The sequence below is a fragment of the Mytilus edulis genome, chromosome 11 (assembly GCF_963676685.1).
Source record: "Mytilus edulis chromosome 11, xbMytEdul2.2, whole genome shotgun sequence".
In the NCBI taxonomy this organism is placed as follows: domain Eukaryota; kingdom Metazoa; phylum Mollusca; class Bivalvia; order Mytilida; family Mytilidae; genus Mytilus; species Mytilus edulis.
The window spans coordinates 46,898,708-46,970,796 of NC_092354.1; the positions used below are offsets into that span (position 1 = coordinate 46,898,708).

Genomic DNA, 72,089 nt, shown 5'->3' on the forward strand with positions numbered 1-72,089 from the left:
TATTATCATTATTCTCTAAATATATTTATTTGCATGTCACAATATTGCAATCATTATTAGATGCTTTGACATATTTAAGTATTGAAAAATTGATTTTCCAAAATAATTCTGAACTAATAAATTGATCACTTACATCGCATAATTTTTTTCAATTTCAAGTTTACAATATAATTACTCATTTTTCATGTTTGGTAACAATTACCGGATGTGTTTATGCACAGTCCTCAATTTCGGAGAAAAAATCTCTACAGACAGGTTTTCTTTTCTTTTTCTGTCATGCTTGTCCCTGTATCTGCATTGTTTCATTGAATTAAGTGTGATGCATCTTTATTGCAGGTTATAACGATAATAATTACATTCTAATGATTTACGAAGTAAACAGTTAGGGGCAACAGCGTTTCGATCCGCCTTACCTGTTTGAACGAGCTGCTTATCATAAAACACAATAAGTGGTAAATTAGAAAATGAAGAAACAGTTTATTATTATACATGTTATATTTGCTTTGATTAGACAAAGACAATGTTTCGAAATAAAATTGTTATTTTATAGTACATTTTTCCACCAAATTTGTGCGAATAATGCAAAATATGTTATGGTTATTGGATGAACCGTTTACAGATGTAGCTATGGATACTTCTCTCGTGTTGCTTTTAAAACTTCGAAAAAATTATCTGCAATATTTCTTTATAACCAGAAAATGGTAATATTATACTTATTCGATCTGATATAAGTTTCTGTTTTTAATTCTAAATTATAGAATGGAAAGGGACGACAACCCGACCAACAGACAGGAGACTACCGAAGGCCACCATTGGTTGTTAAATACAGAGAGAAAATCTTACTCCCGTACGCGTGCTTCAGCTTCTATTTTCCCTTTGGAAACCTTGCTTGAGAACAGACAATATATGATAATCCAGTAACATTGGTATTGATACTGCGAAAGATATATCCGCAATCGCCAAAAAGGTGGGAAGAATCGATAAATATTTTCACATTTTCACCAGGTTTAAAAAAAAACAGTTTATGTTTTTAAAAACAAAACTTAAAGAAAACTCTATTAAACCATACAATCAATACCAACTTATCAATTTCACCTAAACTTTTTTCTCCGATCGTTCGAAGGTTGGAATATTAGGATTCCCAGGTTACATGGAGAAAGCCAAAAAAGTCTCCTGTAGAAAATTGTCTTATTAGCTATCATTCCAAAGACATGAAAGAAGCATTAACGAAGTTTGTTTACAAAAAAAAACTTACCACATTCTTGTATGTCACAATATTCCAATCTTGTATCAGTCATCGTATAACACCATAATTGTTTATAGCAAAAAAAAACTTTACGACAAAAGAGATGATTTCAGCTTTCCAATTGTGAACTTTCAATTTCTAAGTAGCAACATTTCAGCAGCACCTGCATACGGTTATATATCTCCCAATTGATACGATATTCCCGTGCTTGCATTTCCTGTCATGATTTTCTTGATAGAGGGTTGCTGCTCACAAGGAAGCTATTGAACCAAGAGTTCCACATGGTGAAGTTGAAATCATCACTTCATAAATTTTACGGATGCCATCACGAGTTGGTTGACCGTTATGGAATAACCGTTTCACAAATGATATCGGATATGTTCCTTACGTCGTACTTACAATCCCCTTCCCTTTCATAAATGTGATATACCGATTTGGAATATTTACCGGATTAGTTATTACATAAGCAACATGACGGGTGCCACATGTCCTTCCTGAGCACTTGAGATGACTCCTAGTTTTTGGTGGGTTTCGTGTTGCGTATTCTTTGGTTTTCTATGTTGTGTCATGCGTACTATTGTTTGTCTGTTTGTGTTTTTCATTTTTAGCCCTGGCGTTGTCAGTTTATTTTCGATTTATGAGTTTGACTGTCCCTGTGGTATCTTTCGTTCCTCTTTTATAGTTGTCAGGATTTCTACAGTATTTTTGGTGTTAGCTGGATAATTCATGTGGGTGTGTATGTGGAGACTGATTTTTCCACCGCTGACAGGTATTGTGTTCTATATTGAATTATAGACTTAGGAAACTGCAAGTTATATAATGTCACATGGTACACAGATATTTTTAATAAAAACTTCATGAATTTAAAGAAGTCAGCCTACAGAAAACACCTCAACACACATCGAATGATAACTGGGGTGTTTAAACGACATAATAATATGCAAATGCAATTTATCACGACCATGTTTTACATAATGCGTGCTTTAATCATGTGTCCAGTCTGACTTAGATTTGTGAAAAACCAATCAACTGATTTTTTTAATCAATTTGCCAGTGTGAGGCAATAATATAGTACAATAAAACTTAGGTGTAAAAGTTTTGATTTCAGCTAATCAACAAGTTACATTCCCTTTTGGAAATTTAAGATACTCAGGTGATAGAGTAAACAAATCTCCTGTCGAGAGTTGTCTTATTGGCTATACCAGAAAGCATTTACTAAGTTTGTTTACAAGGAAACTTACCACATTCTGGTATGTCACAATATTCCCATCTTGTATTAGTCATTGTATAACACCATAATTGTTTATAGTCTGAAGGATTTCTACAGTAATTTTGGTGTTCGCTCAATGATCCATATGTGTGTGTATGTGGGTACTGACTATCCCATCGCTGACAGGTCTTGCCTGTATGTGTAACGCTAGTTGTGCCCGTGTATGATGGGATTCCATTTTTGTACACAAAGCAATCAATACCTTGAGCAGCTATAATAATTTATTAATATTTTACTACGTTAATCTTCATCAAATAACAATTTCTTATATTTCTACAATAAATTATAGTTACACCTTTATAACTTATTAAAATCAAACGACAAATACGGTATTTTTCTCACACCGGTCACGAAATGTGAAAATAGCACACAAATTAGAGTGATATTGGATAATGGACGTAGGAGCTTGAAGTTATATAATGTCACATGGTAAACAGATATTTTCAATAAACATTTCAGGAATTTATAGAAGTCAGACATTGAAATACATCCAAACGCAAGTCGAATGATAAATATCATCTATGAACAAAAATTGTTAAGACACATAGAACTTCCTTTTTAATTGTGAGGTCTATAGCTTTTAGTGATGGGTTGATTAAGAGTAGTAACGTAGTGTCTTTTTTCTACTTTGTCCGTTTTTTGTACTTTTTGTGGAAATTCAAATTTTTGTTTTCATTGATATTTGAATATTTTACACGCGGAAGTATCTAACAGATTGCATAGCTAGTTTACGAAGGAAGGTTTTTTTGAATGTTGTAGGATTAAGTTTAAGGTAATGAACATGTAATTTCGTCCTAGATGTTAAATGTATTATTTATAAATTAATCATTATCACATGCAAAACCCATAATTCCAATCTCAATTATGCAAAGTTATATAAACAAGAATATTTTGCTGTCTGATATTAAGATTAACAATAACCGCATCATAGATACCCGATTTAAAATTGTGTTCGAATTGTGAGCGTTTGGTCTTGAAAAGACTTATCTGTTACACTCGATTCAAAAATGTGAAACTTAATTTTGAAAGCTTCAAAGAATATTTTCCCCGATTATAGCCTGATTGTCTCTATATATATATTCGAAAGGTATATTTCAATTAAAAAAAATAAATTAAAAAAAATCCGTCGAAAAAAATTCGTATTAGTGAGATATAACAAATATATATTTTCAGCAATAAGATAAGAAAAGTCAAATGAAACATGATAACGTCCAATGCAAATCAAGCTTTTAGGTCTACAAGTTTTGATGACGGCAAATTAATAATTTATAAAGGGTCAATTCCTTTTTGAAATTTCAGTTCAACTGCCTAGCTTGAATGGTAGCTGCAAAAATATTATTTTTACAATTGTCAGAATACGCATAAGCTTACCTGCATTCTTTAAGACAATCACCGAGAAAGTAGACACTACTATTATAATTGCATTGTATATTTCAACAAACAAAGTTGAAGTTGTATGTTGTCTTTATATGAACGCAATTGCGATAAGACGTGTCACGGTACTTGTCTATCCCAAATTCTTGTATTTGGTTTTGATGTTATATTTGTTATTCTCGTGGGATTTTGTCTGATGCTTGGTCAGTTTCTGTGTGAGTTACATTGTAGTGTTGTGTCGTTGTTCCCCTCGTATGTTTGGTGCGTTTCCCTCAGTTTTAGTTTGTTACCCCGATTTTGTTTTTTGTTCATGGATTTATGAGTTTGAACAGTGGTATACTACTCGAATTTTACCGATGACATTGAAATGGGGTATTCCTTGTTATATAAAAAAGAAGATGTGGTATGATTGCCAATGAGACAACTGTCCACAAGAGACCAAAATGACACAGACATTAACAACTATAGATCACCGTACAGCCTTCAATAATGAGCAAAGCTATTTGATAAAGACTTTTCAATTTGAGTTTTCCTTGGAGTTCGGTATTTTTTTGTTATTTTTCTTTTTTCACAACAAATGTGTTCATCATAATTCTCCGTTGGAAAAGTTCGTCAATTGTGCACAACTCTATTGCGTCATTTACCAGATAGAGGAAATCGCCTATATCCATGTACTATAAAAGTTCATAGTGATTAAAATCATACAGGCTAAACCAGAAATAATGTTTTTATTCCGAGGTAATTAATCACAATTCCCTAGGCTAATGACTGCAATGCTTATTCTCAATTATAAGCTTTAAATGTCCGAATAATTGGTGCAATATAGAATCATATGTTTTCAACTGCTCGCTCAGTATCGGAAGGAAGTGACAATACCCTAAACGCATAAATAATGATCCCTTCTACCAAATATTTTGATGGAGATGCAACGACATCAAAAGTGGCCTATTGTCACATAGAAATAGTTGTGATATTCATATTGATACAAATTTTGATTTTGTCAACTCAAATTATATAAAAAATATTTTGTTTTGAAAATTTGAACTCGAAAATAAAATATCTTTTTTTGTCCAATTTTCCCATAAATATTGATAGTAAATTTTTCTTTACTTTTCCTTATATCGAGGTAAATTTCAGTTTCTAAGAATGAGAATATTTTGAATCGTATGTTTCTGTCAAAGTTATGCCGGTCTGCATAATCACTCCCAGCGAATCAATTTTACGGCGGAAAAATATTCACTAATTAAGTTATTAAGAGGTCATTTTAATAGTTTGCTTTTCCTATCAGTAAAATTGGTACCATTTATTATTATTATTTAAAATTACTCTCCTTATTTAATTTGGAAACATAAAAAGAAATGCTTTGTAATATCAAAAGTATCTTTGAAGATTTTCTTAACAGATAAGATATAATCGATCATAACTTATTATATCCGAAGTTGAAATCCAATCAGTTGTTGTATTATCTATAGATATGCATGCAAATACTTCTTTTCTTTTGGCATTTTGTCTAGACAAGGCAAATCAGAAATTCATGCGACTGTCGTACAAGTGAGAGATCTAGCTAATTATTTAGTATCAAATAAAGAGTTCAGGTAAACAATTATTAAAAATCTTGATGATTTTTTTTTGCGTACGAAACGCTGTTCTGGATTGAAATTCATCTTGAACGATATATAAGACCATAACACGATAAGCTATATAACATAAAGACCTACACATAAAAATAGCCGCTTTCTCACTGTTATTAACATGTTTGTATATGTCGTTATTTACTAGATTCTATAGTTTTTTAACAAATGATTTTTTGTCGCTTTCTGCATTTCTTATATTGTGATAAAACAGTTATCTTCGTCATGTTCCATATTCACCTTGCACTTTTTATTGTCAATTCAGCTTGAACTTTTAAAATGTCAATGACGATTTGTTCTCCTAAATTACTGCAATTCTAGTCATTTTAATGACGCGTAATTATGTTTTTAAGCTGGCACGCCTATTTGAATGCCATACATAATTACTTGAATAAGAAGCTTATATTGTGATAAAACAGTTATCTTCGTCATGTTCCATATTCACATTGAACTTTTTATTGTCAATTCAGCTTGACCTTTTAAAATGTCAATGACTATTTGTTCTCCTAAATTACGGCAATTTTAGTCATTTTAATGACGAGTAATTATGTATTCAAGCTGACACGCCTATTTAAATGCCATACATAAATACTTGTATAAGAACCCTATATCTAACATTTAATTTGAAGTGGGATTCTAGATATCACAATTTCGTGTCCGATTAATAAGACAATTTTCATGATTGTGTTCACGATATGCAAATACATGTATTCTTTATTTGAGGATGAGGTCTATAAGCATAAAATTACTGTTATTTTATCATTTGCTATTATATTATTTACTGACTTATTTCTCTGTCTTTTGTGTTCTTGTTGGTTTTTGTTGTTGTTTTTCCCCCTTTTTTTATCACGTAATGTTTGAGCGGTATCCATAACAGTGTCACATAACCGGATTCAATCTACCATGTTTTTCTTTCTTAAAATGTCCTCTACCAAGTCAGGAATATGGGAAATGTTATCAAATAGTCCGTTTCTATGTATGTTGGGGTTGTTTTTGATGCAGTGTTTCTGTTATTCCGTAGTTTTCCTCTAATAGTTGATGTGATATCCTCGGTTCCAGTTTGTTACCCGGATTTTGTTTTGATGAATAGCGAAAGAATTTAAACAAAACCTGAAATGAGGTCTGAGTATTCTATGTGTGATTAACTAAAAAGGATATTCTTCACCATTTCATTTGCATAGAAAATAAAATAAATGACTCTTGTCATAATAGGTGTAAAATGTTATTGAACAAATAATGTTAGTTGTGCTTTTCTAACGAATGTTATAATATTTCACTGTTGTTCATGTTTTTGTCCATTAACTATTAAGAAGTCATCAAATATATCAGATTTTTTTTACACTAGACCCCTCAATGACATTTAAATGAAAACTATTAAAGGTAACATGAAATTCCAATTGAAAGAGGATTGAGGTTTGAACGATTATGAGGAAATCCTGGACGCACGTAAATTAAAATATCATTAAATACTTATTATTCCCGTTTTGAAATTCCTTAATTGTGAAAAATTATTAAATCCGCTATATGCGTCCTGATCTAAACCTTATTCACAATGAACTTTAAAAGCGTAAATAATATTTTGTCGGCCCTGAAATATTGCTATTTCAAATGAATAATAATTGCTCTTTTAAAACAAAATTTCAAATTACTGATGATAACTTCTAAAATGTAATTTAAAAGTAATTAAGATAATCGTACTTCCTGTTTCGTGTATATTCAATATAACTTATCATTAGTTCACTTCGTGTAAATATACTTCTTTGGTGAGGACATACAAAACAGCGGTCTAAATAAAGTGAACGTGTCTTCCTATCACTTTTTTTCGATCAAGGTTAGTGTTTAAATACCTCAATACTTTAAAACAAATATTGCCAATATATTGTTAAAAGCAATAAAAATAATGGTCCAATTAAAAAATGTAACTAAATATATTAAGTTGGACTCATCACTTTCAGGGTTTTACTGCCCTTCGGAAGAGACTTATGAATAAGGACAGTACTGTCAAGCCTCTAGTTGTTTGTAAAAAAGTTACAGATTAGAGTTACAAAGGTTTTTCTTTCCCTTTATTTCTGTCGTGAAATAATCAATAAAATTGACAAGATATACTGTGTATGGTAAAGGCTGACAAACGTGTTATTTGTTGTAATAACCATAGCACATAATGTGCATGTAGCTGTTCAAATAATGATGGCCATGTGCAGCTCATTCGTTCGAGTTGTTCATGTTAGTGTTTCTATCTGTCAAGGCTGATGGTGGTAAGTTCTGGTCTGGATTGTAAAATATTTAGGTATATTCTTGTTTCTTTTCTGTATTTTTTGTTCTTTTCTGTATTTTCTGTTCATTTTTGTTTTTATTGATGTGTGTCAGTTGAACCAGGTGTATCTGTTGCAGTAATCAAGTAGGTATGTTTACTATCATAACTATTAACTATTTCTCTTTTATCTTGCACACTTACGTATAATGCATTTCTGACATGAAATGAATGTCTAGTGAATTGTTCCAATTAAGTCCATTTCACAGTTGTGTGCTTTTAAGATTTATTTTTATTTGTTAATATTTCATTTCTTTCATAAATTTCAAGGAACACGAGTCGTCATTAATATTGATATTTATGTTACTTTATAGGTGAGCTAGTTCACCACTATGATGGGATCAAGAACCTTAAATATATTAATACTGACTACAATGGTATTGGCAATTGCTAGAACATGTAAGCCATGATTTTAATATCACATTTAAAGAGTACTATTGCTACAGCTGTTCATTCGGAAAGTTGAACCTGCGACACAATAAATCCGCGTATTCACCAGCCATGGTTTTAACCACTTACATATTTCATTAAGGAAATACATTTATTTATAGACATTAAAGCTTATGAGGTGAATTAATTTTAAAATGATATATAAATTGTAGCATTGTATTTCATCCGAATAAAATTGTAAGATTTATGTTTTTAAAAGAATTTGTAATTATCAGAAATCACCCGTTATGCTAGGATCATCACAGTGAATGCTAGAACCATTTCTATAAATGGTGATATGTATGAAATGCAGTAAATAAATAATTAACCAAGGACAAGAAAATAACACATCTGTAAAATCAAAGAACCTTTGAGGACAAACTCATATACCTTAGGGTCCAACATTGTCACTTGTCACTGGACATACATTATCTCTTATAGTTCCTACAAATTTATGCACTTCTACATATTATGATGTCCTTTTTGTCTATAAAATTATACGAAATTCTACTGTGTGGTTTCTGAGTAGTTGCGATGACCAACTGCTGCAGTAGTATATGTAGGCAAATATTTTAAGTTCAAAGTGGCACAAGTAATTAAAAAAAATATTGAATCCTAATTTGCTGTCGATATGCACATCTACAAAGTATGTCAGTATTTTCTATAAAGTTTAATGATATTTCTGGTTTGTGGTGTCAAATGCTGGAATGACAAAAAACAGGAATGACTGATGGACGGATCAACCACATTATACCCTACGGAGTAAAAAAATAACAACAATGATGATACACAAGCTGGATCTGATAAAAATCGACCTTATGCAATTAAATATCAAAACATCTGTTAACTTTTTTCGGGTTGACAAAAATATCGATGCAAAGTATGTTACTAATTTGAAATTGAGTGAATATAAAACCTCTTCAGAACAGACCAAAATTTTTCTTTAATTTCTTATTTGAATGTTACAAAATCAATCAATCACTTATAAACGTACATGTATAAAGTGCACTTGTAAATGGTCGATTTCTTTCCTTCACAGCTGACATGTTAAATATCTGCATTCCTGCATCACATTTTGCTAACTTGATAGATTATCTGGACCTTAGGCTCTCGTTTTTTTTAAATCCAAGATGGCGAAGACACGATACCAGGACTACATTTTGTATATACGCCAGACTCGCGTTTCGTCTACTAAAGACTCATCAGTGACGCTCGAATCCAAAAAAGTTAAAAAGGTCAAAGAAAGTACGAAGTTGAAGAGCATTGAGTACCAAAATTCCTAAAAGTTTTGCAAAATACAGCTAAGGTAATCTATGCATGAGGTAGAAAAGCCTTAGTATTTCAAAAATTCAAAATTGTGTAAACATGTAATTTACAAATTTAACCATATCAATGATAATTCATGTGATAATTAAAGTGATGTTGACTTTATATTGTTGCAGACGATGATACGTGTAGTTACAATATGATCAAACATTGTAGTACTGATTATGACGATTGTGTCTGGATTAGTGAGTGGTGTGACGGAAAAACGGACTGTGCGGACCTTTCCGATGAGGCCAATTGTACAGGTATGCGGTAGTCTATACAAATTGTTACTAGGTCTTAGAATAATATGAAGGAAAATGATAATGTCCATTATTTGACCCATTTTGAACAAGTTTATATGCTCACATGTTCTCTCAAAATGCGCCTATTAATGACAAATAATTAGTATGTGATGCCATGAATGGACAATTTTGACTTATTTGTCAATTTTTGGCATATTCGCAAAAACTAGTAGATCAGTAGACACATAAAAGATAAAAATTATCTACTATACAAGATCTACAAAAATACAAAATACTAACGAAACAATATAGATTAGTAGGAACATTAAAAGCATAAATTAACTATAGTTCAAGAAAAAATGAGAAATATCAACATGTAAGAAGTTATTTCCATGAAACGATTTCTTTTTACTTCAAAACCGTTTATGTGGAAACCATAATTTTTTTTTATATCTACAATACAAAGACGGATTTATTTTTTGTTTTGTCTATAGTTTACTCTTCTGTAATCAATAAAAAATAAAAAAAAAAGTCAATTGGGAAATGCAATGTATTGTAATATGTTTCAGAATACACATGTCCAATTTATCAAACTAAATGTGCTAACGGATACAAGTGTCTGTACAGACACCAGTTTTGTGACGGGGATGTAGACTGTACGGATGGCAGCGATGAGGATGAAGCTTTTTGTCAAGGTATATTGATTGATTGATTGTTGGTTGCTTAACGTCCAGTGGCAAATATTTCATGCATATTCAGGACGAGAACAAGTTCACAATAAATACAATAGGTAGGTTGATACGGTAGAGGCCATCTGGGATGATGGTCGGGGAAATTTGGACTGCCACTGGAAAATGAGGGCATCTTGGATAGGGACAGAAATTTTGCCTTGCAACAGGCCACATACGGACCCCTCAAAAGAGTTGTTGCAAGGGTTCTTAACGTGCAAAGAGCGTGGCACTCACTTTACACGAGGCATCGGATTTAACGTCCCCCTTCTGACCGGACGTGACTGCGAACTTGATACATCCCGCACAGCCAAACGGACGCCCCACTTCGGCAAGCGTTTTACTGCCGGTCGGGAGAAGACCAAGTGACCATATTTCTATACCCCAGTCACCCTTGGGGGTTCAAGGTATATTGAAGAAATATATATGAATAGAAAGTAGGATCTGCTTATCCTCTATGACTTCGTGTTCATATTTCAAAGGAGTACGTATGCCGACAGTATTAATTGTTTTTGAGAGTATAGATATAAGAAGTTGTGGTATGAGTCCCTATGAGACAACTCTCCATCCAAGTCACAATTTATAAAAGTAAACATAGGTCAAATTACATGCTCAACACGGACCCCTGGCTTACACCAAACAGCAAGCTATAAAGAGCCCCCAAAAGTGTAAACGATTTAAACGGGAAAATCAACGGTCTAATATATATAAAAACGAGAAACACTTATGAACAACATCTACAAATTGATTGATTGATTGTTGGTTGCTTAACGTTCAGTGGCAAATATTTCATGCATAATTAGGACGAGAACAAATTCACAATAAATACAATAGGTAGGTTGATACGATATGGGCCATCTGGCATGATGGTCGGGGAAATTTGGACTGCCACTGGAAAATCTTGGATAGAGACAGAAATTTAGCCTTGCAACAGGCCACCTACAGACCTCTCAAAAGAGTTGTTGCAAGGGTTCTTAACGTGCAAAGAGCGTGGCACTCTCTTTACACGAGGCATCGGATTTAACTTTCCCCTTCTGACCGGACGTGACTGCGAACTTAATACATTCCCGCACAGCCAAACGGACGCCCAACTTCGGCAAGCGTTTTACTGCCGGTCGGGAGAAGACCAAGTGACCATATTTCTATATCCCCGTGTCCCCCTTGGGGTGACAACATCTACAAAGAACAACTACTGAACATCAGATTCCGGACATATGCAAACAATTTGCAGCTGGTTGAAACATTTTAACCAGTCAACCAACTCGTGATGGCGTCCGTAAAATTTGCGAAAGGATGATTTCAACTTCACCATTTGGAACTCTTGGTTTAATAGCTTCCCTGTGAGCAGCAATCTTCCATTAAGGAAATCATGATAGGAAACACAAGCCCGGGAATATCGTATCAATTGGGAGAAATATATACTCAGTATTCAGGCGCTGGTGGAATTTTGCTACATAGAAATGGAAAGTTCACAATTGGAAAGCTAAAATCATCTCTTTTGTCGTAAAGTTATGTTTTCAAACGACCCTTATTGTCAATTTCTAGATGTAAGTCAAGATATGAGACAGACTTAACTGTATCTGTAGTATTCTTTATCTCAAGTTCGATGGGATTGATTCGTTCAACATAGTGACCAAACTTTGTATTATTTAGTGAGATAACATCATCTATATATCGGAACGTAAAGTTAATGGATATTGCTAACTTCTCATCTTTCTTCCTAAGAGTTATCTTTCTTAGGTGTAATGTACCCCTTCTGTTTTCTCATTCCATTGTCATTGTTTTATTATGTTACCCTTTTATGACAGATGTGGTGTTCTTCATTTCAGACTATAAATGTTTGGATGGATACATGAAGTGTCGTGATGGACAGCAATGCATTAGGGTAGATGCTATGTGTCGGGTAGATGCTATCCGTAATCATTGCAATGATGGCTCTGATATGGACGAAGAATTTTGTAAAGGTTAGTGCAGTTTACTCCTTGCTATTAGACTTCTTCTCTGACAACATTCAAGCAGAAGTAAAATTAAATTTTTAATGCATACAAGTAAGTAGTGTAATGACATGTACATAACCTTATCAACGTGTACACGCTTGAATAAAGACCAGACCAAATTAAATACGACGATACAGTAGATATCCCACGTTGTTTTTTCTTGATATTTTTGTTACAAGGTCAATATAAAAAAAGAAGATGTGGTATGATTGCCAATGAGACAACTGTCCACAAGAGACCAAAATGACACAGACATTATCAACTATAGAACACTGTACGGCCTTCATCAATGAGCAAATCCCATACCGCATAGTCAGCTATAAAATGTTCCGAAATGACAAAGTAAAACAATTCAAACGAGAAAACTAACGGCCTTATTTAAATTAAAAAAATGTCGATTTGTACTTTAACAAGAGGCTGTCACAACGACAGCAAACCGGATTTATTAACATTTATTTGTGTCCTGGCAATATCACAAGAACCATTACTGATGAATGGTGAAAGTGAAAATCGTCAATATCAAATTTCACCTCCATTTTGTCATCAGTTTCAACATATTAAAATTTGAAAAGCTTAGATTGAAAGGTTCATGAGTAAATGCAACAACGTGAATGGAAACGCCATTTTACGATCTTTCAAGAACCATAACTCCTGAACGGTAAAAGTCAAAATCGTCATTATTGAACTTGACCTCTATTTTGTCATCAGTAACATCATATTAAAATTTCAAAAGCTTTGGTTGAATGGTTCATGCATAAATGCACGGACACGACGGGAAACACCATTTTTCAATCTTTCAAGAACCACAACTCCTGAACGGTAAAAGTCAAAATCGTCATTATTGAACTTGACCTCCATTCTGTCATCAGTAACAACATATTAAAATTTGGGAAGCTTTGGTAGAACAGTTCATGCGTAAATGCACAAACACAACTGGAAACTCCATTTTTCAATATTTCAAGAACCACAACTCCTGAACGGTAAAAGTCAAAATCGCCATTATTAAACTTGACCTTCGTATAGTTGTCAGTAATAACATATTAAAATTTTAAAAGCTTTGGTTGAACGGTTCATGAGTTAATGCACGGACAGCATTTGATTGAAGCCCGCCCACCAGCCCGCCCGGCCGCCCGCCGTACATCCCCAAATCAATAACCGACATTTTTGTCACAAAAATCCGGTTAAAAACAGGAAAAGAAACATATACCTTCATGACTTACTTTTTGAGATAATTTGGTTCGAAGTTTGCATATTTGAAGCAAAAACCCTGAAATTTCACGAATAAGGATTTTTAATAAATGTAACATTTCTTTTGAACGAACAGTCATACCTTTACCGCGTTTTCTGGTGAATTGTTCCCTTGAGCCACGGAATCACAATTCAATTCAAGTTTTAGGTTAAACAGAATTGTTAACTTTGGAATTTACTATTAGTGAAATAAAGAAATTTACAAAACATGCAGAAAAAAATCGATTGTTGATGTTTTCTTAAAATATTGACGGAGTTCTGTAAACATTGCTTGATGGATTACAAAATAAAAAAACTTGGGGTCCAACTGTGTTTCCTTAAAAATAAATTTAAGTAGAGGACAAAAAGGAAGGGGATACTGGAAACTTAACAGTAGTGTACTTCAAAATGAAGACTACATTGAAACAAGAGGCTCTCAATAGCCTGAATCGCTCACCTTAATTTTTTTGGTTAAATCTCTCATCAATGATTATTTTGGCTTTTCAATTTATTTAAATGTTCTTTGAATCGTCCTATTTTCTTCAAAAGCAAAAAAAAAAAATCATTTTCTCCTATGTTCTATTTTAGCCATAGGAGCTATGTTTCTGACATACAAGGAAATGAAATATAAAATTTATACTAGATACTCTGAAACTCATTTAGCCTAAGTTTGGCTGAAATTGATACAGCAGTTTCAAAGGAGAAGATTTTTTAAAGTAAGTCAATATGATGAACAAATTGTGAAAAAAGTCTTTAAAGGGCAATAACTCCTTAAGGGGTCAATTGACAATTTTGGTCAAATTGACTTATTTGTTGATCTTACTTTGCTTAACATTTTTGCTATAAACAGTTTATCTGTATCTATAATAATATTCAAGATAATAACCAAAAACTGCAAAATTTCTTTAAAATCATCAATTCAGGGGCATTATACCTGAAAAACCAGTTACCCAATTCGGCTGAAAATTTCAGGACAGGTAGACCTTGACCTAATAAATACTTTAACTTCTTGTCTTATTTGCTCTAAATGCTGGAGTTTTTGAGATATAAGCCAAAAACTGCATTTTACCCTGTGTTCTATTTTTAGCCATGACGGCCATGTTTTTTGACGAAATAAAAAATAAAGCACAAACTTTATTTTATACACCCTACTGATCATTCAGTTGAAGTTTGGTTGAATTTGGTTTAGTAGTTTTAGAGGAGAAGATTTTTGAAAGTTAGCAAATATGATGAACAAATTGTGAAAAATTGTCATTAAAGGACAATAACACCTTAAGGGGTCAATTGACAATTTTGGTCATATTAACTTAATTGTAGATCTTACTTTGCTGATCATTTTTGCTGTTTACAGTTTATCTTTATCTATAATAATATTCAAGATAATGACCAAAAACTGCAAAATTTCCTTAAAATTACCAATTAAGTGGCAGCAACCCAACAATGGTGTGTTTGATTCATCTGAAATTTCAGGGCTGATAGATCTTGACCTAATGAACATTTTACCCCATGTCAGATTTGCTCTAAATGCTTTCGTTTTTGAGATATAAGCCAAAAACTGCATTTGACCCCTATGTTCTATTTTAAGTAACGGCGGCCATGTTTTTTGACGAATCAAAAATCGAATCACACACTTTGTGCAGGATAATCTAAGGAACAATCATGCTAAGTTTCATTCAAATCCATTCAGTAGTTTCAGAGGAGAAGATTTTTTAAAGTTAGCAAATATGATGAACAAATTAACCCCTTAAGGAGTCAATTGACAATTTTGGTCATATTAACTTATTTGTAGATCTTACTTTGCTGATCATTTTTGCTGTTTACAGTTTATCTTTATCTATAATAATATTCAAGATAATGACCAAAAACTGCAAAATTTCCTTAAAATTACCAATTAAGTGGCAGCAACCCAACAATGGTTTGTTTTATTCATCTGAAAATTTCAGGGCTGATAGATCTTGACCTAATGAACATTTTTACCCCCATGTCAGATTTGCTCTAAATGCTTTCGTTTTTGAGATATAAGTCAAAAACTGCATTTGACCCCTATGTTCTATTTTAAGTAACGGCGGCCATGTTTTTTGACGGATCAAAAATCGAAGCACACACTTTGTGCAGGATAATCTAAGGAACAATCATGCTAAGTTTCATTAAAATCCATTCAGTAGTTTCAGAGGAGAAGATGTTTGAAAAATTGTTAACGACGACAGACGACGACGACGACGACGACGACGGACGCCAAGTGATGAGAAAAGCTCACATGGCCTTTTAGGCCAGGTGAGCTAATAATTATTAAGATAATACAAAATTATAAAAACAAGGCAAAAACTGAAAATGAACTTGACATTCTGTGGGACAATTTCAAAATTGAAGTTAGAGACAAGACAATCAACTATTATAAAATAAAAGCTAGGAATAAAAAAGACCAAATCAGCAAGTTGGTAAAAATGTTAACGGAATTAAATAAAATTATAGACAAATCATCTTGCAATGACAAAAACAAAAGCAATTTAGTACAGAAAGTAGAAAATGTAGAAAATGAAATAGGAAAACTCTATAATGAGAAAATAAAAGGTAATCGAATAAGGACAAGAGTAAAATGGGTTGAAGAGGGAGAAAAAAATTATATGATGATAAGGGTCAAGTTACAAGATATCAAGACAAAATATTAGAATGAAAACAAATTATTATAAAAATTTGTTCTCTACAAAAAATCCTGAGATAGAAGAAACAAAAAAATAATTAGAATCTCTAAAAGAATATAAAAAATTAAATGACTCTGAAAGTAATAATTGTGAAGGGGAAATAACTGTTGATAAATGTACTGATGCAATTTTTAAAATGAAACTTAATAAAGCTCCTGGGCTTGATGGATTAAATGTTGAATTTTACAGAAAATTTTGGGAAGAATTAAAAACTTTTATAGTCGCTACTTTTAATTATTGTTGTGAAAAAGGAAAGCTATCAAACACTCAGAAGGTAGGTTTAATATCCTTAATTTATAAAAAAAAAAATGACCCTTTTTCACTAGATAATTATAGACCTCTAACTCTTTTAAATTATGATGCAAAAATACTTGCTTATGCATTAGCACAAAGATTAAAACCCCTGCTACCCAAAATTAAACACACTGACCAAAAAGGATATGTAAAAAATAGGTATATTGGTTTTAATATTCGACAAATACAAGATGTTAAAGATTACTCTGAAACTTTTAAAATAGATGGGGCAATCTTATTCCTTGACTTTACAAAAGCATTTGACTCGTTAGAATGGGACTTCATGTTTGAGTCTTTAAGGAAATTTGGCTTTAAAAATAATTTTATTAGGTGGGTTCAGACAATGTACTCGGATATTAATGGATGCATTATTAATAACGGGTGGGTTTCTACACGATTCAGTGCTTCTCGTGGAATCCGACAAGGATGTCCGTTATCATCGTTACTATTTGTTCTATCAGTAGAAGTAAAGGCAATTAAGATAAGGGGAAATTAAAATTTAAAAGGACTAGAAATAAAAGTCGGTAAAAGTAATAGCAGATGATACTAATTTATATCTTCAATCAAAAAGATGTTACTAATTAGTTTAATAGAAATATTTGGTACTTTCTCAGGTTTAAAATTGAATAAAACAAAAACTGAAGGGATATGGCTAGGCCAATTGAAACACTGTCGTGATAAATGTGAATATATAAATTGGTGTAATACACCTATTAAAAGTCTTGTAATTTATTTTGGGCATAATAAACAAGAATGTAAAACATTAAACTTTGAAAAACAGCTTTTGAAATTAGTATGGCGTACAATTTGGAAATAAGTATGACGTTCATTATCTTTGAACTAGTATATATTTGTTGAGGGACGCTTCCGGGTGCGGGAATTTCTCGCTACATTGAAGACCTGTTGGTGACCTTCTGCTGTTGTTTTTCTATGGTCGGGTTATTGTCTCCTTGACACATTCCCCATTTCTATTCTTAATTGTATTTAAAATGTAAAAAAAAATAATAGCTGATTGAAGTAAAGAAAATCTTACTATTATAGGAAATATAGTCATCATCAAATCACTTGTTTTGCCAAACATAACATATATTGCATCAAACACTATAATTCTTAAAGAAATGTTGCAAAATTTTAAAACTTTGATATATAATTTTATATGGAAAGGCAAAAAAGACAAAATAAAAAGATCCACACTTTCAAAAGATTTTTTGGTAGGTGGACTTAAAATGACAGACATTGATGTTTACATAAAATCACTGCATATCAATTGGATTCTAAAATTATGCAAAGATAAAAATGATAATTGGACAATCATTCCAAAACTTTATTTTAACAAATTAGGGAAAAATCTTCTTATATTCAAAATAAATTTAAAGATTATTAAAGACATTGATAAAAATAAGTTACAAAATATGCCAGGCTTTTACAAGCAACTAATTAAAGATTGGATTAGTGAAAAAGGAGGAACACAAAAGATCCCAAAAGAGTTTTTGAAATTAGAAAACAAGTTTTTTGGGGAAATGATAATATAAGTTTTAACAGAAAATGTCTAAACTTTGACGATTGGATAAAAAGCGATATAATTAATATAAATGATATCATTGATGAACAGGGTAAAATCTCTGAAACTACCAACTTATCTAAGCTTAAATATCAACAAAATTGGATAAACCAAATATATATGTTAAAAAAAGCTATACCAATGAATTGGAAATTAATTCTTTGTACTGAAGAATCCATCAAAACTAAAGTTAAAGTTGTCAACGACTTAAACATTAGGTACACAACAATAACTCCAGTAACGAGCACTAGAGAACTTCATAAAATGTTCAAACTAAAAAAAAATCATGAAAAACCGAATGGTTTTCTTTTGTGGGAAAAATTATTTGACAAAAATTTAAGTTACAAGTTCAAAAATAATTTTTCAATATCTCACTGATAACAGATTGAAAATATTTAGATGGAAACTTATTCACTATATTCTGCCATTTAATTAACTATTAAAAAAATGGAAAATTACTGAGGACAACTTATGTAAGCATTGTAAAGAAAAAGATAACTATGAACACTTTTTTGTGAACTGCTTATTTAATACAGACTTCCTAAAAATAGCAATGAAATTAATGAACTCCCTAGGTATAGACAAAAACATTATAAGTCTTGAAAATCTAGTAATAGGGTACAAAATTGAAGACTCAGCATACTTTGATACTAACTACATACTAACAATAATATCCTTTTCATTATATAAAGCATATTATGTCTCAGAAAAGAAAACAAAAAAATAAACATTTTGAAAATTTTCCAAAAAGAAATTTCAGATATTATAGAATTGTCAAATAAATTCATTAAAGATTATAAAAAAAAATCAGAATTAAATCAATTTTAAATGTTTGAAACATTATTTTATAAAAGTACAAAACGTAAGCACAATTGTTAATTGTTTACAAGCCATATATGGTCATGTTTATTCACAGGTTCAATCATGCATGTCGGCATGTGTTACAAATATGTTTGTAATAATGTTCAACCATGCATAAGTATCGACATGGTACACATATTGTTGTTTTATTCATAAACATTATAACAAAAAAAAAAAGATAAACACGTGTAATCACGATTATATAATAATTCATAGTGTAGACAAATTGTGAATTGTGCACGCTAAAATGAATGATTTAACTTGTGTAATACATATACACGACGACATACAATAGATCAGTAGAAACTTAAAAAAAATTGTATACTTACCAAATTTTATAAAATAGGTTAAATCCTGTTTATATAAGAATATTTAGACACAATCGATAAAGCGATAACGCACATGCTTGCCGAACCAATACTATGCCAAATTTCTTTAAATGGAACACGGATCATTTGATAAAATAGACAACGGAAAAGATTCCGGAAAAGTTAATGTATAAAAACTAGAGGCTCTAAAGAGCCTGTGTCGCTCACCTAGGTCTATGGGCATATCATAAACGAATAAAAATTTACAAAATTTACAAAATTTATGAAAATTGTTTAAAATTGACTATCAAGGGCAATAACTCCTTAAAGGGTCAACTGACCATTTTGATCATTTTGACTTATTTGTAGGTCTTACTTTGTTGTACATTATTGCTGTTTACAGTTTATCTGTATCTATAATAATATTCAAGATAATAACCAAAAGCTGCAAAATTTTCTGAAAATTACCAATTCTGGGGCAGCAACCCAAACAAAGGGATGCCTGATTAGTCTGAAATTTTTAGGGCAGACAGACTTTGACCTAACGAACAAATTAATCTCGTAAAATTTGTGCTTTAAATGCTTTGGTTTCTGAGATTTTAGCCAAAAACTGCATTTTACCCTATGTACTATATTTAGCCATGTCGGCCATCTTGGTTCGCAGGCAGGGTCCTCGGACACATTTTTAAAACTACATACCCTAATGATGATTGTGGACTAGTATGGTTAAATTTGTCTCAGTAGTTTAAGAGAAGATTTTTGTACAAGATAACAAAAAGTAACGAAAAATTGACAAAATATTTACTATAAAGGGCAATAACTCCTTAAGGGGTCAACTGACCATTTTGGTCATGTTGACTTATTTGTAGATCTTACTTTGCTGAACATTATTGCTGTTTACAGTTTTCCTCTATCTATAATAATATTCAAGACGGCAAAATTTCCTTAAAATTACAAATTTTGGGACAGCAGCCTAACAATGGGTTGTCCGATTCATCTGAAAATTTGAGGGCGGATAGATCTTGACCTGATGAACAATTCCACACAATGTCAGATTTGCTCTAAACGCTTTGGTTTCAGGGATATAAGCCAAAAACTGCATTTTACCACTATGTTCTATTTTTAGCCATGGCGGCCATCTTGGTTGGTTGGCCGGGTCAACGGACACATTTTTTTTTAACTAGATACCCCAATGATTATTTTGGCTAAGTTTGGTTAAATTTGGCCCATTAGTTTCAGAGGAGAAGATTTTTGTAAAAGTTACCGACGGAGGCAGGACGACGACGGACACCAAGTGATGAGAAAAGCTCACTTGGCCCTGCGGGCCAGGTGAGCTAAAAAGGAAAAACTTTTTTTAACAAAGATCTGTATGTGTATTCACAATATTTATTTTATATAATTGTGAAATCAATTATATTATAGCTACTGATATTATGAATAAGTTATATCTTACCAAATAGTGCTTCCCTAAACTATTAGGTAAACTAACATGAGGGATACTAAGTTACAAGCTGTAAACTTAGTAAATTGTTACAGCAAATATGCAATAAAGATATTATTACGTTAAAAAAATAAAAAAATAATAATAGTTAAAATATTTGAAGTTTCAATTAGATTTGCTCTTAATAACTTGACAAACTTCTCAATATCAGGAAATTGTTGAAAAAAAGTACGTATACGGTCCAAATACTGTTATGGTCTGATACATGTATTCTTATTTGCAGCTGCAGATTGCGGTGAAAACGCAAGGAAGTGTGATGATGGTGCTCACTGTGTATATGATTTTAACATGTGTAATGGATTTCAGAACTGTCCCGATGAAAGTGATGAAGCATTGCAAAATTGTACAAAGGGTAAGTAAAACGAATTAAAAAAAAATGGCTTTAAAGTGGGTGAATCAATTTCATATGCCGTAATCATTTTGCATAATCAGCTGTGACACGAAATCAATCCTGGGTTCATTTATATAAAACGATTACTCGTGATTTCTAGATTAAAAGAGAACGGAATTGAAGCTAAAATATCATGCCATGATGTGCTCAAGTAAGAACAAACCCATTGAAAATTCTAATAAGAGCGGTCAACTTTAAGGAAAACAGAACGCGAATGAAGCTAAAATTTGAACATTTCTACCGATATATGAAAAACAGATATCCAGGTAAACCAACTCATAATGGTTCCCGTAAAATTTTCGAATGGACGACTTCAACTTCACCCATTGGAACTTGGATGTATAACTTCTTTGTTAGCATCAAACGTCTAACAAGGAAGCCCAAACTCTAGAATACTGTATCAGCTGAGAGATTAAGACTATATATGCTGAAACGTGAAGTAATGCTAGCTTCTTCTAAATCTTCATTAGACATTCCTGTATTAATTTTGCATCATATGAATAAAGGAATAGGTTGGCAAAAAAGGGGCACACACATTTTTTGTTCAAAACCACGTCAGCAGTACTTAACAACGTTGGCCATCATTTTCTTTTCAAAGTAGGAACAACGTGTATGTTAGTTTTGAATGACGATTGTAAATGGTAGAAAAGTTAACCGTTTTCATAATACTGCATTTAATAGACTAAGATTGTACGTAATTTCTAGAATGTCCAACCATTTAAAAATACACTCAAGAGCAAGTAGTTTCACAATTAGTTCACGCATCATTGTAAATATAACGGAATTTGATGAGACTGTCAACAAAGTGAGAGGTTTAGCGCTATAAAACCAGGTTCAATCCACCATTGTCTACATTTGAAAATGCCTGTACCAAGTCAGGGATATGACAGTTCTTGTCTATTTGATTTTGATGTGTTTTGTCATGTGATTAGGAATTTTCCGATTTGATTTTCCTCTGAGTTCAGTATTTGTGTGATTTTACGTTTTACTATGAAGCCCGGCTTTAATCTTTATATGTATTATTTTTAAACATGTCATAACAGACAGGCAATGCCAATCTGGTTTATGGAAGTGTGCTGATGGAATCGAGTGTATAGACGAAAGGTTTGTCTGTGACAAATGGAGGTTTTGTAGTGACAAATCAGACGAGAACCCAGAATTGTGCACTCAAGGTATAAAATAAGTATTTAAACGAAGATCTAAATATCTTTTTAAAAATGATTCTCACCTTGTTTGATGTTGTACAATAGAACTCATCTCTTCATCCGTGCCATCTATTTAGTTTAACCATATTCGTGAAAGTGTTTCAATCTAAATGTGTTGAACACTGTAATGATTTTCCCTTATTACATCTAAAGAAAAAGGGAAAACTTGTAAATGATACCGTATAGCAAAATAAGGTTTAAATAAAAAATAATTAAGTTCAATAATTAACAGTATTATACCGCTGTTCGAAATTCATAAATCGATTGAGAAAAAAACCAAACAAATCCGGTTACAAACTCAAACTGAGGGAAACTCATCAAATCTAAGAGGAGAACTACGACACAACAAAAACACATCATTAAAATGTAACACTCATAGAAACGAGCTATAATATAACAATGGCCATTTTCCTGACTTGGTACAGGACATTTTAAGAAATCAAAGCACTGTAAGCGCTTTAGGCAGTTAACCAAAAACCAAGGCAAACATAATTATGAAAACTGTGGCAATGCTGCTTCAATTTTTTTAAAAGATTTTTGAAAAAGAACAAACATTAAACATTCATATATCATGTATATTATACATTTATGTTCATTTAATGAATTAACCATTAAGGCAAATAATTCATATTTTATCAAGGTTTTCAAAAGCAACGTCAAGTATATTTTGTTCATGGTCATGAGTCTGCAGTGGTACAAGTTCGCAATGATTGCAGTTGATAGTTAACGTTGGTATTAGTTGACTGTTAGCAGTTCAAGTTAACTATAGTACAAGCTTGTTTAAGTATGAATGGACTTGCTTTCCTTGAAAGAAAACTGAGATTGTTTTCTACAGTACAAAAATTATGAGACCCAAATCAGATCAAATGTGGGGTCTAACTGACCTGCAAATAGTAAATGTAAATGACCAAAACCTTCACCCTAAATCAATGATGTCTAAGATTTGGAATAAAATGGCAAGTAATTATAAAACAGTTGGTCAAACATTCTATGGCTTGAAAGATATGTTTTCTTAAAAATGAGCCATATCAAAATCAAAATTTTTATAGGACCAGATATAATTCCAAATATAATTAAGGTAAATTCTTTAAACCTACTCATTTTTTTCCATCAATAAAATTTCATAATAAACAAGAAATAATTGTAATATAATGCTGTTACGTAGTCTCACAAATAAAGCTCCCATAATTATTCATTCCCATGGTAGCCTGACATTGGGCAAATTCTAGTACACATTGGTTAAGTCTAGCGATATACATATGTGACGCCTAAGAGATTGACCTTAAATGTCATTCAATCTTTTAGAAATGATAAACAGGAATGAATATGGTTTATGGGTTGGTATCTCAATCTTTTACAAGTTCTCAAAACACACACAAGAGGAATGGGGTGACCCTAGGGACTATCCCTATATTTCATTTGATGTCTTTTCATTGTCCCATACATAAATACATATGGTTTAGGGGTGGGGATCTCAACCTTTATCAAGTTTTTAAACAGAAGGGGATGGGGTGACCCCAGTGACTTCCCCTATATTTCATTTGATTTGTTATATTGTCAATTACATGAATATATATGGTTGAGGGTGGAGATCTCATCTGTTTCCAATTTGGCAAACAGGAGGGGTTAGGTTGACCCTAAGGACTCTCCCTATATTTCATTTGATTAGTTATAGTCCCATACATGAGTATATATGTATGGTTAAAGGGTGAAGATCTAGACGGATCAAAGTTCTCAAACAGGAGGGTGTACAGTGACCCTAGGGACTCCCTCTATAATTCATTTGATTTGTTATACTGTTCCATACATGAATATATATGGTTCATGGTTGGGGGTCTGAACCGTTTTCAAATTCTCAAACAGGAAGGGGTAGAGTAGCCCCACGAACTCGGAGTTTCCACCTATATTTCATATGAGAGGGGGTAGGAGGGGTCCTGATCCCGAAATCCCAGGCTTAAAAACACGAAATCCCGAGGTCCCGAAATTCGAAAAAAGAATTCCCTGATCCCGAAATCCAAAGCTAAAAAACAGCCGATCCTGGAGTCCCGATAAAGGTCCTATCCCCCTGATTTGTTATGTATTGTCCCATACAAGAATGTGTATGGTTTAGGGGTGGGGATCTCGACCGTTTCCAAGTTCTCAAAAAGGAGGGGTGGGGTGACTGCGGGGACTTCCCATATATTACATTTGATTTATTATATTGTCCCATACATGAATATAATTATATGGTTTAGGGGTGGGGATCTTGACCTTTTCAAAGTTCACAAACAGGAGGGGTTGGGTGACCCAAGAGACTCCCCCAGTATTTCATTTGATTATTTATATTGTCTCATACATGAATATATATGGTTTAGGGGAGGGGATCTAGACGATTTCAAAGTTCACAAACAGGAGGGGTGGGGTGACCCAAGAGACTCCCCCAGTATTTCATTTGATTAGTTGTATAGTCTCATACATTAATGTATATGTTTGAGGGTTGGGGATCTCATCCGTTTCAAAGTTATCAAACAGGAGGGGGTAGAGTGACCCAAAGGACTCCACCTATATATATCATATGATTTGCTTACATTCAGGTATCATATAATCTAGTTGCACTATTTGTGAAAATAAAGTAAGTAACTTCCAGCTATTTTAAATGACCCTTCAAAATTGAGGGAAAAAAATACCCATTGAAATTGCAGGAATATGTATAGACTTTAAAAGCATCCAACATGCATTATCAACATTTATCACTGATAAAGAAATTCATACTGTCACCAGAAACATATTTATAGTTAGATATACTGTTCCCAGCTGTCACATTCTATTGGATTTAAACATAAACATTTGTCAAAATGTAATTTTGAGTTTCTGTACAAAATATTTTCTGCTTTTTCTTTCTTTAACATATTGGTTTTCAATTCTAGTGTTCATATTTATTTACCATGCATAGATGTATTTTGTCATCCGTATGGAATTGTTTTAGTTGATCGCCAAATCCGGAATTACTCTTATCCGCTCCCGGAATCGGATCCGATATTGTTATTGGCATCCATTTTGTTTTCAATGTTGTTTTTGTCAGTCAGATACGATTTTACTCGAATTTACACATTATTTGTCGTCGATTTTCTGTATAAAGCTAGCGGTTGAACAAAATGAACATCGCTGTCATGAATAATAATGATGAAAATAAGTTTTGAGATCGTTTATTTGGAGACTTTGGTAAAAAGGTTTGCAAAGTTATTAATTATTTTCTTTCAAGTGGCATGTCAGGCGTAGCTAGTAATCAAGTCGAAAGTCCGACTGCAAAAGTGGAAGGTCGCGGACCTCTGATCACCGCTAATTTGAACACCTGTCTACATATTGAAAAGATGCGCAAATTTCGTCTTCTAATTTAAAATTGCCGCCAACAGTATGAATTTTAATAGACTACTGACGTAGTTGTCTACGTATTGATGACAAACAATATTCCTACGACTTTTGCCATTTGGGAAATCTTAACTACCTGTCTTTAGAAATTTTCGGCGATTAAATATTTCATACATTTGTTCTTTGACATCTTAGCCAAAAGCTCAGGGGATAATAAACTACATAAGGATTCCTAATGTGCTCTACTGCCTACGTGCAACTTAAAAACTTTTGGATAAATCGACGATCCTTTAAGGTTTTTCTGGTCATATTTTTTGTAATCCAGAATTAAAAGTATGATTGATTGATTGATTGTTGGTTGCTTAACGTCCAGTGGCAAATATTTCATGCATATTCAGGACGAGAACAAGTTCACAATAAATACAATAGGTAGGTTGTTGTAATAGAGGCCATCTAGGATGATGGTCGGGGAAATTTGGACTGCCACTGGAAATGAGGGTATATTGGATAGGGACAGAAATTTTGCCTTGCAACAGGCCACCTACGGACCCCTCAAAGAGTTGTTGCAAGGGTTCTTAACGTGCAAAGAGCGTGGCACTCTCTTTACACGAGGCATCGGATTTAACGTCCCCTTCTGACGGACATGACTGCGAACTTGATACATCCCGCACAGCCAAACGGACGCCCCACTTCAGCAAGCGTTTTACTGCCGGTCGGGAGAAGACCAAGCGACCATATTTCTATACCCCAGTCACCCTTGGGGTTTAAAAGTATGAAAAAACTGTTCAATTAGTTATAAATAACATACTATTCAGCTAAATAATAACAATGGCACGTATTTCAGCATTTATTGGGTAGAACAGAAATCTAGGGTGCTCGCATAAGGCAGCTTAACTGCCTGAAAAATGGTGGGTTGTAAAAGAGGCCATCCGGGATGAAGGTCGGGGAAATTTGGACTGCTACTGGAAAATGAGAGTATATTGGATAGGGACAGAAATTTTGCCTAGCAACAGACCACCTATTGACCCCTCGAAGAGTTGCTGAAAAGGTTCTTAACTTGCAAAGAGCGTGGCACTCTCTTTGCACGAGGTATCGGTTTTAACGTCCCCATTAAGACGGGACGTAGTTGCAAATGTGATACAACCAAACAGAAGTCCCACGTTTGTATGCGTTTTACTGCCGATGTCGGAGGAAGACCAAGTGACCATATTTCTATTCCCCAGGCACCCTCTGGGGACGATTTCATTGAAATGCTAAGCTAATTTCCTATTCGAAATTAGTGAAATTACAAATTTACTAATGAATTAATTTGCACATTACTGCCTCCCAAAAGCAGTAGATGTGCAAGCCTTTACATACAACTCACCAAAACTGTGCTTTCAATTTTTGTTACATTTATTATATACCTTAGCATATCAATGCTATTAAGATTATCCAATTGTGTATTTAAATTGAGCCTGGATATAAAAATATACCAATCCCCATATAGGGAAGCACCTACGAGGTTGAATTTTCAGGTTAAATATAAAGATACGGAACACGCAAATCAAAAGGGTCACGCTAATGTTTTTTTCAACTTAAAGGCCAAAGTTCAACATAACACAATCACAATGCAAAAACCCGTGTACGGTTCACCTATATGAATACAAATTGTTGAGGGGACTTAAGGGGACTCGCGGGTATAAATCATTTTTTTTAATATAAGATTTCGATATATTTTTCTATAAATGAACTTTATCATTACTTAATATAAAAATGAAATAAAATAATGGGGTCACCGTTCATTTAAGTTGACAATCTGTCCGAAGGAGCAAACAAATTTGTTACTGTCCTTTCTTTTGTTGAACTAATAGAATTAGAGGTAATTTCGAAATAAAAAAAAAAAAAGAACTAAATTACAAAAATCGCTTAAATTTTACAATTATTTAGTTAATGTACAGCTCATTTGAAAACAATAATAAAAAATATAGGTCACCGATGAGTTAAAAACGATATTTCAATTTTTAGCCAAAAATGGCATTTTTGCACCAAAGGGAGATAATGTAGAGCTGATTCAATGATATATACATTTTAAAAGTCACCTGGGGACCAAACCGAATCGACTTTTAGGGGATTTTTTTGTACCATATCATAAAGTAACAACTAATAGTGTAATAAATAAAATTAGCAATGAAAAAACAGATGTTTAATTTTTTATGAAATTTTGGTACCCGCGAGCCTTAAGAAATAAATTATTTTTCTTATCATGTATGATAATATCGTAGTTTCTGCTGCTATGTAAATCGATAAAGCAGAGGAGATTAACAAAATTTTTGAAAAGAAATATTATTATTGAGATGTATATGTCATTCTCTTTTTCATTCTACCAATTGACCGTGTCTATTCTGAACACAGCTCTAAATTTGACTGAGATATTTTCACTTAGATGTAGAATATAAAAGAGAATGACATACAAGACAGATCGTGTATATCTGGGTACTCTAAATGTGTCTGAGAAATTTTTATTAAGATGCATATGTCATTCTCTTTGGTATTCTACCAGAGTGTGACAGACTGTAAAACTGGGTACTCTAAATGTGCCGTAGATATTTTAATTTAGATGTATACGTCATTCTCTTTTACCAGACATACCGTGTATATCTGGGTACTTTAAATGTGCCGGAGATATTTTAATTTAGATGTATATGTATTTTAACAGACATACATACCGTGTATATCTGGTTACTCTAAATGTTCCGGAGATATTGTTCTGTATATGTATACGGCATTCTCTTTTACCAGACAGATAGTGTATATCTGGTTACTCTATATGTGCCGGTGATATTTTCACTTAGATGTATACGTCATTCTCTTTTCTATTTTACCAGACAGATAGTGTATATCTGGGTTCTCTAAATGTGCCGGAGAAATTTTTATCTAAATGTATATGTCATTCTCTTGTCTATTTTACCAGACAGACAGTGTCCATCTGGGTATTCTAAATGTGCCGATGGAATACAGTGTATTCCTGATGGAAAGGAATGTACTGGTGATAGCGAATGCATTGATTTCTCAGACGAATCACCGGAGATTTGTCATAATAGTAAGTTATTAGTATTATTGTTTATTGAAATTCGTCAACAACACAGCAACATGTTGATCGTCATTTCAGATTTTACTGTGTTGAAATACTTCCTACTTAAAAAAAAACAGCTGCGATAACCTCCAATTATTGCCGGGTGTAGTAGTGTTGCTAAGTCTTCAGTTGACTATGTAATTTAAGTGTACTAATATTGGTTTGTTGGTCTTTTATGCTCCATTTATGAGCATTATGTTTTCTGGTCTGTGCGTCCATTCGTTCATCTGTCATGCTTTAGGTTAAAGTTTTTGGTCGAGGTAGTTTTTGATGAAGTTGTAGTCCAATCAACTTGAAACGTAGTAAACATGTTCAGTATGATATGATCTTTCTAATTTTAATGCCAAATTAGAGATTTTATCCCATTTTCACGGTCCACTTAACATAGAAAATTAAAGTGCGGATGGGGCATCCGTGTACTAGGAACACATTCTTGTTTTTTTTAGCCATGGCGTTGTCTGTTTGTGTTTGTCTTAAAAGTTTGAATGTCCCTTTGGTATATTGTGCATAGCGTTCATCTTTGGTTTTATTCCATTCCAGAGCAACCACCAGTAGTAAAAGATTTACGTGCAATACCGTACCAAGGAAAAATCAAAGTATTTTGGATGTGGCCAGACTTTGCTGGATCTGCACGTGGATATAAAATAATCTATGGGAAGGAACTGTCAAGTGTACGACACACACAAGACCTTGGACCAAGTAGAATCATGCACATAATCAATAATCTAGGTAAATATTAATTGTTGCACAGACGACTTACATATAACCTGCAGAAAAAAATTGTTTTGAAGGCCAGAAACGTAAAACAGCACAATTAAGATAAAACTTATATAATTGTTACCCAACTGTTTGTGTTGGTATAGGTGGAATTTAGACTGAATGATTGATTGCGGATTGCTTTACGCCGCACCGGCACAAGGCTTTATTATAAATGTTTTTATTAACTGACAAAAAGTCATTCCATTTTTTAAAGCGAACATACTTATTAACAAATAAAAATTGATCAATACAATTACATAATAACTTAAAATCATTTTAAAGTGATACAACACATTCAAATGTTGATATATTTTCCAATTTCTTTTAAAAAAGGAAACAAAGGTTTCAACAGGAATGTTATCATACATATTGGACAGTTAGAAAATCTGTATTTAAATTTCTCTAATTCTATGGAAATTTATCCCTTTCCGAACCCATTGTATAAAAAAATTTAATCAACGTGTGGTTGCTGGTGATCTCAAAAGATCATTGGATGAGTTTTAGGCCTAAGGGTCATGACCTTTTAAGCTAACTGGATGAATCAAAATATTGCTAACACAGGTGTTAATGAAATTGACAACTTCGTGCAATGTGAAAGGCACTCGAAGGTGAGTTTCGGTTAACAAAATAAGGAAATGTATTTTTAATCATTAGAGAAACAGATTCTTACATAGTTACTCGTGGATTATCGGATTTACTCAATCTCGATAGTTAAATTATCAATTTTAAAGTCCTCGCCGAGGCGGCTCGGACTTTAAAATTGATAATTTAACTATCTCGATTGGATAAATCCGATAATCCACTGGTATCAATGTAAGAATCTATATTTATATTACCAGTATATATTAATTCATTTGACCAATCTTTTGTTGACCGTTTATGTCATGCGATTTTAAATAAATTATGGTATTTATGCAGTCAATATGTGAAACATTTTAAGATGAGCACGTTGCATGTGATTTAAAAATAATAAGATAAATACAGATAAGAAATACCGTTTTTTGTTTTGTTTGAAAAATTCTTTTAAACCATATAAGATGAAATAACTCGGATAATTATAAATAAATGTGAAGTAAATATACTTAGTGTGTAGCAAGAGAGCGGGTCGTGTGACCAAAATTTTTCTGTTCATTTTCATGAAAGCTATCCTCTCATATTTTTTTAATTCTATAGTTTGTACTCTTTCTGTCATTCAAACGTTTTATCAAATTGAAAAAGGCATACATTAAATTTTGGCTACACTCGATTTGTTCTATCGATTATATATAAGATCACAGTGTCTTACATAGATATAACACATATGTCTTGAAGGATTGCACATGGTGCTTTCTCTTGAAAAGTGAATTGTCAGTTATTCGGCGTATTGCAAGACAAAACTAGGTAAGCTTTGGGGTTTCAATTGCAAACAATCAACTTAAAATATTTATTTTTTAGAACCATATACTAGTTATGCAATAAGCGTTGTTACGTATAACAACATGGGCGTAGGACAAGAAGTGACCGTTAAGGTGACGACTACTGGAGTATGAACTGTGAAGGTAATATTAATATATAATTATGATCAGATAGAATACGTATCAGTTTTGACAATATGTGCTAAATGATTAACTAGATTTACCGAATAATATGTTAAACTGGCAGTTGGCGCATAAATGCGAGCTTAGTTTCCGCAGCGATTTATAATATTCTCTCTCATACAAAGTTGAGCGTTTTTGAATTGAGCTGTTCAGTTTGTGAAACAAAAACAAACTGTTTAAAAACAACTGCCATGTTTATTGACTTGGTGCTACCCAAAAATACCGCTCAAATGACAACACACAGTGACAGAATTACAGCACAGACAAACGGAAGAACACTAAGCACTGATGAATGCACAAATAATTAATATAGTATTTGTTACATGTGAACCACAGAATAACACACGAACACATTCCATTAACCAAAGCACAGGACATCACAAACAGTGACGTGTTATAGTTACGAATATATAATCTTGAAATTTATCTAATTTGTTTTACAATACTATTCTAAACAGTTAGCTTGATTGCAAATACGATAATTATAGGCTATTTCAAAACAGAAATGCTGTGACGACGTCTAATTGTTAGGACCAATACAATGCTTTGACCATGAAAAATGGAAATTAACACGACCAATCTTACAAATACGAATATGTGAAATGAACCTTAGCTACAGATTTAAAACCGCAAAAGATAAGACTTAACAATACATATCCAAGTGATTATATCTAACAATAACCACAACAGAAACATCATCAACAAATATTGGATGAATAAATACCGATACACGTCGAAGAGCGATACAAATTCACACTTGTCAAAACTTCATATTTCGGATTAGGTCACTGGAGTAATACATTCATGAATGATTTGTCACTGGACGTAATGCAATAAACCATCATTAAATTAGAACTTTCATTTTTCAGGTGTACCATGGCGTAGTGATGAAAAGTGCAACCAGCCAGAAAAAGTCGTAAACGCCGTTTGATGTATTATGTGATCAATCGTGATAAATTTTGAAAATAAATAAATTGCTCATATCGTTTCGTTGCGGTATTACCAAACTATGTGTTTTCTTTGTCGAATTTTTCTTTGACTTTAGTGTCGAGTTTGGTCTAGTATTGGAAAACAAAGGTTTTTAATCTGTTGTTATATAATCGTGTTCTATAGTTACTTCCTGTCTTTGAATGAATAATTGCGTAAACGATTAAATTATCCATGCTTCATAATGTAGCGAGCACAATTTAAACATGTTCTCAAAATTTTGAATTTGTTTTTTTGAATGAAAATGTCTTTTATGTTAAGTTTTAAAGCACTCCCTTTTAAAAAGAAAATCCATTTAAATGTGTCACTTTAACATTCTGTTTGGATTCAGTCTCAAAAACACGTTTTGTGAGAAAATTGCCTTAAATAGGTCATTTTTGGAATCATGTCTTTCACCGGAAAAAATCGTTAATTTCGCACGCCTTTATGACGTCATTAACCAGATAGGGCGCGCCTGTATCACTATTCTATTAATAGTTCCCAGCCCTTTCATAAACGTCATTCTGTATGATAGTATAGAAATAATTAATGTTCCGTAGGTACATAATCTTGATTGCCGTATAACTGAGGGAGGGTAACCATCCTTTTAGATTTTAATTTCCCAAAAATTTTGTGTAGTATAACATTAAACTTTTTCACCCGTTTGCTCAACATGTGTTGGAAATTTCTATGCATACATTTTTGTCACATGGTGATGGAAGTCACATGACAGATTCGTCTGAAAACCGTATCCCGGAACTGGCCTATCGGATTTAACATGAATGTAATAGACAGAGCAAGCCACATTATTAAAATAAATCGTAACTTCGAATATCAACAGGTAGTGGTTAAAGCAACTTTGTAGAATATACATGGGGAAAAGACTTAGTAAATAAACTCATCATAGATACCAGGACTAAATTTGGTATATACGCCAGACGAGCGTTTCGTCTTCAAAAGACTCATCAGTGACGCTCGAATCCAAAAAAGTTAAAAAGGCCAAATAAAGAACGAAGTTGAAGAGCATTGAGGATCAAAATTTCTAAAGGTTTTGCCAAAAACAACTATTTAACGGTTACCTATGCCTGAGGTAGAAAAGCCTTAGTATTTAAAAAACTTCAAAATTTTGTAAACAGTTAATTTACAAATATAACCATATCAATGACAGTAAACGACCTCATATTGTATGCTCACGGCAAATACAAATAAGATGTACTTTTTCAAGCAGTGGTACATGTAGTTCTGAAAATTTATACCATCTTTTAAATAATATCATAATCCCAGTGCAGTGAAATTTAAAACAAATAAAAATATTGTTATTTAAGTATCAGACATTTTTTAACAATAGTGTCTGGAGTTCTTTGTTTTCCCTTAACTTTGTTGAAGCATTAGGGTTCATCCCGTCTATTCTTGTGTCAATGGCACCAAAGAGAACCTCTTTGTTTTTCATAATTTTCTCAACAATGTCTACACACTGGTTCAATTTCATTTTTTACAAGTAAAGGTATGTATTTCAAGCATGAAACATTTAATGTACATTGTGTCTGAGCAAAATGTTGAACGCAAGACATCAACATGTTGATAAATATTCCGTATCAACTTCTCAATTAATACAAGATGGTCTTGCAGTATAGATTTTCGGAACTGACTTTGTTAATCATGAATAGTAATTTTTAGTATTGTTGTCTTTCGTTTTTGCTACAGTGCCGTGTCTATATAAATTATTATTTACTTAGTTGCTTGTTCAAATAGCGATTCATTTGACATGGCCCGGTACTTCTACAACCCATCATTGTGTTCGTGCGTAATGATAAATTTGTGTATTCTCTAAAAAAGAGGATGAAATAGAAATTGCGCAACTTAATATCTCAAAAATACTGACATCAGAGGAAAATTCAAAAACAAAAGTTACTACTCTAGTGGCAAATCCAAAAGCTCAAGGGAATGGATATCAACTGCCAAATTCCTGATTTGGTACAGGCATTGTCTTTTATAGGATTGATTGATTGTTGGTTGCTTAACGTCCAGTGGCAAATATTTCATGCATATTCAGGACGAGAACAAGTTCACAATAAATACAATAGGTAGGTTGTTGTAATACAGGCCATCTAGGATGATGGTCTGGGAAATTTGGACTGTCACTGTAAAATGAGGGTATATTGGATAGGGGCAGAAATTTTGCCTTGCAACAGGCCACCTACGGACCCCTCAAAGAGTTGTTGCAAGGGTTCTTAACGTGCAAAGAGCGTGGCACTCTCTTTACACGAGGCATCGGATTTAACGTCCCCTTCTGACGGACGTGACTGCGAACTTGATACATCCCGCACAGTCAAACGGACGCCCCACTTCAGCAAGCGTTTTACTGCCGGTCGGGAGAAGACCAAGTGACCATATTTCTATACCCCAGTCACCCTTGGGGTGGTCTTTTATAGGAAATGGTGGATTAAACCTGGTTTTAAAGCTAGCGAGTGCCATACAAGTGAGATTTTTAGCTACAGTTGGGTGCAGACCAAGCATTACATAAAGTAAACGCAAGTTAACGCCGCGTGCACATATTTCGTTAGTTAACTTCAAATCTCCCGTTTACTAGTAAACGCACGTTTACTATAATTACGTTAACGTGGCTGAAATGGAAATTTCTAATGTCTACCTTAGTAAACGGGCGTTTACTATGTGTCCGTTTAGTCAGTAGTAAACGGGCGTTTACTTCAGAATTCTTCAAATTTATTTTTACGTGCACTTAAAAGTAAACGGGCGTTTAGTACAGATTTTACAAGTATATTTTTACGTGCACTTGAAAGTAAACGCACGTTTACTTTTCGCGTTAACTGATTGGGTAAATTTAGAAATAAACTTCAAGTTCATTTGCACATTTTTTTTATAAAAACGACCTTTAGTCTTAATATTTTATGTATATGTGTTTCAAACCAGAACAATTCAAAAACTCTTTTAATTCGAAATATTAAATTACACAAAATCACTTTCATTAAGTCCATTAACTTTACTGATTGGCAGATTTTCTATATTTTTCTTCCAAAAGTTACATGTGCAAATATCGATACGAAAAGAAAGGTTATCCGAGACATCGGGAGAATATTTTGATATGATGGGATATAAACATCATGGTTTATATTGTTTCGTTCCCCATTCATAATTGTCTCTTCGAATTCCTACTATAACTCGGGGTATTTAATACAGTACACACTGTGACATGGTCTGAAAAATCATCAGCATCTTGTATGCCTGGCATTAAATGCTGGGCTTTTATTGGGGGTCATAAATCACTGGCTGATGGTCAGACTACCTGCTGGGATAATTAAAGGTGATCAACCAGGTGTTTTAAATCTTTTAACAGGTAGAAGGTTTCATGTCTTGATTACATAATATTTAGATGTACAGGTAAATTTTACCTGTGTTTGTCTTTGCATTAGTAAGAAAAATACAACTTTTATTATGCTTTTCTGTTATTTTGTCTGTCAGAATAAAACATTAAAGAATATATTTTTTTTATATTCTTCACCTGCTGTATCTTAAAGAATTAATTTTAAATCTAATATTTGTTCAAATATTAATAAAACTAAATTTTAAATGTAATATATATTCATAACCATCTTCCTATTAATTTGATTAATATCTATTGAAAAGATTTTTTTTTAAGGAAATCAGTAAATAAAAAAAAATAATGGTATTTTTTTATTTTATGTCTCTTGTTCGCTCTAAAACGATTTGTTATTTTAAAGGATTTTGGTTTTATATATAACAGAATATGTTTTGAATTGGTACATGAACATTGTATGTGTGTAATTCCTTTTTTTTAATCTTGTGACCTTGTCTGATTTTATAGGTTAAAGCTCTCCCTTTTTTTCTTTAGTTATTTGTAGCATTCTTGGTATTTTTTAGTCTTCTTTTTGATGTTTCACCAGTAAATAAAATATTTGTTAAATATTTATTTTCTTTTAATCTTGTAAGGCTGGCTTGTCAGATTTTATAGGTTAAAGCTCTTCTTTTTTTTTTGTTAGTTTTTTGTAGCATTCATGGTTTTATTTAGTCTTGTTTTTGATGTTTCACCAGTAAATAAAATTCTATTATATTGTCTATTCAATAATTTACAAATAAAGATAGTTTATAACATTTTATTAGGAACACATGTAATATATGACAAATATAGCATAAAACAGATAATAAAATAATGCAGTGTACATTTAAATTGAACAAGTCCAATGTTTGTCACTAAAGAGTTTTCTTCTTCTGTTTTCCGGGAATGGGTCTCCTTAAAGCTTCATTTATCTTTGTCACCACCATCAGCTTCCACGCTTGCTGTTGAGTAACCTCAGGAAAGAAATGGCTGACATACTGGTGTAAGTATTGTAGTCTTACTGTATCAAGAGGGTTTTTGTTGTTTTTTGCGTCACCATTATATGAATAAAATCTCCTCAAACATTCACATGTAAAAAGTTCAGGGTATAAGAGTTCAACAATATGTTTTGCAAAATTACCAGGGCCAGAAGATGAATTAAACTCTCTAAGTAAATCAGTTGCTGCAATCTTATGTGGAGCTGGAATTGATTGGAACTTCGCATCAATGACTTCAAACATAGATGATGATGGTATAATTCTTGGAGTTGGAACCCTTGTAGAAGTAGCAATGTTTGGTAGTGGCGTTGTTGGTACAGCAGCAGAAGGTGTGTTGAAATGAAGTTGTCTTGCAGTGGCGGGTTGAAATCTAGTAGGTGTATCTGATACTGTAGGTGCCCATGGTCTATGAGGTGCGAATGTTGTTGTCAAGTCTTGAACTAATGTGATGAGACGCTCATTCTGTTTTATTAGCTGGCTCATTGCAAGTTCTTGAGATAACGACCTGTTATTCAGAACTTGTACTTATGGTAAATCGATAAGTTACTTCAAAACCAAGTTAGATGACCCCAGTTTCACCAAGAAGATCGAACACCTCCTACCACACTAAGAAAACCAAGTCAAGAACTACGAGAGATGCAGCAGAAACTTTTTCATAACAGTCTTTTTCAAGGCTACACAAATCATTCAAAAAGATATCTTTAATTTGTTGTACACTCAAAGGGGGGGCTTCAAAGAGTTTTACTAATTATACCCATTGCCTTATCAAGTAGTGACCCTCTACTGTTTGTGACTGATTTCTAAAACGTATAGATTTTTTTATCCTACATATTCTTGTTCTTCAAGAACAAAAGAAAATATCGATTTTTTTTGTAAACACATATTTACGCTATTCAGTAAGTTTTATATTATAATTGAGAAAATTTGCTGCCTTCTATTTTACCTAGAAAAAATCTCGTAAATAGTTGTTTTTGCTGCAAACTATTTTATTGAGAAAAAAATCTCGATTTTTTTTTATTTTTTTATCATAGAATTTTAAGCCAGTTGAATATGACGTTGTGTTTTTTTTTACAAAGAATACACACTGGACATAGTTACATGCTAGGCTAATAATATCTTTTATAATTTTATCAATCGTAACTACTCTCGCTATACAGTACTATAATTATTTCTTCGTGCAAACAGAAAGCCGGCCGAGTAGTTCCGATTGATGATTTTATCCATGAAATTGAACAGGAAACCCCTAAAGTTTTAAACACACACACGTGATATTATCGTGTCAACCTTGACCCCGCTTTCACCAGCAATGCATTTAAATGTTCGATCAATCCAAACATTTTATTACAATAAAAATAACCATCGTATCTTACAAACGAAAAACTAGTTTTCAATAATAGACGTTTCAACAGCTGTTTCATTCGGGTATTTCTTGTTACAGTAATATTTCACGTTTTGAGAATATATAAGAGGGGGGATATAGGACCTTTATCGGGACTCCAGGATCGGGTGTTTTTAAGCTTGGGATTTCAAGAGTAACACTTTCGGGTTCCGGAAATTCTTTTTCGAATTAGGGGACCTCGGGATTTCGTGATTTTAAGTCCGGGATTTCGGGATTTTGTTTTTTTAAGCCCGGCATTTGGGATCAGGACCCCTTCTTACCCTCCCTCACATGACGTTTTCAAATATGAATAAAGATAGGAAACTCATGTCTTTTTAAAAGAAAACTAATCTACGAAATTACTAGAAGCTGAACATAAAACTCGCGACGAAATGTAGAAGTAATGAGAAAAGAACGGAAAGGAAAAGATATTTTAATTTATATTCGAATCGTAAAAAAAAACTGAGAAGATAAATAAGAGAACAATAATGTGTAGAATGTTTCTTCCTCAGACAGACCTGAAAGAAAAAACATATTTAAAAATTCTTTTATTGGTAAATTAAATAATTATAGAAATGAAACAATCTGAAAACCGTTCATGCCTTTTAAATGTCTATTATGTAATTATCGATTTTACCTGTTACATTATCATAACTAATTACATAATATTAAGTAGCATGTGCGGCCGACCATGCACGCTTGGCTGATTTTATTGCACCTATTATCAGCTGATGATTTGATTGACAACAGGTAATCAATCATCGACATTTAAGTCGCTGATGCTGAGCCTTTTTAAAACCTGCGACATTTTTCAGACCATGTCACAGAATGTACTGTACATGATTTTTAATAGAAATTCACCTTGTTTGCCTTGGATTTATATGATAAGATTCTGTTTTGACAAATGATAAAAAAAAAGACGTAAATTGTACAGTGTATTGAAAGGGATATCGATAAAGGGTAATATAAGTATGTACATTTGTACCGGTCATCTCGTCAATTTAAATGTTCAAAATATTGCTATCTTTACATGGATATAATAAACTAATTTACTATGCAGCTATATATAGTGCTCAATATGGTCTGTTTTGGTTAAAATTCGAGTCAGTCTGAGGTTCGAAAACTACTGAAATTTGTTTCAATATTCAATATTTTGAATAAAAAAAGTACATGCTGGCACTCTAAATTGATGCAAACAAAATTTGTTAGTCATAATATTCAAATATTGCTACCTATTTTCTTATACAATCAATCCTTACATAAAAATATAACTTATTTACTATGCGGCTATATAGATTTACATAATTAAATGCTTATATGGTCAGTTTTTGTTGTTGCGGACAAATAATTTTATTATATGAGTCAGTCTGAGGTATGAAAACTACTGAATTTTGTTTATGATTCAATATTTTGAATAAAAAAGGGACATGCTGGCAACCTAAATTGATGCGAACAAAATTTTTTAGTCATAATATTCAAATATTGCTACCTATTTTATTATACACTCAATCCATACATGAAAATATAACTCATTTACTATGCGGCTATATAGATTTAAATACTAGAGTGCTTATATGGTCAGTTTTGGTTGTTGCGGACAAATAATTTTATTATATGAGTCAGTCTGAGGTATGAAAACTACTGAATTTTGTTTACGATTCAATATTTTGAATAAAAAAGTACATGCTGGGACTCTAAATTGATGCGAACAAAATTTTTTAGTCATAATATTTAAATATTGCTACCTATTTTCTTATACAATCAATCCTTAAGTTACATGAAAATATAACTCATTTACTATGCAGCTATATAGATTTACATAATAGAATGCTTATATGGTCAGTTTGGTTGTTGCGGACAAATAATTTTATTATATGAGTCAGTCTGAGGTATGAAAACTACTGAAGTTTGTTTATGATTCAATATTTTGAATAAAAAAAGGACATGCTGGCCCTCCAAATTGATGCGAACAAAATTTTTTAGTCATAATATTCAAATATTGCTACCTTTTTCATTATACAATCAATCCTTACATGAAATTTACTATGCAGCTATATAGATTTACATAATAGAATGCTTATATTGTCAGTTTGGTTGTTGCGAACAAATAATTTTATTATATGTGTCAGTCTGAGGTATGAAAACTACTGAATTTTGTTTACGATTGAATATTTTGAATAAAAAAAGTACATGCTGGCCCTCTAAATTGATGCGAACAACATTTTTATTCATAATATTCAAATATTGCTACCTATTTTATTATACAATCAATCATTACATGAAAATATAACTCATTTACTATGCAGCTATATAGATTTAAATACGAGGATGCTTATATGGTCAGTTTTGGTTGTTGCGGACAAATAATTTTATTATATGAGTCAGTCTGAGGTATAAAAACTACTGAATTTTGTTTACGATTCAATATTTTGAATAAAAAACGGACATGCTGGCCCTCCAAATTGATGCGAACAACAAGTTTTTAGTCATAATATTCAAATATTGCTACCTTTTTCATTATACAATCAATCCTTACATGAAAATATAACTCATTTACTATGCAGCTATATAGATTTACATAATAGAATGCTTATATGGTCAGTTTGGTTGTTGCGAACAAATAATTTTATTATATGTGTCAGTCTGAGGTATGAAAACTACTGAATTTTGTTTACGATTGAATATTTTGAATAAAAAAAGGACATGCTGGCCCTCTAAATTGATGCGAACAAAAATTTTTATTCATAATATTCAAATATTGCTACCTATTTTATTATACAATCAATCATTACATGAAAATAAAACTCATTTACTATGCGGCTATATAGATTTAAATACTAGAATGCTTATATGGTCAGTTTTGGTTGTTGCGGACACATAATTTTTATTATCATGATTATATGAGTCAGTCTGAGGTATGAAAACTACTGAATTTTGTTTATGATTCAATATTTTGAATGAAAAAAGGACATGCTGGCCCTCTAAATTGATGCGAACAAAAATTTTTTAGTCATAGTATTCAAATATTGCTACCTATTTTCTTATACAATCAATCCTTAAGTTACATGAAAATATAACTCATTTACAATGCAGCTATATAGATTTACATAATAGAATGCTTATATGGTCAGTTTGGTTGTTGCGGACAAATAATTTTATTATATGAGTCAGTCTGAGGTATGAAAACTACTGAAGTTTGTTTATGATTCAATATTTTGAATAAAAAAAGGACATGCTGGCCCTCTAAATTGATGCGAACAAAAATTTTTATTCATAATATTCAAATATTGCTACCTATTTTATTATACAATCAATCATTACATAAAAATATAACTCATTTACTATGCGGCTATATAGATTTAAATACTAGAATGCTTATATGGTCAGTTTTGGTTGTTGCGGACACATAATTTTTATTATCATGATTATATGAGTCAGTCTGAGGTATGAAAACTACTGAATTTTGTTTACGATTCAATATTTTGAATAAAAAAGGGACATGCTGGCAACCTAAATTGATGCGAACAAAATTTTTTAGTCATAATATTCAAATATGGCTACCTATTTTATTATACAATCAATCCATACATGAAAATATAGCTCATTTACTATGCAGCTATATAGATTTAAATACTAGAGTGCTTATATGGTCAGTTTTGGTTGTTGCGGACAAATAATTTTATTTTATGAGTCAGTCTGAGGTATGAAAACTACTGAATTTTGTTTAGGATTCAATATTTTGAATAAAAAAGTATATGGTGGCACTCTAAATTGATGCGAACAAAATTTTTTAGTCATAATATTCAAATATTGCTACCTATTTTCTTATACAATCAATCCTTACATGAAAATATAACACATTTACTATGCAGCTATATAGATTTACATAATAGAATGCTTATATGGTCAGTTTTTGTTGTTGCGGACAAATAATTTTATTATATGAGTCAGTCTGAGGTATGAAAACTACTGAAGTTTGTTTATGATTCAATATTTTGAATAAAAAAAGAACATGCTGGCCCTTTAAATTGATGCGAACAAAATTTTTTTATTCATACTATTCAAATATTGCTACCTATTTTATTATACAATCAATCATTACATGAAAATATAACTCATTTACTAGACGGCTATATAGATTTACATAATTAAATGCTTATATAGTCAGTTTTGGTTGTTGTGGACAAATAATTTTATTATATGAGTCAGTCTGAGGTATGAAAACTACTGAATTTTGTTTACGATTGAATATTTTGAATAAAAAAAGGACATGCTGGCCCTCTAAATTGATGCGAACAACATTTTTATTCATAATATTCAAATATTGCTACCTATTTTATTATACAATCAATCATTACATGAAAATATAACTCATTTACTATGCAGCTATATAGATTTAAATACTAGGATGCTTATATGGTCAGTTTTGGTTGTTGCGGACAAATAATTTTATTATATGAGTCAGTCTGAGGTATGAAAACTACTGAAGTTTGTTTATGATTCAATATTTTGAATAAAAAAAGGACATGCTGGCCCTCTAAATTGATGCGAACAAAAATTTTTATTCATAATATTCAAATATTGCTACCTATTTTATTATACAATCAATCATTACATAAAAATATAACTCATTTACTATGCAGCTATATAGATTTAAATACTAGGATGCTTATATGGTCAGTTTTGGTTGTTGCGGACAAATAATTTTATTATATGAGTCAGTCTGAGGTATGAAAACTACTGAATTTTGGTTATGATTCAATATTTTGAATAAAAACAGGACATGCTGGCCCTCCAAATTGATGCAAACAAAATTTTTTAGTCATAATATTCAAATATTGCTACCTTTTTCATTATACAATCAATCCTTACATGAAAATATAACTCATTTACTATGCAGCTATATAGATTTACATAATAGAATGCTTATATGGTCAGTTTGGTTGTTGTGAACAAATAGTTTTATTATATGTGTCAGTCTGAGGTATGAAAACTACTGAATTTTGTTTACGATTGAATATTTTGAATAAAAAAAGGACATGCTGGCCCTCTAAATTGATGCGAACAAAAATTTTTATTCATAATATTCAAATATTGCTACCTATTTTATTATACAATCAATCATTACATGAAAATATAACTCATTTACTATGCGGCTATATAGATTTAAATACTAGAATGCTTATATGGTCAGTTTTGGTTGTTGCGGACACATAATTTTGATTATCATGATTATATGAGTCAGTCTGAGGTATGAAAACTACTGAATTTTGTTTAAAATTCAATATTTTGAATAAAAAAGGGACATGCTGGCACCCTAAATTGATGCGAACACAATTTTTTAGTCATAATATTCAAAAATTGCTACTTATTTTATTATACAATCAATTCTTACATGAAAATATAACTCATTTACTATGAGGCTATATAGATTTACATAATAAAATGCTTATATGGTCAGTTTTGGTTGTTGCGAACAAATAATTTTATTTTATGAGTCAGTCTGAGGTATGAAAACTACTGAATTTTGTTGATGATTCAATATTTTGAATAAAAAAGTACATGCTGGCACTCTAAATTGATGCAAACAAAATTTTTTAGTCATAATATTCAAATATTGCTACCTATTTTCTTATACAATCAATCCTTACATGAAAATATAACTCATTTACTATGCGGATATATAGATTTACATAATTAAATGCTTATATAGTCAGTTTTGGTTGTTGCGGACAAATAATTTTATTATATGAGTCAGTCTGAGGTATGAAAACTACTGAATTTTGTTTACGATTCAATATTTTGAATATAAAAAGGACATGCTGGCACCCTAAATTGATGCGAACACAATTTTTTAGTCATAATATTCAAAAATTGCTACTTATTTTATTATACAATCAATCCTTACATGAAAATATAACTCATTTACTATGAGGCTATATAGATTTACATAATAAAATGCTTATATGGTCAGTTTTGGTTGTTGCGAACAAATAATTTTATTTTATGAGTCAGTCTGAGGTATGAAAACTACTGAATTTTGTTGATGATTCAATATTTTGAATAAAAAAGTACATGCTGGCACTCTAAATTGATGCAAACAAAATTTTTTAGTCATAATATTCAAATATTGCTACCTATTTTCGTATACAATCAATCCTTACATGAAAATATAACTCATTTACTATGCGGATATATAGATTTACATAATTAAATGCTTATATAGTCAGTTTTGGTTGTTGCGGACAAATAATTTTATTATATGAGTCAGTCTGAGGTATGAAAACTACTGAATTTTGTTTACGATTCAATATTTTGAATATAAAATGGACATGCTGGCCCTCTTAATTTATGCGAACAAATTTTTTTATTCATAATATTCAAATATTGCTACCTATTTTATTATACAATCAATCATTACATGAAAATATAACTCATTTACTAGACGGCTATATAGATTTACATAATTAAATGCTTATATAGTCAGTTTTGGTTGTTGTGGACAAATAATTTTATTATATGAGTCAGTCTGAGGTATGAAAACTACTGAATTTTGTTTACGATTGAATATTTTGAATAAAAAAAGGACATGCTGGCCCTCTAAATTGATGCGAACAACATTTTTATTCATAATATTCAAATATTGCTACCTATTTTATTATACAATCAATCATTACATGAAAATATAACTCATTTACTATGCGGCTATATAGATTTAAATACTAGAATGCTTATATGGTCAGTTTTGGTTGTTGCGGACACATAATTTTGATTATCATGATTATATGAGTCAGTCTGAGGTATGAAAACTACTGAATTTTGTTTAAAATTCAATATTTTGAATAAAAAAGGGACATGCTGGCACCCTAAATTGATGCGAACACAATTTTTTAGTCATAATATTCAAAAATTGCTACTTATTTTATTATACAATCAATTCTTACATGAAAATATAACTCATTTACTATGAGGCTATATAGATTTACATAATAAAATGCTTATATGGTCAGTTTTGGTTGTTGCGAACAAATAATTTTATTTTATGAGTCAGTCTGAGGTATGAAAACTACTGAATTTTGTTGATGATTCAATATTTTGAATAAAAAAGTACATGCTGGCACTCTAAATTGATGCAAACAAAATTTTTTAGTCATAATATTCAAATATTGCTACCTATTTTCTTATACAATCAATCCTTACATGAAAATATAACTCATTTACTATGCGGATATATAGATTTACATAATTAAATGCTTATATAGTCAGTTTTGGTTGTTGCGGACAAATAATTTTATTATATGAGTCAGTCTGAGGTATGAAAACTACTGAATTTTGTTTACGATTCAATATTTTGAATATAAAAAGGACATGCTGGCACCCTAAATTGATGCGAACACAATTTTTTAGTCATAATATTCAAAAATTGCTACTTATTTTATTATACAATCAATCCTTACATGAAAATATAACTCATTTACTATGAGGCTATATAGATTTACATAATAAAATGCTTATATGGTCAGTTTTGGTTGTTGCGAACAAATAATTTTATTTTATGAGTCAGTCTGAGGTATGAAAACTACTGAATTTTGTTGATGATTCAATATTTTGAATAAAAAAGTACATGCTGGCACTCTAAATTGATGCAAACAAAATTTTTTAGTCATAATATTCAAATATTGCTACCTATTTTCGTATACAATCAATCCTTACATGAAAATATAACTCATTTACTATGCGGATATATAGATTTACATAATTAAATGCTTATATAGTCAGTTTTGGTTGTTGCGGACAAATAATTTTATTATATGAGTCAGTCTGAGGTATGAAAACTACTGAATTTTGTTTACGATTCAATATTTTGAATATAAAATGGACATGCTGGCCCTCTTAATTTATGCGAACAAATTTTTTTATTCATAATATTCAAATATTGCTACCTATTTTATTATACAATCAATCATTACATGAAAATATAACTCATTTACTAGACGGCTATATAGATTTACATAATAGAATGCTTATATGGTCAGTTTGGTTGTTGCGGACAAATAATTTTATTATATGAGTCAGTCTGAGGTATGAAAACTACTGAAGTTTGTTTATGATTCAATATTTTGAATAAAAAAAGGACATGCTGGCCCTCTAAATTGATGCGAACAAAAATTTTTATTCATAATATTCAAATATTGCTACCTATTTTATTATACAATCAATCATTACATAAAAATATAACTCATTTACTATGCGGCTATATAGATTTAAATACTAGAATGCTTATATGGTCAGTTTTGGTTGTTGCGGACACATAATTTTTATTATCATGATTATATGAGTCAGTCTGAGGTATGAAAACTACTGAATTTTGTTTAAAATTCAATATTTTGAATAAAAAAGGGACATGCTGGCACCCTAAATTGATGCGAACACAATTTTTTAGTCATAATATTCAAAAATTGCTACTTATTTTATTATACAATCAATTCTTACATGAAAATATAACTCATTTACTATGAGGCTATATAGATTTACATAATAAAATGCTTATATGGTCAGTTTTGGTTGTTGCGAACAAATAATTTTATTTTATGAGTCAGTCTGAGGTATGAAAACTACTGAATTTTGTTGATGATTCAATATTTTGAATAAAAAAGTACATGCTGGCACTCTAAATTGATGCAAACAAAATTTTTTAGTCATAATATTCAAATATTGCTACCTATTTTCTTATACAATCAATCCTTACATGAAAATATAACTCATTTACTATGCGGATATATAGATTTACATAATTAAATGCTTATATAGTCAGTTTTGGTTGTTGCGGACAAATAATTTTATTATATGAGTCAGTCTGAGGTATGAAAACTACTGAATTTTGTTTACGATTCAATATTTTGAATATAAAAAGGACATGCTGGCACCCTAAATTGATGCGAACACAATTTTTTAGTCATAATATTCAAAAATTGCTACTTATTTTATTATACAATCAATCCTTACATGAAAATATAACTCATTTACTATGAGGCTATATAGATTTACATAATAAAATGCTTATATGGTCAGTTTTGGTTGTTGCGAACAAATAATTTTATTTTATGAGTCAGTCTGAGGTATGAAAACTACTGAATTTTGTTGATGATTCAATATTTTGAATAAAAAAGTACATGCTGGCACTCTAAATTGATGCAAACAAAATTTTTTAGTCATAATATTCAAATATTGCTACCTATTTTCGTATACAATCAATCCTTACATGAAAATATAACTCATTTACTATGCGGATATATAGATTTACATAATTAAATGCTTATATAGTCAGTTTTGGTTGTTGCGGACAAATAATTTTATTATATGAGTCAGTCTGAGGTATGAAAACTACTGAATTTTGTTTACGATTCAATATTTTGAATATAAAATGGACATGCTGGCCCTCTTAATTTATGCGAACAAATTTTTTTATTCATAATATTCAAATATTGCTACCTATTTTATTATACAATCAATCATTACATGAAAATATAACTCATTTACTAGACGGCTATATAGATTTACATAATTAAATGCTTATATAGTCAGTTTTGGTTGTTGTGGACAAATAATTTTATTATATGAGTCAGTCTGAGGTATGAAAACTACTGAATTTTGTTTACGATTGAATATTTTGAATAAAAAAAGGACATGCTGGCCCTCTAAATTGATGCGAACAACATTTTTATTCATAATATTCAAATATTGCTACCTATTTTATTATACAATCAATCATTACATGAAAATATAACTCATTTACTATGCGGCTATATAGATTTAAATACTAGAATGCTTATATGGTCAGTTTTGGTTGTTGCGGACACATAATTTTGATTATCATGATTATATGAGTCAGTCTGAGGTATGAAAACTACTGAATTTTGTTTAAAATTCAATATTTTGAATAAAAAAGGGACATGCTGGCACCCTAAATTGATGCGAACACAATTTTTTAGTCATAATATTCAAAAATTGCTACTTATTTTATTATACAATCAATTCTTACATGAAAATATAACTCATTTACTATGAGGCTATATAGATTTACATAATAAAATGCTTATATGGTCAGTTTTGGTTGTTGCGAACAAATAATTTTATTTTATGAGTCAGTCTGAGGTATGAAAACTACTGAATTTTGTTGATGATTCAATATTTTGAATAAAAAAGTACATGCTGGCACTCTAAATTGATGCAAACAAAATTTTTTAGTCATAATATTCAAATATTGCTACCTATTTTCTTATACAATCAATCCTTACATGAAAATATAACTCATTTACTATGCGGATATATAGATTTACATAATTAAATGCTTATATAGTCAGTTTTGGTTGTTGCGGACAAATAATTTTATTATATGAGTCAGTCTGAGGTATGAAAACTACTGAATTTTGTTTACGATTGAATATTTTGAATAAAAAAAGGACATGCTGGCCCTCTAAATTGATGCGAACAACATTTTTATTCATAATATTCAAATATTGCTACCTATTTTATTATACAATCAATCATTACATGAAAATATAACTCATTTACTATGCAGCTATATAGATTTAAATACTAGGATGCTTATATGGTCAGTTTTGGTTGTTGCGGACAAATAATTTTATTATATGAGTCAGTCTGAGGTATGAAAACTACTGAATTTTGGTTATGATTCAATATTTTGAATAAAAAAAGGACATGCTGGCCCTCCAAATTGATGCGAACAAAATTTTTTAGTCATAATATTCAAATATTGCTACCTTTTTCATTATACAATCAATCCTTACACGAAAATATAACTCATTTACTATGCAGCTATATAGATTTACATAATAGAATGCTTATATGGTCAGTTTGGTTGTTGCGAACAAATAATTTTATTATATGTGTCAGTCTGAGGTATGAAAACTACTGAATTTTGTTTACGATTGAATATTTTGAATAAAAAAAGGACATGCTGGCCCTCTAAATTGATGCGAACAAAAATTTTTATTCATAATATTCAAATATTGCTACCTATTTTATTATACAATCAATCATTACATGAAAATATAACTCATTTACTATGCAGCTATATAGATTTAAATACTAGAATGCTTATATGGTCAGTTTTGGTTGTTGCGGACAAATAATTTTATTTTATGAGTCAGTCTGAGGTATGAAAACTACTGAATTTTGTTGATGATTCAATATTTTGAATAAAAAAGTACATGCTGGCACTCTAAATTGATGCAAACAAAATTTTTTAGTCATAATATTCAAATATTGCTACCTATTTTCTTATACAATCAATCCTTACATGAAAATATAACTCATTTACTATGCGGATATATAGATTTACATAATTAAATGCTTATATAGTCAGTTTTGGTTGTTGCGGACAAATAATTTTATTATATGAGTCAGTCTGAGGTATGAAAACTACTGAATTTTGTTTACGATTCAATATTTTGAATATAAAAAGGACATGCTGGCACCCTAAATTGATGCGAACACAATTTTTTAGTCATAATATTCAAAAATTGCTACTTATTTTATTATACAATCAATCCTTACATGAAAATATAACTCATTTACTATGAGGCTATATAGATTTACATGATAAAATGCTTATATGGTCAGTTTTGGTTGTTGCGAACAAATAATTTTATTTTATGAGTCAGTCTGAGGTATGAAAACTACTGAATTTTGTTGATGATTCAATATTTTGAATAAAAAAGTACATGCTGGCACTCTAAATTGATGCAAACAAAATTTTTTAGTCATAATATTCAAATATTGCTACCTATTTTCTTATACAATCAATCCTTACATGAAAATATAACTCATTTACTATGCGGATATATAGATTTACATAATTAAATGCTTATATAGTCAGTTTTGGTTGTTGCGGACAAATAATTTTATTATATGAGTCAGTCTGAGGTATGAAAACTACTGAATTTTGTTTACGATTCAATATTTTGAATATAAAATGGACATGCTGGCCCTCTTAATTTATGCGAACAATTTTTTTTATTCATAATATTCAAATATTGCTACCTATTTTATTATACAATCAATCATTACATGAAAATATAACTCATTTACTATGCGGCTATATAGATTTAAATACTAGAATGTTTATATGGTCAGTTTTTGGTTGTTGCAGACAAATAATTTTATTATATGAGTCAGTCTGAATTATGAAAACTACTGAATTTTGTTTACGATTCAATATTTTGAATAAAAAAGTACATGCTGGCACTCTAAATTGATGCGAACAAAATTTTTTAGTCATAATATTCAAATATTGCTACCTATTTTCTTATACAATCAATTTTTACATGAAAATATATCTCATTTACTGTGCGGCTATATAGATTTACATAATGAAATGCTTATATGGTCAGTTTTGAGTGTTGCGGACAAATAATTTTATTATACGAGTCAGTTTAAGGTAAAAAAACTATTGAATTTTGTTTGCGATTCAATATTTTGAATGAAAAAGGACATGCTGTCACTCTAAATTGATGCAAAAAAAAAATTTATGTCATAATATTTAAATATTGCTTCCTTTTTTATTATACAATCAATCTTTATATCAAAATATAACTCATTTACTATGCCGGCTATATAGATTTACATAATAAATTGCTTATATGGTCAGTTTTGGTGTTGCAAACAAATAATTATATATTACGAGTTAGTCTGATGTATGAAAACTACTGAATTTTGTTTACTATTCAATATTTTAAATAAAAAGAGGTCATGTCCGTATTATATGATCAATTATGGCATGAAAATGTAACTGAATTACTTCTATATAGAATAAGATAACTTGTTAAGAGGTAAATATTGTCAGTTTTGGTTAATGATATCAAATAATTTTGTTTTACGAGTCAGTCTGTCTAAGATGAGAAAACTATTATTTGCGAAGAACAAGAAATTTACTATAATTATTGTTCAATTAAATACAAATGTGTGACATTTTTAAATAACTTTAATCGTCAATATGTCAAGCAGAAATGACCGGTTGGTCAATTAATTTTGATGTTCCTTATCATTTCATATTTTAGGTCAGTGTATCCAGGTTACGATGACAATCTGCGTTAACGGCCGTTTACTACAAACAGTAAACGCGCGTTTACTTATTAGGAAAATAGAAGACGCGCATTTTTCCACGTTAACGCGGAGGTAAACGGGAAATAAACGCCCGTTTACTCTTTACAAAATTAGAAGACGCGCCGTTTTTGCGTTTACGCGGAGGTAAACGCGAAAGTAAACGCCCGTTTACTTTTAATGTCTACTGCAATTTCGGAGTTAACGCACAGTTAACGCGGCGTTTACATGAAGTGCACGCGAGTAAACGCCGCGTTAACTTTTTCGGCCCGTCTACATGTAATGCTTGGTCTGCACCCAACTGTAGCTATATAACCAGGTTTTATCTACCATTTTCTTCATAAGAAAATGCCTGCACCAATTCAGGAATTTGACAGCTGTTATCCATTCGTTTGATAATTGACATATATATTATTGTTCCTCAATCTTTCTGTCATCAAGAAAGCGTTTTTGCAATGAATGCCATTTAGAAAATGACCTTCGTTATTATCCTATATATAATTATCCTTTAAATGATTAATAATTTGTTGTCAAACTGTCGTTGACATAAATTACAGTCAATTATATCATTTGTTATTATAATTCTTCAAAGGTTTAAACGCCATTATGCCGATTCAATTAACAATTATGAGTAACTGAAACTGGTTTTTAATAATTCATTTAAATAACATTAACATACCATGTCATTTTTCATTGCAAACTACATTCGTTCAGTTCGTGCACAGATTTTCACTGTTGAAATGACTTTGACAAGACAGCTGTTGTTATAAATTCACTTAAAAGGCCAAGTTATCACAAAATCAACAACCCCACGAGGAGGCTCAGTAAAAAATAACAAATACTAGGGTAATTACTGTCCTTTTTAAGACAAGTAAAAAACTTCTGATCAGATACAAAGCACAAAAGTCAATAAACAGAGAAAGACTAGACACACAAGGTAACACTCTATTAGTTCATACTATATTTCCAAGCATATACATTTATCTCTTATGTTTAGGCAGTGTTCAACCAAGATGTTTAATCTTTTTCATGCAGTCACTACTAGAACAATAGAAATACACAAATCTCTTCATTTCATATAAACTACGAGATTGAAAATCTTAAACTACTAAAAAAATCTGAATCAGTAAAATAGATAAAAAGAAAAGTCAGAAGAAGATTGTAAAGTCGGAAGAAAATTGTAAAGACATAATCAGAGACCACGGTCAAACCCTTTATCTCATTATATACACAGAACAGCAGTAAAGACTGTAAAATAGTGCGCTGTTCTATATAATCTATTGTGGGGATCGATAAAACATTCAATGCATGTTACATGCTCCATACAGACTGCTGTAAATATGGAAACAATTTCAGACCCCCTCCCCCCTCCCCCTCCCCCCCATTACGCTCGGGACTGTTTTTATACATGACGATAGTGACTGAATATTTCATCAATTTTTCAACCATCGAACAGTAAAATGTCGCGGTGTTGATACTTCAGAACTGGTCTTTGGTTCTGTTGAGAAATTTAAATACAGTTGATTGATTGATTGTTGGTTGCTTAACATCCAGTGGCAAATATGTCATGCATGTTCAGGACAAAAACAAGTTTATAATATATATAATAGGTAGGTTTTGTAATGAGAGGTCATTCGGGATGATGGTCGGGGAAATTTTGAAAATGAGGGTATATTGGATAGGGACAGAAATTTTGACTGGCAACAGAGTTGTTGCAAGGGTTCTGAACCACGATATTTCTGAGTCTAAAATCAAAATATATCACATACTACATGACTTCTGTCATTCTCGTCAAATTTGACATATTTACAAGGTCTCACTAATTATGAACAAGAAGCGTCAAGAAGTACGTAAATGCAACATTATTGTAAACGTCACACAACAGAAATACATGTAAATTCTATCCTAATGCATCTTAATCAATGAAGTGTTTTAACAAATGGCACGCTTTAAAGGAACAAGTAAAATGATAATAGATACTCATTTGTGTCAAGATGGATGGAGAGGAGTATAACGTTTTGTACAAATATCTGCTGAATAAAGAATACTCCGAAAACAGCTCTTTAAATGAGAAACGAGCATTACGAAAACGTGCCCAAAGCTTCATAATTAAGGAAAATAAGCTGTACTACAGAATTAATGAAGGTTAGTTTTATATTTATATTTGTATAATCATCAATAATTAACAGTGTTTGTTTTGAATTAAATAAAAGAGATTTTAAACCCAAAAATATTCAAATATCGATCATGGATCAGAAGATGTAGATAAAATAGAACTATCCCATAAATAATATCCACAGGTTATAATACCTGTAGTATACAGATAAGATGTCAGTGATATTTTATCCTAACTAGAATAAATCTTAATTAAGAGACACTTTTCTAATGTTAGCACCATATATCGGTGCATTACTTCACACAGGAACATACTGTTCCTAGCTTGACAAGGTCATTTAATAAATGAAAAACGGGAGTAATATGGAAGAATGAAATACAAATGTTAATACACAAGTTATTAACACTCATCTCAAATAAAAAGAAGATCATGATTAAATATAATTACCTTTCCATCATCAGAATCCTCCAAATGTAAAAGGTATGTAAATTTCGTCATCTAATTTGAAATTGCCGCCAACTCGGGCAACTTATTAATAGACTTCTGACGTTTTAATACGTATCGACGACAAACAATATTCCTACGATTTTTGCCACTTGTGATATGTAAACGACTTGTCTTTAGATGTTTTCGGCGATTAAATATTTCATACAATTGTACTTTTACATGTTAGCCAAAGGCACTGGAGACATAAACTACATAAGGATTTCTTTTAGGCACTACTTCCTATGTGCAACTTCAAAACTTTCGAGGGGTTCACCGATCATATAAGGTTTTTCTCGTCATATTTTTTGGTAATCCAGAATTGAAAGAAAGAAAAAAGCGTTCAATTAGTTATAAATAACATTATTTAATAACAATGGCACGTATTTTAGCATTTATTGGGTAGAACCCAAACCTAGGGTGCTCACATAAGGCAGCTGAACTGCCTTATAATGTGTCAAGACTGTACAAGAGTAATATATCTTTAAGTATAACTGTTCACGGTAGACAGCCCAAGGCCACACATATGGACGATCACTACTGCTCAGCTCAGTTTAAATATATGCGAGAAATTTCACACTTGTTTTCCCAGATGACAAATCAAAAGTTGATTTTGGAGAGCCAACAATGGCCTTATCATCAGGTGTACGTGGGAAAAACGCCATTGTTGTCATAGAATCTATGCTTTCGTGTTTAAATCATGACTGTCAAAGCAAGGGATCTTTGACATCGTCTTAGATTTCATATAGATATACCTTATGAAAAAGATTAGTCATTCTAGCGTAACCAAGTATTTATGATTGTGGTGTCTTCCAACCAAACAACCCATTTAGACATGGTATGGAACTCCTTAAAGTGATGAACCAAAAAAGATAACAGAAAGCCTGTTCTAATGCTTTTTATTGACAATACTAGACAATACTTTATTAATAAACCTCAGACACATAGGTGTACAAGAGGCCCTGAACACCGATTAACCTATCATTCAGTGAAACTGAAAATGTCAATCTAAACGGACGATACTTTCAAGGCGAACTGAACAATAGAAGTACGATTTTGTGACGTTGGGAAAGGGACTATTCAATGAAATTGTTCATAATGATGCAAAGAAAAGTGTATAAACCAGGATAGAGATCCAACTGCTTTACTTCGTCCTTCTTTTGTTATTTTGTTAATTATTGCTATCATTATTTCATAGCAATAATCAATTTTGGAATAGATTTGGCCATAATTATCATATACATCACATTAATACAGTATTTAACTGTCATATGCTTAATGCGTATATCATTATGTGCACTTAGTGCACACTGGACTTAAATCGTTAAAATATACCATTGGTATTATACACTTTCTGTATATGACACACACACCATAACATTATGAATCTAATTCCAATTCATGTAAAGTTGAATATCACTTGTTAACAATATGCGACGATATAGATACTAATAAAACTGTTTACATTATGGTAAGGATACTGTTTAAGAGATTAGTATACAATTGTACCAAAGATTTCCAAGATACTGACATATCGACATCTATCAAACTGCAAATGTTAGACATAGAGCCTTGTGGTATAAAAGTTATACCAACGTCAATCTTAATGGACGGTTCTTTCAAGTACGTTTTGTGACGTAAGAGGGACAATTCAAATAAAAATGTCTATAATAATGCTGTGACAGCGGAAATTCACGTTTCACTTCTTGTTTCAGATTTTTATGTTTTATTGTATATATTTATATGTTTTAATAAAGATTCTTATTTTCGTGAATTTTATAATAAAAGTTAATTTCCAAGTTTAAGAACTTTACAGATATATATGAAATCGTGACCAGCAATATACATAAACATCTATTTTTATACAAGCTTGTTCTTATTCCAGGTGAGTGAAGTTTATTTATTTTATATTTCTTAATGCTAAGATTTAATTACAAAGTTTTAAGACAGAATAAGTAGCATTTTTGTTCATATTCATGTATTTTGCATTTATACTTTCTAGTTCATAAATTACATTTTTTTTTATAGATATAGTTGAAATCTGAACAGTTTATTTAAATTAAGTTAGTTTGCGCACTCGAAATGGAATTCTTTATACAAAATATATTCAATTATAGTTTCAAGAGTATATTCTTTTAATTCAAGTTTTTTTCTAAAGTTTCAAGAGTTCAAAATAAGTATTCAATTGTTTTTGTTAATAGTTTTGTTATTTTCAATGCGTTTTATTTTAATATGCGCGTGTTTCAATATGCTTTATTCAATTTCAGTTAGATAATTAAACGATGCGACATTTTCAAGCATTTTACTATTTTAGTTTGTTTAAGGATTTAATAGATATTTTGTATAAAGTTAGTTACGGTTTTCTTTAACATGTTTAAGTACTTAAAGTTCTTTTATTTTGGGGTCATTGTTCATATCACTGCAGAGTTACTCCCCTTATTGAAGTAGCGTTTTAACCCCACCACATTATTTATGTATGTGCCTGTCCCAAGTCAGGAGCCTGTAATTCAGTGGTTGTCGTTTGTTTATGTGTTACATATTTGTTTTTCGTTCATTTTTTTTACACAAATAAGGCCGTTAGTTTTCTCGTTTGAATTGTTTTACATTGTCTTATCGGGGCCTTTTATAGCTGACTATGCGGTATGGGCTTTGCTCATTGTTGAAGGCCGTACGGTGACCTATAGTTGTTAATGTCTGTGTCTTTTGTGGATAGTTGTCTCATTGGCAATCATACCACATCTTCTTTTTTATATTTATTTTGACAAAATAGAAAAAGATGTGTTCTTCATTCATTCGACTATTCAAGGTGTTTTATAGTGTTCAATTAATCATGTTATTATGCGTAACGTTCAATTCTTCATGCACATAGGTTATAAATATTTTCTCATGGCAATTGTTCATTTAAACGGCCAGTGCATATAAAAGGGGGTGCTCTTGCATTCATGTTTTATTTGTGTTTCAGTTATATTTATCTGGCACATTGTACATAGCTTTTGGTTAAATGTTTTATACAGTTTAGTAAGAATTACATAAATTGTGTATTGAGAAACAGGTTTAAATGAGATGAACTTACTTTGGCATTGTTTCCATGGAAACTGTAAAATATACTATTCAAATTATCTCCCTTTTTTTATATTCCATTCCCCCAGTTTAAGTTCATATTTATATTTCATTCCCCCAGTTCAATTCATATTTTATTATTTCAAGTGAGCTATCATTCAAAGTGAACTATACTTTTGGGTGGGTTGATTTTTCTTATTCGCATTATTCAAATACCATTGTATTCATGTTTCTATATGTATGTTTTTATTATTTATGTTTATTGTTCATTGTATTGTTATTATACACTTGCATTCGTGACCAGCAAACAATAAACATATATTTTTATACAAGCTTGTTCTTATTCCAGTATTCTATGTTCCAGTTCAGTGCAGTTCCAGCACAAGTTCACACAAGCAGTACACGGTCACCCACATTACACATACAAACATCAGCAAGTCCACTAACTCTGTCCAACCATACCCAAACAAAGTTTACAATGCTAAGAAAAGTGTATCAACCAGGATTAAGATCAAAATATTTTTTTCGTCCTTCCTTAAGTGGCACTTTTTTGGAATAAAGCCAAACGGTCAATTTCACATTTTATTACGAATTACGAGACCATAAATGTGTATTAATGTTCATTAATTAAAGTTTATGTAAGTGTTTATTTCCTTGCAAATGTCATTTGTTTACTTTATCTCTTAATCTTGACTTATTTATTGAAGTCTGGGAATTGTCTGACCGCAATGTTAACAGTCTATCTTGTTTGATATAAGGCATGTCAATCTTAAGTAAGTCCTCCCTTACTTGTCTATGGTACATTAGAAATTTGGTTAAGTTGTAGTTGTAATTGTTATATGAATTAGATACACATGTTTATTTTATGTAATATTTTTATTATGCCCCACCTACGATAGTAGAAGGGCATTATGTTTTCTGGTCTGTGCGTCCGTTCGTCCGTCTGTCTGTTCGTTCGTCCGTCCGTCTGTCCCGCTTCAGGTTAAAGTTTTTGGTCAAGGTAGTTTTTGATGAAGTTGAAGTCCAAACTTAGTACACATGTTCCTTATGATATGATCTTTCAAATTTTAAAGCCAAATTAAACTTTTGACCCCAATTCCACGGTTCACTGAACATAGAAAATGAAAGTGCGAGTTTCAGGTTAATGTTTTTGGTCAAGGTAGTTTTTGATGAAGTTGAAGCCCAATCAACTTGAAACTTAGTACACATATATCCTATGATATTATCTGTCTAATTTTAATGCCTAATTATATTTTTTTACACAATTTCACGGTCCATTGAACATGGAAAATGATAGTGCGAGTGGGGCATCCGTGTACTTTGGACACATTCTTGTTTGTAATTATTTAAAATGGCTTCGAGAAAACGAAAATCCGCTACCGTTGTCGATTCAACTAATTCAAGAAAAAATCAAAAGAGGAATTAATAGCAGAACTTGTTGTGATTGGAGTTAATGATCATGCTTCATTTAGTCAATCAAAGCCTTAAAGGCTGTAAAAGCAATTGCTGCCATGTTAATGTTTGGGGACTTTTATTTTTCATCCACATATATACAAGAATTAAACCTGACATGAGTGTTGTCTAGTTAAAAGTAAGAAGGTTTTAACTTTATATAAATAAAAGACTTTAGCAGAAAGTCATTTTTAATATGTTTTATATTTCACAAGGAGACAACACGTTTACCAGGCTAAAGTTGGGGTGCTGAAACATATAACTCAAAAAGAAATCATCATGGATTATCCCCTGGTAGTGTTTGTAACTTCCTTGGCTGTAATTTCCTTTATTGATTTAATTTTAACAATTTTCTTTATTAATTTATATTTAACCATTAACACAAATGATTAAGTTAAAACATTTCAACTTTCCAGACGCAAATGTTAAAAAACGGGAAAGAAATAAAATATCTTACAAGACATAAACATGTAAAGAATAAATGTATATTTCAGCTTAATAAAAATATTTTCATAATGTTACTTTGTCATCATTTTTAAAACTAAGTTCCAAACATTATTGCTCAGTTGATATGTGTCCTTCTGATGCGGTACGAGCACAGGCACTTGTTTCTATCCATAGGAAGGTCGATTATCCATATAAATAGTTTTATATGGATAGTCGACCTTCCTATGGATAGAAACAAGTGCATGTGGGTACGAGATAACTACAATTCTCATGCAATCCCGAAAAGGGGGGTCATCACAGACAAACATGACATTAAATCGTTATCACTGAACTAGTATATATATTGTATAGGGGCCAGCTGAAGGACGCCTCCGGGTGCGGGAATTTTTCGCTGCATTGAAGACCTGTTGGTGACCTTAATTCTGCTGTTGTATGTTTTTCTATGGTCGGGTTGTTGTCTCTTTGACAAATTCCCCATTTCCATTCTCAATTTTATTATACGAACAAGAACAAACAGCTCTACGTTGCTTTGATATTTATCAATATTTAGGAAACATTGCGAAAAATGATCTTCAATATTTCGAAAACATGTGAAATAAAATTGCTAACACGGTGGACCGTCGAGTGTCAACAAACGTAGTAGACTTGTTCACTGAAAAGACGAGGATAATGGTTTCATCTGACAAGTCACATTTGTTATGCAAACCCAGTTTTGATCATGATATTTAAAAAGACGTACTTTTTTTCAATCTATGTATTAATAAACTAGAAAATTCCAAATTGTAAATATCTCTTCATCTGGACCGACTTGGCATCTACTACGTTTGGACGGGTCCATTTCATTAGTAAGGTGATCGATAAATATTACGGAGTTTTGACAGAAAAGAAAGACGAACTTATTGTTATGTGTTTTCAACAAGGGTTTCGTTCCCCTAAATTATTTGCGCAAATAAAGTTTGTCTATTTTTAGATTACATGTAATAATTTGACACTACGCATTAACCTGTGTAGTGATTTTGATTTTACGATAAATGTATGAATGAACGATAATTTTATGAATGAACAAGAGCACCTGACCTCTTAAAGAAACACAAATTAAACATAAAAAACCGTATTTATTAGGAGATAATTCAGTTAAATTTTCAATACTAAATCAACAACTGAAATGAATCCATATTTTGTTGAAACATCGTACGAACGGCGGAAAACGGAATCGCATTTATAAAAATGTACTTTTTTTCACTCGGACTTCTATGTTATTTGATAGTCAAACGGTTGACCCTTTAAATACAAAAATACATCTACAAGAACATATTCTGAAACTTCTTAAATCCACTAACGTTTTTTTAAAGTTTCAAGCTATGTATTGCATTAGAAAACATACATAGGTGTTAAAGAATGACTGACCAGGAGCCTGTTTAACAAAATACTATGGCTTGATCTGGGCGGAGTCTCTGATCTGGGTCACAAAGATGGCCATACGCGACGGCATAAAAGCAATTGCTTTAAAAACAATTACAAGCTTTGTTAAACGCTAATCGTCAAGCTATGCTTGATGTTAATGTGCAAACAACTGATGACACAGAAGTTAATGATATCATATCAAAGAACACTATTTGTGAAGTATCGGCCAATGTTAAATCGCTGATCGAAACAGTTAAAAGTCAAGAAGAAATTCTTAAAACAGTAGTGGATCTTCAAAAGAATGCTTCCGGGAGTGATATATCGCATAATTCTGGTACGCAAATTCATTCGTCATCTCGATTAATCGAAACACAGGGATATAGTGCCTCCGGGAAAGTGTCTGCTGGTATGTTCCCTCACATGCAAACAGTGTCACAAACCCAGCGACAAAATATTAAAGAAGGCAAGTACATTAATTTAGTTTCTTTGCTAATTCATGTAAATGAAAATCAAAGTGATACTCAGCAAATAGAGGCAGATGGATCTATTCTTTTTCTTAAACCAAAAGATCATAGCCTGCAGCGTGATTTATCCACCCACGAATACATAGAGGCATTTAACATTTACAAAAATATTGTTTGCGAATTCGAAGATCGTCGGGTAGAACTGGACATGTTTTTACAAGACATCATAAAAATGGCGTCGAAGTTTAAAGGTAACTTTTTCTATGAATACCATAAGGCCTTCGCTAAGAAAGTTGCGGCAATTAAATTAACAAAAGGTTTGACCGTTGACTGGTCAATTAGAGATGAGAAACTGTATTCTTCAGTTTGCTTAGGGAGAGCTATCAATACATGTGGCGTATGTGGACGTTCATTGCATAGCACTGAGATGTGTAACTTAGCTGATACCTCACAGGGAAAAAACAACTATTTCCAACAAAAACGGAATCCTACAACACCGTATTCTAAACCACAATCAGCCGATATTGACCCATACGGAAGACCAAAGCTATTCCACAAAAGGAAAGAAATCTGCAACTATTATCTCGCTGGTAATTGCCACAGGGATCCGCGTGCCGCTATGCTCATGTTGACATGAATATAAAATCGTCAACTCAAATCAAACCCTCTACAAATGGTGTACCAAAAACAACCAAACAAGCAAATATATGACTAGATAATGATAATGTGTTAATGCATGCCACGACACCAATTAATGTAGATAAGTTAGCGTGGGAGGTACAAAGACATCCAGATGGATATTTCGTAAATTCATTAATTAACGGGTTACGTAAAGGGTTTTTTACGGGCTTATCATCTTTACCGGAAAAGGTCTTAGAATGTAAAAACCTGATTTATTTTCACTTTCTACTACAAAATGTCCAGATGACGTTTCCGGATTAGTCAAATCAGAGTTAGACAATAATTTTGTTATAGGCCCATTTACGAAAGCACTTTTTGATATATACAGGGTTAGTCCTGTTGGTATTGTTGAAGGTAAATATTCTAAAAAGAAAAGACTTATACTTGATTTATCTTCACCTCACAATAGTGATGAGCATAGTAGTGTCAACGACCTCATCAATAAAGAAGATTTCTTATATTAAAATCGATGATGCCATTAAAATCATCAAAGAATACGGTTTTGCCTCAAGGTGTTGTAAATTGGACGTATCTAATGCATTTAAATTATTCTCTATTCATCCGAGTTTATGGCATTTATATGGATTTAAATGGGAAAAAAAAGTGTATTACTTTTACACTAGATTAGCATTTGGGTGTCGTTCAAGTCCTAAAATTTTTGACAATTTATCTATCGCTATGTGTTGGATTTTACACAATAATTATGGAATTAATACAGTTCTACATCTACTAAAAGATTTCTTAACAATCGACAGACCGCCAGCAAATGTCGACGCTACTATGAAAATCTTAGTTTCCGTGTTTGCTTCACTTGAAATTCCGATCGCAAAACATAAAACTTTAGACCGGTAACATGCATCGAATACTTGGGTATAATATTGGACACTATTCGTATGGAAGCTAGATTACCCGAAGATAAATTATGTCGAATCAAGGAATACCTATTGTTTTTCCTCAATCGCAAAACATGTACAAAACGTGAGATGTTAAGTTTATTGGGTCATTTAAATTTTGCTATGAGAGTAATTATTCCTGGGAGTTCGTTTATATCTTATCTACTTAACATAGCTCACTCTGTTAAAGAACTTCATGTCACTTTAAATTCTAGTTGTAGAACTGATTTATCATTGTGGCATAAGTTCTTAGATTAGTGGAATGGAATTTCTTTCTTTATTGATGATGATATAGTAAATGCGTCTGATTTTGATTTATATACCGATTCTGCGTCAACCGTGGGATTTGGAGGTTATTTCAAAAATCGTTGGTTTCAAGCGTTGTGGCCCGTAGAAATGAAATTAGATACGGAATTATCATTGTCTATGGCTTACATGGAATTATATCTGATAATAACTGCTGCTATTATATGGGGTGATGAGTGGTCAGGGAAGCGTATCCTATTTTACTGTGATAATATGGCTACAGTTTTAATTATAAAGAAAGGAAGATTGATTGATTGTTGGTTGCTTAACGTCCAGTGGCAAATATTTCATGCATATTCAGGACGAGAACAAGTGCACAATAAATACAACAGGTAGGTCTTGTCATAAAAGAGGCCATTTGGGATGTTGGTCGGGAAAATTTGGACTGCCACGGGAAAATGAGGGTATATTGGATAGGGACAGAAATTTTGCCTTGCAACAGGCCACCTACGGGCCCTCAAAGAGTTGTTGTAGGGGTTCTTAACGTGCAAAGAGCGTGGCACTCTCTTTACACGAGACATCGGATTTAACGTCCCCATTCTGACCGGACGTGACTGCGAACTTAATACATCCCGCACAGCCAAACGGACGCCCCACTTCGGCAGGCGTTTTACTGCCGGTCGGGAGAAGACCAAGTGACCATATTTCTATTCCCTAGTCACCCTTGGGGGATTGTCTTGCAACAGAATATTAATGAAGTATTTAAACGGTGAATATTAGGCGTATTGAAAAAGATGTCGTCATAATATACACACTCAATGACATTAAAAAAATCTTTTTTCATTCGTTAGGAAAGTTTTTAGATAATTGCTTTGAAATCACTCCTATACAATAAAAAGGATGCCAATAATGAATAATTTGACCGGAGATACTAACATATCACAAACTATCCAATTGCAATGTATACCATCGGAGCACGGTGGTATAACAGTTGTATCAATGTCAATCTTAACGAACAGTACATTCAAGGTGGACTGAACGACATAAGTAATATTTATTCGAATCGTTGAAAGAGGGATTCAGAGAAAACTTCTAAAGTAATGCTTAGAAAACGTGTATCAACAAGGATAGAGATTATGCTTTACTTTGTACATTGTAAATAGAACATAGTGCTCCGTCATGTAATATGATAACATACACGTCAGGAGAACTATAATTTAACTGTCTCTATTTTGTTCATCCATAGACTTTTATTTTGACTTCTTGATTTGAGTATGTTTTTTTTTCCATCTCATAAAAAGATATTTCGCTGGAACTGACTCTAACCGGAAAAGCTATTATAACCGGTACAGACGTTGATGCTAGAACAAACTTTTCCTGTAACAAGAGATATTAAGAAGTTAGAAACAAATCAATAACATGTACATCATCAGGATGGAATAGTAATATTCTCTATGGCCGTTATGAGACCAAAAATCTGTCCATTATATGCACATATTCTGGATGAGACTGCGATATTCTTCAGAGACCAAAAATCTTGCCATTATATGCATATTCTGGATGAGACAGCGATATTTCTCAAAGCAGCTGTAAGAACTGAAACGAGTTACTTGCATGCACACAGTCTGGATGTAATGGTGATATTCTCCATAGTCGCTGTGATACCAGAAACGTGTCGATAACATTCAAAAAATCAGGCTAGAATAGCGATATTCCTCATAGCCACTGCGAGACCAGAAATCTGTCACTTACTTAAATGCAAAGAATCTGGATGGGATAGCGATATTCCCCATAGCCCCTGTGAGACCATAAAAAGTGCATCACATGCACACAATCAGGATTGAAAATGATATTTCCCAGTCACTCCGAGAACAGAAATAAGTCACTTACATGCACAAAAGATGAATGGAATAGAGATATTCTCCATAGTAGCTGTTAATACAGAAACAAGTGAATTACATGCACAGAATCAGGATAGGATATTATTTATATCCCCATTGCCGCTGTGAGAACAAAAACAAGTCCATAACATGCACAGAGTCAGCATGGAATAGCGATATTCCTCATAGCCACTGTGAGACCAGAAACCAGTCACTTACTTAAATGCATAGAATCTGGATGGGATAGTGATATTCCCCATAGCCTCTGTAAAGACCATAAAAAGTGCATCATAGCCGCTTAGAACAGAAACAAGTCACACAAATGCACAGAATCTGGGTGGGATTGCGATATTCTCCATAGTCGCGGTGAGAACAAAAACAAGTAGATTACATGTACAGAATCTGGATGGAATATTGATATTCTTCCGTCGCTGTGAGAACAGAAACAAGTCACTTAAATCCACAAAATCTGGATGGAATATTGATATTCTTCCGTCTCTGAGAACAGAAACAAGTTACTTAAATCCACAGAATCTGGATGGGATAATGATATTCTCCAGTCACTTCGAGAACAGAAATAAGTCACTTACATGCACACAACATGGATGGAATAGGGATATTCTCGATAGACTGTTAATCCAGAAACAAGTCAATTACATGCACAGAATCAGGATAGGATAAAGATATCCCCATTGCCGCTGTGAGAACAAAAACAAGTCCATAACATGCACAGAGTTAGGCTGGAATAGCGATATTCCTCATAGCCACTGTGAAACCAGACACTTACTAAAATGCATAGAATCTGGATGGGATAGTGATATTCCCTATAGCCCCTGTAAAGACCATAAAAAGTGCATCGCATGTACACAATCGGGATTGGAAAATGATATTCCCCATAGCCGCTTAGAACAGAAACAAGTCACACAAATGCACAGAATCTGGATGGGATTGCGATATTCTCCATAGTCGTGGTGAGCAAAAACAAGTCGCTTACATGTACAGAATCTGGATGGGATAGTGATATTCTCCAGTCACTCTGAGAACAGAAATCAGTCACTTACATGCACAAAAAATTGATGGAATGGAGATATTCTCCATAGTAGCTGTGAATACAGAAACAAGTCACATACATGCACATAATCCGGATGGGGTAATTAATTTTCTCATACCTGATCCGGGAACAAAAATATGTCACTTACATGCACAGAGTATGAATATGATAATGATATTCCCCATAGCCGCTGAGTGAATAGATTCAAGTCACTATTGTCCGGAATATGACATTTCTGGACTTTCCGATTTGATTTTCCTCGGAGTTCAGTATTTTTGAGATTTAAGTTTTCAATCAAATGCACAGAATCTTGATGGGATAGCGATTTTACCTATGGCCACTGTGAGAACAGTAACAAGTGCCTTACATGCACAGAATCAGGATGGGATAGTGATATTCCTCATAGCCGATCTGAAAACAGAAACCAATCCCTTGGAAAGCTGCATAATTGTCGTTTATAAGTTACGTCGAAAGAGAGGGAATATTCATTGATTGTTGGTTGATTAACGTCCAGTGGCAAATATTTCATGCATATTCAGGACGAGAACAAGTTTACAATGTATATTATAGGTAGGTCTTGAAATAATAGAGGCCATCTTGGATGATGGTCGGGGAAATTGTATCTGCCACTGGAAAATGAGGGTATATTGGATAGGGACAGAAATTTTGCCTAGCAACAGGCCACATACTGACTGATAATAAAAGAAACACAATTAGTTTTCCCATATTTTGATTTTTTCTTTGGAGTTACCCAAATCGTCACGGTGTAGATCCTTTTATAGCCTTGGCATTGTCTTAATGTCAGTTTATTTTCGATCTTTGAGTTTGAATGTCTTTTAGGTATTTTTTGCTTCTTTATTTTAAAAATACATGCCGTTGGTATTGTAAAACAATCCAGGAGATAAAAAATAGTTCCGGTTTTCAGTTGAATGTCGCTAATAAACTAATTGATTAGAAATCAATCTTTTACGATTGTACAGATACGAACAAAGAAACTAGTACACTACAAATACATTAACAATTGATAATCGCCATCTAACCTACAGCATATTTCAGCAATGGAGGCTGGTGGTATAAGAATTGTACCAATTTCAATCTTAACGGACGGTACTTTCATGATGGACTGAACGGCACAACTTGAAAGAGGGACAATAGTGTGTATTGCAACTTTCGGGTAATTTCATTATTTATTTACCCCCAAATGGTGACTGGGGAATAGAATCATGGTCACCATTGGTCTTCCTCCGACCCGCAGTGAAACCTTCGCTTAAATGGGGCGTCCGTTAAGATGTGTGGGATGTATAAATTAGCAGCCACGTCCGATCACAATAAGAACGTTAAATCCGATGCCTCATATAAAGAGAGTGCCACGCTCTTTCTACGTTAAGAACTCTTGCAACAACTTTTTAGGGAGCACGGAATTGACCTGTTGCGAGGCTTAATTACCGACATTCTCCTATTTTCCCTCATTTCTCGCGGCAAGTCTATATTTCTGCGACCTTAATCCTACACGCCTCTATTTCTTGTTATCTTCAAAAATATGCAGAAAATACTTGCCACTGGAGGTGGACTTACCAATAATCAATCATTATTTAAACGTTACTTTATTTGCTAGCTTTGAGCAATTAAGTTTGTGTGGAGGTGTTATTGTCGAGTAACAGAATATTACTATAGTATTTAAACGGTGATTAATGGGTGCATTGAAAAAGGTGTCTTAATATTACACAAACTCAACGACATTAAAAAATCTAATCATATTTCTTTCTTTAGTCTACTTTTTAGACAATTGCTTTAAAATCACTTCTATACAATGGAAAGGATACCAATAATGAATAATGCATTGGAGCCCGGTCGTTTAATAATTGTACCAATGTCAATCTTAAAGAACGGTACTTTCAAGGTGGACTGAACGACAGAAGTTATGTTTATTCGAATGATTGGATTGATTGATTGATTGATGGTCGCTTAACGTCCAGTGGCAAATATTTCATGCATATTCAGGACGAGAACAAGTTCTCAATAAATACAATAGGTAGGTTGTTGTAATAGAGGCCATCTAGGATGATGGTCGGGGAAATTTGGACTGCCACTGGAAAATGAGGGTATATTAGATAGGGACAGAAATTTTGCTTTGCAACAGGCCACCTACGGACCCCTCGAAGAGTTGTTGCAAGGGTTCTTAACGTGCAAAGAGCGTGGCACTCTCTTTACACGATGCATCGGATTTAACGTCCCCAATCTGACCAGACGTGACTGCGAACTTGATACATCCCGCACAGCCAAACGGACGCCCCACTTCGGCAAGCGTTTTACTGCCGGTCGGAAGAAGACCAAGTGACCATATTTCTATTCCCCAGTCACCCTTGGGGAATCGAATGGTTGGAAGAGGGATTCAGAGAATACATCTAAAATAATGCTTAGAAAAGTGTATCAACCAGGATAAAGATCAACTGCTTTACTTTGTGCATTATAAATAGAACATATTTCTCAGTCATCAATCCGATAGTACAAGGAGAACTATTATTTATTCGAATGGTTGGAAGAAGGATTCAGAAAAAAACATCTGAAATAATGCTAAGAAAAGTGTATCAACCAGGATAAAGATCAACTGCTTTACTTTGTACATTATAAATAGAACATATTTCTCAGTCATCAATCAGATAGTATAAGGAGAACTATTGTTTAAATGTTGTTGTTTTTTGTTAATTCAAGTACATTAAATCATCACTCTTGATTCCAGTATGTTTGTTTTTCAGCATTGTAAAGAAATTCAGCTATAAACAGAATCAAAACGGAAAAGCTGTTATAACCGGTACAGTCGTTGGTGGTAGTGCAAACTTTCCTGTAACAAGAGATATTAAGTAGTTGCAAACAAGTCGATAACATGTACAGCATCAGGATGGAATAGTGATATTCTCTATAGCCGCTGTGAGACCAGAAAATCTGTCCATCATGTGCACATAATCAGGATGAGACAGCGATATTCCTCATAGACGCTGCAAGAACAAAAACCTGTCCATCTATTGTACAGTATCTGGATTGGATAGAGACATTCTCCATGTGATACCAGAAACAAGTCACTTACATGCAAAGTATATGGATGAGAAAGTTATATTCCCCATAGACGCTGTGAGAACAATAACCTGTCCACAACATGTACAGAATTTTGATGGGTCAGTGATATTCCCAATAGCCTCTGTGATAACAGAAACAAGTGCGAAACTTGGTTCAACCCAACATTCGTTCTTATGATGTCCCGTACCAAGTTAGGAAAATGGCAGTTATTATCTTATAGTTCGTTTCTGGGTGTTGCATTGTAGTTTTAGATATTGGTTGCACTTCAGTGTTTCCGTTGTTTTGTTGTTTTCCCCTTATAGTTTACCTAAATGTTAAGTTTGTTACCCGGATTAATTTCTCTCAATCGATTTATGACTTTCGTACAGCGACTTCATATAATAATCAATCAGTTCTCTGGATAGATACATTTCGCACCTGCAATACTATCGAACATCAGTACTGGGATAGTGGTGACTGCACTAGGAGAGTGTCACTACCCAAACTTTCTTAGATATGCACAATCTTACAATTCCAAGAAATTACAAGCTGACGTGTCAACCGGAAGACAGAAAGAAAGTTTGTCGTTGTTAGTACCAATAAAAAGATAGTAGTCAGTACTATAAACAACAAAGTTATTTTCAAATATAACTTTGTCACATAGCGCTAGATTATATTCATCATGTTGAATCACTTGTAATCATTTGTATGTAATTAATGTTGATTGTTCTCCTCCTTGTGGGCGCTTTGATTAGCAATAAAATATATTTGAATTTGTACAAAGATATAACATAATTATATATGTATGTTTATAACATCCTTCGATTGTAAGTGTGCAGTTGTTGTTAAGATCAACGAACAAGCTAATTGTAATAATACTTCATACCTAAATCAACAAAATTACTTTCAATCGACCAGCGTGACAAAGAGTGTAATGTATGAGATGATAAGAATGTTATGCTTTAAGGTAGCACAATACAAAGATTTTTTTACTTCCAATCACCAACCTTTGAAATGCTGTAACTTTCTTATGAATGCATAGAAAATAATAAAAGAGGTATATATAGGTTTAAATTTTAAACTATATAAATATTTTAGACACAGTTAACGTTATAATTGGTTACATAATTGTTGCATAATACTAACAATTGCATTTATTTGAAAGAGTAATCTGTTAGCTATCCAAAACTACCACTTTTATAAATTTTCAAGCATTATTAAGAAAGTTACAGCATTTTAAAACTTGGGGAGTTGGAGTTATAAAATCTTTGTATTGTGCTACCTTAAACCAACACCGTTTAATAGACGATATCTCTAACTAAATAGCCATCGAATGTGAGTAATCCGTTGTCATACACAAGATGTAAATCATTCTCACCTCACGACCTTAAATACAATTTAACTATGTACTATAACGTCAAAGATATTTTTAATATAATGTAGGAGGACAAAAGTCACAATTAATTTTTTGCTGATTATACTCTTCAAATAACAAACGCTAATTTCTACAAAAATATTTCGTTATTTTTCTTGAACTAATGTATATAAACCAACTTTATAAACAACATTTATCATAGATGATCAAATTATTGTTATAAAAACAAATATCAAAGTGGCTTGGCACTTAAATGGCTTCATGGTGCCAAGAAATCTTTCTTTAACATGATTAAAATTGAATAAATCTTTATTTTTCAAGTAAAATGACACGTTTCTTAAACTTTAATATGAATTTATGGTTAAGAAACTACCGTAACCTGTGGTTGTACAGACAAAACCCTTTGTTTGTCTCTTGTGCTATTACAGGCCTTACGTTGTCTTCCTCCTCTAGGTCGAGGTTTACTATTCAAATAGCGATAACAGACCAAATTTGAAAAATTCGTCAATATACACTTTATATATTTCAAATTAAAGCTCGTTTCAAGAGAAAAACAATGCAACAAAAATCAAGTTGATATCTAGTAAAAAAAAAAAAAAGTTTTGTGGAAAACGTTTTTCTAAAATCCGCCTTTATTCTGTCAATCGACTGTTTATTGAATAATGGTGCATATTTTAACTTAAACGGTCTGTAATAGAGTTCTAGTATAAAATATAGCAGTACTATGGTATCTCTATGTCTAGGCTGGATCGCATGTCAACATGTGGGGGTACTAGCTGACATTTTGCAGTCCAGTACGTATCATATTTTTTGCAGGGGAACTAACTGACATTCTGCAGTCCAGTACGTATCATATGTTTTGCAGGGGAACTAACTCGGAGCTTTGGGTCGGTAGAGCTTTAGGTCCAGATTCCTTTGGCAATATGGTTTATAGTCAATAAATCACTAAGTTGAGTGTTCATATAATAATTATTCATACAAAAGATATATCATACATATTTACATAGCATGTATATGACTATAACAAATCTATGTCACCATATTAAGATTCCATCCTTAACCGAAGGCATCCTGGTTCGGTTGCTTTCCTTAAAGTTGGATCATGTATCGGCGGTGTCTTTTCAAAAGCACCCTTTTAATACTCCACCAAACAAGATGATGCAGATTCAGCAGCATGGACTAATGCGTGAAGTCCACAAAAAAACTTCTTAGGTTTGAAACTGATGTTTTCTCTAAATCAGTCACATTGTTCCATGCATCTCCAAGTTTCTCTTCAAGTATTTGAGTTCTATATTCCTCTAATTAGGTATTAAATTTAATTTTTGTCGCAGCCTTGTCAGACATAGTTGAAGTATGTTTAACAATATTTGTTTATTAACATAATTTTTACAAAGTTTACCAGCTTCAGTAATGTCCTCAAATTTCTTTAAAGGTACAAAGCGTATCACCCCCAGACTTTGTAAGTAAATGTCTAAGCCCTAGGACCCAAAGTTTACCATCACTATCGGACACAGGAAATCCTACATATTTTCCCCAAAACTTTGAGGTTTCGTACCTCAAGAGACATTTATTTGTTTTACCGCTTAAGTCTTCTGTTATTTGCATTTGAGACAACATCAAATTCAATCTTTGAATATTCATGTTATTGACAGTCGAAGTACTTTTAATAGTTTCGGTCCTTATAGGAAAAGTATATACAGTATTTTGAAAATTTATTAATTTTTCATAAAATTCTTCTCTGCTTTTTGATTTGTTTAAGCACTAATTGAGGAATCTGTAAATCGCTTAATATATTCAATACAAGCTGTAATTCCTTCACTTTTAACTTTTTGAAGTATGTCTTTATATTTCATATTAATTTCAGCCATATCTTTAATTTAAATTAATTATGTACGAGTATATATTTTAAAGAAATGTTAAAATTGTTTGAGTTGCTTCTGTAGTTTTCAACATATATGCACCTTCTGTTTCAACGGTATTGCCTGTATAAATATTTGATAACCTGATGTTTAATGGTATTGGTAAGCGATTAAACTGGCATTCTTTATTGGGCCTATAGTCTCCACTCAACATTGTTTGCACTAATACGTCCTGTGGGAAGCCTTCAGGAAGTGAATCACAAGACAATGTGGCCTCTTGGATAATCGATTCATTTTTAAATAAATCTTCAGTGTAAATATTGCGAGTATAATAAACATGTTCCTCGATGAAATGGTGTACGATATCAGTTTGAGAAGAACGTGAAGAAGAAGTGCTTGTGCTAGTGTTAGTGTCAA

At 32.2% G+C, this 72,089-nt stretch overlaps 1 protein-coding gene across 1 annotated transcript; it reads left to right on the forward strand.

The window, feature by feature from the left end:
* Nucleotides 1–7,237: 7,237 nt before the first annotated feature.
* Nucleotides 7,238–32,392, forward strand: LOC139495690 (very low-density lipoprotein receptor-like). The gene is made up of 11 exons (XM_071284023.1): nt 7,238–7,352; nt 8,147–8,231; nt 9,704–9,832; nt 10,381–10,506; nt 12,369–12,503; nt 21,214–21,342; nt 22,425–22,553; nt 28,888–29,016; nt 29,590–29,778; nt 31,243–31,346; nt 32,255–32,392. Exons 2-10 carry the CDS (start codon nt 8,165–8,167, stop codon nt 31,335–31,337), a joined length of 1,128 nt encoding a protein of 375 aa, XP_071140124.1. The 5' UTR covers nt 7,238–7,352; nt 8,147–8,164; the 3' UTR covers nt 31,338–31,346; nt 32,255–32,392.
* Nucleotides 32,393–72,089: the final 39,697 nt, after the last annotated feature.

What these genes read in the sequence shown, in the direction of transcription:
- LOC139495690 (XM_071284023.1), top strand. Translation starts at nt 8,165, where the DNA reads ATGATGGGATCAAGAACCTTAAATATATTAATACTGACTACAATGGTA. An exon ending in GGACGAAGAATTTTGTAAAG is followed by an intron (nt 12,504 to 21,213) that starts GTTAGTGCAGTT and finishes TCTTATTTGCAG; the next exon opens with CTGCAGATTGCGGTGAAAAC. An exon ending in ACCGGAGATTTGTCATAATA is followed by an intron (nt 29,017 to 29,589) that starts GTAAGTTATTAG and finishes ATTCCATTCCAG; the next exon opens with AGCAACCACCAGTAGTAAAA.